Source organism: Cryptomeria japonica, chromosome 2 (genome assembly GCF_030272615.1).
Source record: "Cryptomeria japonica chromosome 2, Sugi_1.0, whole genome shotgun sequence".
In the NCBI taxonomy this organism is placed as follows: Eukaryota; Viridiplantae; Streptophyta; class Pinopsida; order Cupressales; family Cupressaceae; genus Cryptomeria; species Cryptomeria japonica.
The window spans coordinates 103,589,202-103,661,290 of NC_081406.1; the positions used below are offsets into that span (position 1 = coordinate 103,589,202).

The 72,089-nt window shown below is 35.9% G+C and overlaps 1 protein-coding gene across 1 annotated transcript; it reads right to left on the minus strand.

Annotated features, from left to right (window-relative positions):
• Positions 1-29,563: 29,563 nt before the first annotated feature.
• Positions 29,564-43,024, minus strand: LOC131054267 (two-component response regulator ARR2). Its single transcript, XM_057988747.2, has 6 exons — positions 41,873-43,024; positions 37,664-37,816; positions 37,150-37,551; positions 36,931-37,007; positions 30,719-32,335; positions 29,564-30,264 (listed from the first exon to the last, which is right to left on the minus strand). Exons 1-6 carry the CDS (start codon positions 42,156-42,158, stop codon positions 30,187-30,189), a joined length of 2,613 nt encoding a protein of 870 aa, XP_057844730.1. The 5' UTR covers positions 42,159-43,024; the 3' UTR covers positions 29,564-30,186.
• Positions 43,025-72,089: the final 29,065 nt, after the last annotated feature.

A 72,089-nucleotide genomic window follows, 5' to 3' on the forward strand; every position in this document is an offset into this window, starting at 1 on the left:
CATTAATATATTCTATTATTAAAACCATTTTCCAAATCTCCTACACATCAACTCCATCCTCTATTTATCTTGTTTCATTCCCACCCATTTCATCCACCTAATGAATACGAGATAAACACTTACACCTCCAGACCAATACTTTATCCCACATTCACCCTATAGTTTGGAACCACCCCAAGAATATCTATAAAAACCCAACCCCCTCTTTCATTTGGGACCATCTAGCAATCTAGCACTTAGTTTATTTTTTGCATTCTCGCATTTATGTTATCTTGCATTTTGTCTTTTCTAGTTTGTGCACCATTTGCATTTCATCTTCAAAATATTCATTCATCATGGCTCTTTGTGGAAGTGCTTTCTGAGAGAATTCAAATTCTTAAGCATGAAGTCTTGATGATAGGAGTACAATAGAGTTAAATTTCTTGTTCATCGCACATTAGCTTAGTATCATTTTGGCTTTGCATGTTTGTTTATTTTGTAGGTACTCTATTGAGAATGTCAAGTTAAATTTGAATCTTGACTCCATAAGATCACAAACAATTTTTCCCATTCACATCTGGCACATCATTAAAATCATAAAATATCTTGAAAAAAATCCTAAAAAGTCTTGAAAAAATCCTTAAAAATCATAAAATGTCCTGAAAAAATCCTAAAAATCCTAAAATGTCCTGAAAAAATCCAAAAAATCCTAAAATGTCCTAAAAAAATCCTAAAAATCATAAAACATCCTGAAAAAATCCTAAAAAGCATAAGAAGTCCTAGAAAAATCCTAAAAATCCTAAAATGTCCTGAAAAAATCCTAAAAATCCTAAAATGTCCTTAAAAAATTGTAAAAAATCAAAACATTTAAAAACCCTAAAAATCATCAAAAATCCAAAATTATTTAATAAACATTGTGAAAACACAAACACTTTGGATGAGCATACAACTTTGAACTTCAACAAAATCGTGACGTGACAAAATTACGATTGAGCAGACATAACAACACCTTATCGGCTTATCAAAACCAAACACATTAATTGTGACAAAAATCACTTTGGCATAAAGCATACTGTTTGTTTGATTGTTTCTGATTTTATTTTTTTGGTGACATGTCTTTTAGCTTTTCCGGGGTGTCTTTGATTAGAGATTTTATCTCCAAGATGTCTTTGACTAGAAAGGCAAGGATGGGGCATCTTTACCTATTTGTTGCTTGTGGATTGTTCCTTAGTACTATGATGACTCGTCTTAGGACATGATCATCCAAGATCATCGACGACATAACAGTTTGATGCAAACTAAGGCAATCCTTTCATGTCTGATGTGTTTCTTTCACGCAATTGGTATGATGATTCATTTGGGTCTTATTAATATTTAGACGAGTTTTATATTTTTGCCATAATAAGCTCGATGATGATACAATCACTTAAAAAGCACAAGAATTCTTATCACCTTCATATCCCATTTCTCATCACTCATTCTTCTTTCTCATCACTTTTCTCCTTTCATCACCATTCTTCTCTCTCTTTTCATCATTTCTTTCACCGTCTTCTTCATTCTTTTTATTGCAGCGATATCAATCAAATGCTTAATCCAACTGATGCATGTCTCTTAATCTTTAATCGCTTTATCATATCAATCAACTTGCTTCTTGAAATCTCAATACCCTTGGATCAATCAATCAATCAATCCTTGGATCACCTTATTTTGTGCTAATAGCAATCCCTATCAACTTAATCATCTCAATCAACATAATCATCTAATCAACATGGCTACACTAATCATTTCCATCAATTGTTTAGTTACGCCTCATCAACTGTGCATTTCCATCAAATGTACATCTCAACTTAATCACTTGCAAAATATCAATCATCCAATCGCATTTTCATAATATATCGAGAGGTCATCTCCATCAATTTGTTTGATCAATCTCTCGAGAGGGCATAACTGATCAATCATCACCCTTACCAAGATGTCTCTAGGGCATGTATTAGCTGATCATTTTCTTTGAAATAGTGCAACAGGTTGCATTGTCTCAAACAGGGGCAAAATATAGACATAAAAAAATTTCATTAAAATGTCCTCCTAATTAAACTTAATTTTTCCCATTATCAAGTGGATCCTCATTATATAATATTCTTATTATTTACTTCTCATTATTCTATTTTTTATTATATTATAATATTCGTATTATATCATTCCTCATTTAAATCATTAATATATTATATTATTAAAACCATTTTCCAAATCTCCTACACATCAACTCCATCCTCTATTTATCTTGTTTCATTCCCACCCATTTCATCCATCTAATGAATATGGAATAAACACTTACACCTCCAAACCAATATTTTATCCCACATTCACCCTACAACTTGGATCCACCCAAAGGATGTTGGCATTTGCATGAAGATTGCATTAATGATATTGATGCTCTGCAAAAAGGATTAGAAAATCTGTTTGATGGCAACACACACAAGAGCACAAGAAACAAACGTTAGTGTTAGCAACAAAAGATTATCCTAAACAGGCATATCAAGAGAGATATTAAGCATGAAATAGAAAGCATATAAACATAGAATAAAATAGCTAATCAAGATGCTCATAGTTGCTCCTCCCTTGTTCCTCTCCTCTCCAAGTCCCAAATGAGTGTAGCTCTCAGCTTTTAGCACTAGCCATGGATGCCATATGGAGATTCAAGATGGTTGAATATGATAAGCAAATGCTATGCAAGTGTAGATAGTGATGCTATGAAAAAGCTCTATGCTAATGCCAGTATAACAACAATACTCTAAATGCTTCCCTTTGCTTGAGGAGAAGGGTTCTATTTATAGAAGAAATGGGGAAATGAAGGGTTAAGATTGAATGGTTTAATCAAGGGCCAAGTTTGAAAGTTGGGGATCCATGTGCACAATTGGCACCAATAAAATGGTGACAAGTGTCAACATAGGATTGGGTTGAGAGAAGAGGTTGGAGGCATTAAAGGCCTGAGAAGACCTCATGGTTATCTAGAGGCTAAGGGTCAAGTCCAAATTAAGATTACCCACTGGATTAAGAGTTAATCCAAGGATAAACCTTTGTGCAAATGTTTAAGAGATAATCATGGTCAAAGCATTAATGACCTGATGAGACCTTTGGGTTGGGTAGAGGTTGAGTCAAAACAAATGTTTTAACAATGTGGGAGGGTTTGAGGTAACCATTAATGGTTATTGGAGACTTTGGGGATTAAGTAGTTGAAGGTTGAAAGCCTTCAATGGTTATCAAAGACTTTGAGCCATTTAGTGGTTGAAGGTTGAAAGCCTTTAATGGTTATCAAAGACTTTGAGGGTTTGAGAAGTGACTTCCCTTTTGCTTAGGAATGTGACAAAGTTTAGAGAAGGGGCTAGGTTATTTAGAAGTGATTAGAAAATTCTAGAAGGGGTTTAGGCATGCAAGTGGATTTTGTAGGAAAATGCAAGTGGGAGAAATTTTAGTATTTTCAATTAAAATAAAATCATTTATTTCAATTAAATGGTGTAATTTGCATTTGGAAAAATATTCAAATAAATATTAATTTATTTAAATGAGAAAAATGAAGATAAAGCATTAAAATGCTTGAAGACTTTGAGGGAAACCATTAAAGGCTTGAAGACTTTAAGGAAACCCATTAAAGTCTTAAGAAGACTTTAAGGGAAGCCATTAAGTTTGAAGACTTTAAAGCCATCAAGTTTGAAGACTTTAAGGGAAACCATTAAAGGTTTCAAGTGGGTGAGGATAAATAGGATTTTAAATAAATAATTTATTTAAAATAGTTGTGCAACTTGCTTTTGTAGGAAAATACAAGTGGGTGGAGGATAAAGGTGATTTAAATAAATTATTTATTTAAAATAATTGTGCAACTTGCTTTCGTAGGAAAATACAAGTGGGTGGAGGATAAAGGTGATTTAAATAAATTATTAATTTATTTAAATGTGAGAGGTGGGATTTAAATAAATATTAATTTATTTAAATGTGAGAGAATATTTAATTAAATAAATATGATTTATTTATTTAATTAATGGTCTGAATTTGGTTAAGTGAATTAAATCAAATAAATTGAATAATTTATTTAATTAATAGGAGAAGAGGGTTAAGATGAATTAATTAAATATTAATTTAATTAATTATTAATTGATGGTTAAATAATCAAATAAATACTAAGTATTCATTTAATTAAGTGGACAGATTTATGTGACTACAGATATGTTATATTGTCATTGATGTCAATTGAACCGGTAATGGTATTTATGATATTGTTGTTATTATTGATATTGTCTTGTAACCGGTAGAAAGAGCTTTATGGAAGATGTTGTAAACCGATATATAAGTATGTGAGTTGAACTAGTAACCGGTGTATAGGGTTAAACCCTTTCTATGCAATGTAACCAATAAACCCTACCAGTTATTTTTGTTAAACCCTAACCAATTAAGTTTGCTGAAATGGTTATGTTGGTTTGTTATCTGATGTTGAGAGATAATGATAGTGACACGTGTGGTCATTGTATGAAGATAAGTTCAGATTGTTTTGGCGTGTTTGTTTGATTGTCTAGGGAAGGAGCAAAGTGGATTGCATCTAACGCAAAGTGCGTGATGAGTTACAAGTTGGATGAGGTGGTGATCATGGAGCAATTGGAATTTTCTTGAAGAATGTGTTACTACTTATCAGATTGCCATTAGTTTTATGTCAAAGTTATACTATATACTCTAGTCGGTTACTATTACCGAAATATTCAGTCGGTATGTACAGTCTAGTCTGTTATAGAAGAAAGCAATCACAGAACACAGTATACACTGAGCTATCTACCGAGTATCTTTTCATGTCTACCGAGCAGCAAAGATGACACACTGAGTTGATATACACCGAGTGAAATGTGTTACCAGATTCATTGAACCTGGACATGCATATGAAAATGTGTTACAAGATTGAGGCACATCTAACCGTTATCACATTGGAAATTGCACTAGAAGATTGTGTATGATTTCGAGGTCATCTAACCAATGAAATATTTTACATGGTTATAAATCGTGTTTGTAAGATCGAAGAAATGAATTGGATCACCGTCTTAAGAGATCTATTTATATAGCATGAGTTAAGGGTGTATGTATGAATGTAAGAAGACTGTTACAGAGACACAGAGGTCACCGAGAAGGTTTTCAAAGAACAGTCGAAGAACAGAGTAAACATAAGGGTTTACTGAGTTACTATATGGGTTACCGAGGTATGTTATAAGCAAGGTAATCTATTCAAAGCACATAGAATCTGCTATCACATTTCAGATGCAAAGTTGCAGATATTTGTAATGATTTTATTGTAATATTGTGAAGTTGTAAGAGAAACCTTTAACAGGGTAAAAGACTCTAATCAAGTCTATAAATTGCAAAGCCTCTAACCAGGTGCAACATTTAGATTAAGTGTTGTAAAATCCTTTAGCAAGGTAGATCTAATAGATCTTGTTACTCCTAACAGGGTAAGCTATCAGAAATAGCTAAACATGTAGCTCTAACCGAACACTCTTTATTATTGCAGTAGTGAAGTTGTGGGTGCCATCCCCACCGCAGTTTTTCTCTCTAACCAAGAGTTTTTGCGTAACCAAAATATATGTGTTATGGAGTGAATCATGTATGATTGTTATATATTTGTTTTAGCTTTATTTTATGTTACTGCACTATTCAGTTTATGCATAACAGTAAAGATATTGTTGAAGAAATGTTTTGGAGTACTGATTCACCCCTCCCCTCTCAGTACATTAGCTTTCCATATTGGGCCTAACAATTGGTATCAGAGCTTAAATCTTGGAAAAGGGTTTAACTACCTAAAGAGAAAGATCTTATCAATGGAAGGCTATAAACAATCTTGGAGGATTGTGTATCTACAAGAAGAGCTAGATCATGCTAATCAAGTGATTGCATACATGCAAAGGCAAATGCAAAATCTCTGAAAGTAAGAAGAAGATTATCTGATGATTTGCAAGACTCTCAAGAATTAGTGGAACAAATTGAGACATCATCTGAGAACAATATATCTAAAGAAACTGAAGAAATGATTGGAATATTGAAAGAAAAGAACAAAGCACTGGCTGATCAACTAAAAGCAATGAAAAGAGAACATGAATATTTCAGCACACAGATGACTGAAAATCTAGATGCATTAAGAACAGTTGAGGATAAAGTAAGAGATCTAGAAAGAGAGAAACAACAACTTGAAGTCTTAGTATTTGATAAGAATGATGAAATCTCAAGGTTGACTGGAATTCAACAAAACCTATCAGATCAACTAGGTTATGCACATCATGAAGCAATTCTGAAGAATGATGAGAATCAAGCATTGAGACTTGAAGTATCAAAGTTAACCGATGAACTTGAAATAGAGAAGAAATCCAAAGAAACACTGAAGAAGAGTTATGAAGCATCAAAGATGTTCAATGAGAAACTGAATACAAGAAGACCCAACAGAGATGCAGAACTCGGTTACAAAGGAAAAGACTCTACCGAGAAAGGAATTCATACTACTGAGAGAGGAGAATCGTCAAAGCAAGCTGGAAACAGGAATAACATCAAAAGAAAGAAGCCTATTTGCAACTACTGTGGAAATCAAGGTCACACTGCCAACATATGCCAAATCAGAAAAGGTAAGCAACCGAATGTCACTAAGTCCAATGGTTATTGTTACAATTGCAATAAATATGGTCACGCATCTAATCAATGTAGGACAAAGTCTGTTAACAATTATCAGAAGGTAAAATTCAAAGGGTTTTGTAGAAACTGCAATAGATATGGACATAGTACCGAGAAGTGTTGGTTTAAGAAAAAGAACTACATGTGGCCTGCACACCGAGCAAACACTAGAGGTTACCGAACTTACACAGATCCTTACCGACAATATGCAGCAGTACCATGGCATTACAATACAAGGATATGGTGTGAATGTTGTGGAAGATATGGACATATTAGTGCTAACTGTTTTATAAGGTTTGGAATGAACAATCGAAGATCGTGGAGAAATCCTGGTATGACATGTTTTCATTGTCACAAAGTTGGACACCTGGCTGGAGATTGCAAAGATCAACCTAGAAAAGACACTGAAGAAATAAAAGAAAAATTACAGACGATTTGGAAAAAGAAGGAAATTGTGTCAAATAAAGAAAGCACCTTACCTACCGAGTTAGGTGCACCTATTCCAAATTAATCGGTAAAGGTATGAAGGGACTGCATTCTCTGAAGGTTAAAATCATAACAGTTCCTATTCTATTATGTACTAAATTCAAAATCTGCATAGTTAAGATGTATTAATAAGTTTGAAATTCTATCAAAGTCTTTTGAAGCACTTTACAGGAAACCTGTCAAGTTGGTGAATATAGGAAGCCTGTCAAGTCGGTAAATGAAGGAAGCTTGGTTACTCGGTTAAAACAAAAAAGGAGAGTAAATCAGTTAAAGGTGAACTGAGTGCATTTAATGTTTTTAACCTAACCCGCATGGAGCCTGATAAGGTATTTTGTGTACTTAAAAGCATTTTTGCGGTCATTTACACTTACCAAGTTTTCGAGAGAGCAGAGCAAGCGATTCCAAGGCGATCAAAACCTCATTCAAAGCAAATCCAAGGTATTTAGATCAAATCTCAACGTATTGTTAAGCTGGTTTACCGATCTTATCTAGTTGCCATTATCTGCTAAGTATAAAGCATATGTCGTTTGAAATCCTGAAACCCTAAGGACTCTTTACTAGTTTTTACCTCAAATCTTAAATGGCGCCCAAGATCCAAGATCCCATAGTTGTCAAGAATGTAGAGAAGCCCTCACTGAAATACTCTTTGACTCCCAAAGTCGCTTCCGAACCGGATGACAAAAATGCCTTTTCACTCATCCCGGACAGAGTGTTGTTAGTCGAAGATGTGAGATTCTTCACCAAATGTTGTGTTGAAGAACTCGGTCATGTTGAAATCAGAGACACCTATGATGAGCTATGTACCGATGGTAAATTGAACAGCAAGTATGAACACATCAAAATCAAAGGATTAACTAAAGCCCTAACCTATCCTTGTGTGTTCAAACCCTAGTGGGTCAAGTTTGTTCTAAGCAAAGTTCATGATGATTTCATGTAGCTAGAAGAGCAACCATTCAAGGTAACCAAGGTAATCATTCATCTGATTACCGGTTACCCTATCTATGATCATGCCCCCAAAAGATGATATCACAAAAGGAATTGATCAGTTTAACCGGAGTAGAATCTTATTACAAAGGACTAAAACTGAACAATGTCACTGATGCAGAACTTAAGTTTGCTATTAGAGTAATTGGTTACTGTTTCTTCCAATCGAAAAGGGAAAATAGTGTACCCTGTGCAGCAGTGGACTTAGCTTATAAAATTGTGAAAAAGGGAATGAAAATTGACTTATGTGAGGTGTTATTGAAGAACTTGTTTGAGAATCTGAACACAATCAGGAAGCCAAAGAAGAACAACTCGGCTAATACTCTAAAGTTTGGATCACTACTGGTATGCATGTTTTTCTACTTTGAAAAATTCTTTCCATCAGTCGGTAAAGTAGTTTGGGAGCTACACCGACCAATCACCCATCAGATTAATGACTTCATCAAGAAGTTAGGAGATAATTTCAATGATATCATGGATGATTACTTCAATAAATTTCAAGAGAAAATGCATAACATATATAGGATATCACCCAACTAGTAGCGAAATACAAAAATGATATATGTTTTGAAGTTGACACCAATTGTTGTTATGTGAATGTTGTGGAACCAAGGACTCAATCTTTGCCACCTATGGGTTACGAGATTGACTTTGACATCACAAAACAACAAATTGATGCATTTCTTACATTACCAAGGCATGCTACCGAGCTAAGATATGGAACCTATGAAGAAGTAAAGGAAAAGGTAAAAATGAGCATTCTAGTACCCAAAGCTACAAGAAAGGCAACAAAGATGATTAAGGCATTGTCAGAGAAATTCGGAGAAGACTCTTCCTCTACACCTGTCAAAGGCACCATTGCCATTACCAAAGAGGAATCTGAAGCCCAAGAGCCAACTATAACACTGAGCACCGAATTGCCTAAGGGTAAAGTGTTAAAAAGAAAGAAACAAGACACTTTAAAGGCCCTACCGACTCCTCCAACAAAGAGACCTAACACAAGAGCATCTGCAACATCACCGAGTAAGAAGACAAAGAGTGTTACTGCTCCCAAGGTAACAAAGACATACAAGAAATCTACTCGGAGACTCATTTTGGCAAAAGAGTCTAGTGATACAGAATCAGAAGATGCAAACAAATTCCAGATTGTCAAGAGCAAGAAGGTAAATATACATAGTGTTGAAAACTTCTGTGCTAATCTGAAAGAATATGGAGGATTTAGATTTGTTAAGTATGAAACTAGGAACAATGATGAAAAGAGACAAATTGAAGAAGTTGTCATCTACACACTTCTAAAGTTCCGGTTAGCTCCATTGGAACTAGCAAAGTCACTTCCAAGTGAACTTTACTTGCATATTGATAATAGGTGGAAGTATGCAATGGACTCAGAGAAACAAATCAAAGAAAGAAGTCTAGTCCATCTCTTTCTTGATATGTTAGTAGCTGAAATAAAGGAACATCTAACAACCTACAATTCAAAGTTTCTTGTCAAACAAAGAGCCTTAAAACTGATGAATGGGCTATATATTGATGTAGAAAATGAGACAAAAGCAAAGTGATAGGAAATCTTCAAAATCAAGGATGCCGGTGAACAAACTACAGTTGAAATCATTGATGTCACCGAGCACGATCCTGATGTCACCGAGCAAGGTCCTGATGCTACCGAACAAGACCCTGCTAACACTATTCAAATAGATGAAGATGTCATGGATATAGAAGCACCGTAGCAGGAAATGATAGAAGGCACTACATATGCAAAACTCGTATCTAGTGAATCCGTTTTAGAACAAGTTCAGCCTTATCCCTCGGTCAAGCAACCTATCTCAACCAAAACTCCTCAGGATACAACACAAGGCACTGAAGGTCACAAGTCTACAGCAGGAGAAGATACTACTCTAGAATAGACCTCACAAGCACCTTCGAGCACTGAAAATGTTGCAGCTGAGACACCCAGTACCGAGACACCAAAAGACACCACAGAGGCTACAGGAACCGACCAAAGTGTTGCCTCTACCAAGCAACCTACCGAGGGTCAACAAGCCTCCCAAGCTATTGCCTTGGTCCAACCGGCCAAAGGTAAAGAAAAGAAAGTGAAAAAGCATCGTTTCAAAGTTGATTTGTCTAAATCAATAGTGTTGCCCAATGTGGATATATCAAAATTAAAGGGGCAAGCACTCATTGATTTTGGTGAACTGTGCAAAGCAAAGGCTGAACAAGAAAAACAAATGGCCATACAAAAGAAGAATAAAGTACTTCAGAAGGTGAAGACACTGCTATCAGATATGCTACCTACAGCTACAATGTCAACCGATGTAGCCATCCATATTCAACTGGATGAACTCCTTAATCAAATAGAAACATCCAGAGTTGATGCATCTGAGTATTTGAGCAAGCTAAAAGACAAGGAGCTCATTGCAAAAATGATAGAAGAGGTACAGAAAGCTCTAGCCATTGGCAAAGTTAAACTTGTCAAATTTATTGCTGAGTTGACTCCTCAACTCAAGCACATTCATTATTTATTTCAGAAACTCAGCACATTTTGTTTATTCATTAAAGACATTAAGAATAAAACAAAGACAATTGAGAAAGAGATCACCGATCTCTCAAGCAAGTTGACCACAGAGCCAAATTCAATTCAGAATTTTTATACAAGGTTACAACATCTCATGGCTCAACAATTGGACTTAAGAAATGAAGAACACAAGATCAGGATGGACATAATGACACTTTAGACATTATTCCTTTAACATCTTTCATTAGTCCAAGAACAGATCAACCGAGCCACATACTTGTCTACTACACAAGAGGGAAGCACTCTTGATGGCTTAATATCACTATTGGCTGATATTCAAGCGTAAAAGTCTTTAATGGACAGTGTAAATGATGCACTCTCTATCGCTCTCACCGACGCTCAGAACAAGTACAAATCTATTTTTGACCAGTTATCGCCCCCGAATGGAAATTAAGTTTTTGATGTTTGTCAAAAAGGGGGAGTGATACAATATATTTGGGGAGTGATATAGTTTTGATACAGTATTTGGAGTATAGTATATAGGGGGAGTATATCGAGCAGAGTAAGCAAAGTATCAAAGAGCAGTATACAGAACAGTAAGCAACGCACACAAGAACAGATCACCAAGGATTCAAAATCAGAGTTATGTACAGTATAATGATAAGGGGAGTATATCTGAATATTCTATTTCATTGACTATTGTATATACTGTCAGTATAGTCATTTTGCAAAGTATATAGATTTTTTGAGTTATAACTTTGAAAGTAGTTTTTGTCAAACATCTCAACTAATGTCAAAAGGGGAGATTGTTACTACTTATCAGATTGCCATTAGTTTTATGTCAAATTTATACTATATTCTCTAGTCGGTTACTATTACCGAAATATTCAGTCAGTATGTACAATCTAGTCGGTTACAGAAGAAAGCAGTCACAGAACGCAGTATACACCGAGCTGTCTACCGAGTATCTTTTCATGTCTACCGAGCAGCAAAGATGACACACCGAGTTGATATACACCGAGTGAAACGTGTTACCAAATTCATTGAACCTGGACATGCATATGAAAACGTGTTACAAGATCGAGGCACATCTAACCGTTATCACATTGGAAATTGCACTAGAAGATTGTGTATGATTTTGAGGTCATCTAACCAATGAAATATTTTACATGGTTATAAATCATGTTTGTAAGATCGAAGCAATGAATTGGATCATCGTCTTAAGAGATCTATTTATACAGCATGAGTTAAGGGTGTATGTATGAATGTAAGAAGACTGTTACAGAGACACAGAGGTCACCAAGAAGGTTTTCAGAGAATAGTTGAAGAACAGAGTAAACAAAAGGGTTTATTGAGTTACTATATGGGTTACTGAGGTATGCTATAAGCAAGGTAATCTATTTTGAACACATAGAATCTGCTATAACATTTCAGATGTAAAGTTGTAGACATTTGTAATGATTTTATTGTAATATTGTGAAGTTGTAAGAGAAACCTTTAACAAGGTAAAAGACTCTAATCAAGTCTATAAATTGTAAAGCCTCTAACCAGGTGCAACATTTAGATTAAGTGTTGTAAAATCCTTTAGCAAGGTAGATCTAACAAATCTTGTTACTCCTAATGGGGTAAGCTATCAGAAATAGCTAAACATGTAGCTCTAAACGAGCACTCTTTATTATTGCAGTAGTGAAGTTGTGGGTGCCATCCCCACCGCAGTTTTTCTCTCTAACCAAGAGTTTCTGCGTAACCAAAATATATGTGTTATGGAGTGAATCATGTATGATTGTTATCTATTTGTTTTAGCTTTATTTTATGTTACTGCACTATTCGGTTTATGCATAACAGTAAAGATATTGTTGAAGAAATGTTTTGGAGTACTGATTCACCCCTCCCCTCTCAGTACATTAGCTTTCCATATTGGGCCTAACAGAATGTGTATAGATTGCTCTGTAAATCTAACGATCACACTTGAACCAATTTGTTTGTAATCTCTATGAGAGAATTAGGTTTTTGTTGTGTTACCGACCTAATTGATTTGTATTTAAGGTCGAAGAAGTTGTTTTGTAAAAGGTGTTGGCATAAATCAGTTGAGTGTGTGGTTGCCTAACTAGAGAATGGATATGCAATTTGTGTAAAGGCGGATTGAAGCTTAAAAGGATATGATCAAGCAAATGTAGTGCCATTCAGACAGATCAAGAAAAACCTTTTGTCTTCTAACAATTACAGCAAAATTGAAATCCCCTAACCGGGTAAGCTCTAACAAGCTTAGTTAATTCTTAAATCCTCTAACAAGGTGGTCCATTAGCTTGGATTCTCAAATCCTCTACCGAAGTTACTCCTAACAAGGTATTTCTTTTTATCAAGGCATTTGTAAATCCCTAAAATGGGTGATTCCTAACAGGATCAGTTCTTAACAAGACTTATTGTAAAAGCTTTAACAAGCTTTGCTCCTAACAGGGCGAACTTTAGAAGAGTTCAGATAGCTATCTTGTGAGTCTCATCTCACCGTGGTTTTCACCTATTTGGGTTTTTCACGTATAAACATTTGTGTCATGTGGTGAATTTTTTTGTGGATATGATCTTATTTGTTGATTTTATTAACTACTTAACTATTATGATAAGGCATGATAACTAGAAGCATTGAGAGATGGAGTGTGCTGATATATGATTAAGCATTTGGATGTTTACAAGATTAAAGTTGTTTACTGTTAATTTGCTATAAGATTCAACCGGTATTCTTATGAGTATTGATCTTGATAGTGATATTTTATTGATAAGTTTACTTTGTGTGATTGAGTTTGATTTTGGAAAGTTTCTATTAGTTTTTCAGTACACTGATTCACCCCCCCCCCCCCCCCCCCCCCCGCCCCCGCTCTCAATAATCTACTGGATACTTATTCTTTCATCATACCATCAAAGGATATCTATAAAAACCCAACCCCCTCTTTCATTTGTGACCATCTAGCAATCTAGCACTTAGTTTATTTTTTACATTCTCGTATTTCTGTTATCTTGCATTTTGCCTTTCCTAGTTTGCACACCATTTGCATTTCATCTTCAAAATCTTCATTCATCATGACTCTTTGTGCAAGTTCTTTCTGAGAGCATCCAAATTCTTAAGTACGAAGTCTTGATGATAGGAGTATAATAGAGTTAAATTTCTTGTTGATCGCACATTAGCTTAGTATCATTTTGGCTTTGCATGGTTGTGTGTTTTGCAGGTACTCTATTGAGAATGCTGGGTTAAATCTGGATCTTGACTCCATAAGATCACAAACATTTTTCCCCATTCACAATGCCAACTCAGGTAAAGACAAGAAATGGTTATGTGGAGATGGCAAATAAATCCAAAAGAGGGTGTGGCATTCAACTACCCAAATGTGGGTGTGAATGACACATGTGAATGTAGGATTATGCCACGTGTCTCCAACCATTCTAATATTATCTAAGCAAGCTTAATAATATGTAGGAAAAATAATTGTTTCTTAACATAAGAGAAAATAAAAACCTACACTAACAGTGAATGTAGAAGCCAAATTAGAAATCAATCAATTAGTTTGAGATGCTATTCTTGTAATAAGGTTGGGTATAGGGCTGAACATTGAATGCAAAAGTAGAATAGTTATGAATGGATATAAAAATATGAGTTGTAATCAATCCTTCAATGGAACATGCTATGGTTGCAATATGTATGGACACAGAGAAGTTGAGTGCAGGTCAAACCGAAGGTTCAGAAATAACAATATGAATAGTGGCCAATTTCAGAGAGGACCAATATGTTAGAATTGTATAAGATGGATCATATTGCAAAACGTTGCAGAAGCAAAACACATAAGTCTAATGATACAACAAGAAAAATCGATATTAATCAAGAAAAAGAAAGCATGAAGAAGATTTGGGTGAAGAAATTAGAGGACAAATTCGAAGAAAATATTGAAGGTGAGTTTGCACGTGTTGAAGGTGTTGAGCCTTCTTCCAGAAACTAATCAGACAATAAAGTTTGAGGGGGAGATTTGAAGGAATATCATATGAGCCCCTAAGTAATCTAATGTTGAGGAATGTTTTTCAACATTTTGGTGTTCAGAAAGGATTTTTTGATGATTTCTAGATATTGTGTTGAGTATGTAGTTGGAATAGATTATTTATCAACTTTTTAGGGTTTTGCACATTTAAGAATCTCAGTACATTGAAAAATGGATATATCATTTTTTAGGTTTATTTTGTTCACTTGCAATATTGATAACATTTTTTAGGTTTATAGTTCAAGAACTCTCGTGCAAAGAAGCATCCTATATTGAAGAAGAAAACCCTAGTTGCAGACATGATATTCATTTCAGTTGTTGTTGATGATGCTCTCAAGCCGCGACTTGTGCTGAAGCAATAAAGGATAAAGAAGTTGTGTTTTCTAGTGTGCCAATTCATTATTTATACATAGAAGATGTTCGAGCTTATAGTCATGTAGGCATTGAAGAAGTGCATCATGAAAGTTTCATTGATCTCTAGGAAAATATGTCCGAAAGCGATTGAATAACTCTCAAGAGTGACTATCAGAATATCTCCAAATTAGGGTGTTAGGCATTTGGAGGGGTTTTCCTGATTTTTCTTATGATCTCAATTAGACAAGGATTATTTTAAGTAGAATTCATGGAGACACCATGTACTTAGAGAAACCCTACAAAATTACAAAGAATGACATTAAGGCATTAATTGGTCTATGCGAAAAAGGTACTATTCCTACAAAAATATATGTGAAAACCGACACTGTGACTCAGCTAGGAGCTAAGTTGGATGGAAGAGCCGTGATGGTTGAGGATATTGTTGATCGAGGAATCAAATATGCTGCCAAAGTGCTTGCATATAAGATCTACTTTCAGAATCGTGAGGACATGGTGACTGCAATTTTCATTCACACTGCTTTTCGAATGGTTGTGTACGGAGAACAATTCAACCTATGTGAACTCTTGTATGAACAATTAATAGATAATCTAGAGAAGACAAAGAAGAGTAAGTGTTCATTTAAATTCGGGTCTTTGATTATCTATCTTGCATTCATGTATCTAAATAAACTTCCCAAAAGGGACAATTATGTGTGGGAGAAATCTGCACCCATCGAAGCACAAATGGAGAAACAAATGAAATAATTTCAAATACATTGAAACAAGTGGAGGTGGAGACATGTGAAAGATCAAGGAATCACTTCGACTCCATTCAAATATTATAAAATATATCAATATATAATTAAATTAAGAGATTCTCCCAAAATAAATTCAAAAAATACACATTAACAATCAAATATAAAATTTTTGCTATTACAATTATATATATTCTTAATTTAAATCATTTATTTTATATTCAACTTTTACATATAATTTTATTTTTTAGACTATCAGGTAAGCTTTTTAACATGATTGGTGATGTGATTGCTTTGACAAACATCAAATTAAATTGGTAAAAACTCTTAGCTCTGCAACTTTCCTGCCTTTCCCTGCATTTGAATCTGATCCCCCTGAATGATCGCCCCCTCTGGGGAGGTCGCTTCCTCCCTACAACCGGATCCCCAACCCGATACCACAGTCGGTTCACATGTTGTTGGTTCTGTTGCTGGGACCCCATGGTCTACGGATCACACGGAAGGAACTGCCAAGTTGGACAATCCTTCCTCCCCTTCAGTTCTGACGGACTTTGGCCTGAATGATGGAGTGAAGAATATACCCCTCCCTCGATCGGAATCTCCTACCGGTCAGATGAATGTAGAGCATGGTAAGAAAGATTCCAAGTCTAATTGGAAGAATGCCCTTCTCGGGTCCACCAATACGACTTTGGAAGCGGCTTTGGCTAACTTTACCCAAACCGACGAAGGAACGAAGATCAAGCTCCCAGATAGTCTCATGAACAAAATCGCTTCATCTCTTCACTTGGCAATTGTTGGTCGCTTCTTCTCCTTCAGACCATCTATTGACATGATTAAGAGATGGGCAAGATCTGGATGGAAACTTAAGGGTAGTTTTGATATTTCGGCAATGTTAGGGGGTCTCTTCCTGTTTAAATTCACTGCGAAAGAAGATCTGATCTTTGTTCTCTTCGGATCCTAGGCTTATGGGAATCATTTCCTAGTTATGGCTAAATGGAAGCCTAGATTTGATCCCTTAGTTGAACTTAATTGCATGGCTCCTGTTTGGGTTAGATTACCTAGTCTACCGCTAGAGTTTTGGGATGAACAAATCTTTTGCTGGATCAGAAACTCGTTCAACAATTATGTTACAATGGATTCGGTCACTCTAGCTAAATCCAGGTTGGTTTATGCATGTTTTTTGTGTCAATGTTGTGATTAACAAAGCTCTCACCAATTTTGTTTCTTTAAAATCAAAATGGGGAAAATGGTCTGATGCCATTGTTTATTAGAATGCTACCCTTTTTTGTCAGAAGTGTAATAAACAAGGTCACACCTATTTTGAGTGTAAGACCCAGGAGTCGACAGAACCTAAGCTGAAAGAAAAGGCTATTATTGATAAGCCCATCAGCCCAAGTGCTCCCTCTTCTTCAGCTCCCTTGGGGTTGCCTAGTGGGAATGAATTCCTAGATGACTACCCCCACACGGACAAGATCCTTGAGATCTTAAAAACTCTGGAGGTGTCTGTGAAGAATATTAGCCATGTTTTACCATTGGAAGAGGGTGAAATCCCTCCGATAAAAAGCCTTCAACTTTCCTCTGATCCCTCTCCATCCCCCTCTGTGGATACAAATAATAACTACCTCTCCCCGAAGCCCCTGGCTATTTCTATCCCCATAATCCCTCAATCATCCAACCACGATGAAGCTCTGACCCCCTCAGATGTGAAAAAGCTGCTAATCTCAACCCCCCCTTGTTCCCCTTGCAAGCCAGAGATGTTTGTTCAAACAAAAAAATCCCCTATACCGACTCCCCCTTTGAAGTTATCACCACCCAGATCTCCTATGGTGGACAATGAAGAATGGATGACCCAGAAGAAGAAACCCAAGGCTAAGAAATCTGATGTGGGGGGTACTGAAAATAAAGTTGGAAGACCCTCAGAGAGGGTGTTGAGACATAAAGTTATGGCAAGGGACATTGCAAGGGGCAGACAACTGACCCTTGATGGAATCAACCGAAATAAGAAATGAAGTTCCTCTCCTGGAACATAAGGGGTCTCAATAGTCCCTAGAAGCAATTTGCTATAAAACAATACATATTGGAAATGAAACTTGATATTTATCTTCTTCAAGAGGTTAGAATGTCTTACGAAACTTTTGCAACCATTGTTGGTAAACTTTGGCCGAGGGCTGCCTTTTTGTATGTTGATGCTTTGGGGGCCTTTGGGGGAATCACCACCCTCTGGGACCCCCTCAAAATTCATGGAAAGATTTATTTTAGCATCCAGAACTTCTTAGCAGTAACTTTTCAGCATGGCGAGCACTACCGGCATCTATTCAATATATATGCCCCAAACTCCAAAGTGGGAAGGCGTCTGGTGTGGGAGGAAATCTCTGATCTAATCCTGGAAAACCAGAAGGCTTAGTACATGCTGGTGGGAGATTTTAATACCCCACTCTACTCCTCAGAGAAGTGTGGGGGTCTTATTGATTTTACTAATAGCATGGGAGATCTTGCCAAACTCATTAATGTTTCTAGCCTCATTGATATTGATCTTCAGGGTGTCCCCTAGACCTGGTCAAATAATAGGAAAGGAAATCACCTAATTCAAGTTAGACTGGATAGATTCCTTGTTTCTACCAATTGGGATATTGGCCACAATTCCTTCCTTAAAACTCTCCCAAGGACTGCTTCTGATCATAACCCCCTTCTACTCCTTTAGAAGGATATACCCTACTAGGATCCCCCCCCCTTTTCGATATGAGATTATGTGAGCCTCTAACCCAGATTTCAAAGACTTGGTTAAGAGTTGATGGGATACCCCGATTCAAGGGACTGCTATGTTCAGAATTGCAGAGAAACTGAAACTCATCAGCAGGGAAGTCAAAGGTTGGAATAAGGCTACTTTTGGTGACATCTTAAAAAAAAAGGAACTATGCTCTAGACTGGAACAACTCCAAAACAATTTGGTTGCTGATAACCCCCCTCCCCCACTCTATGTTGGTTGAGAAAGAGGAGTGCCACAAGAATCGGAAGGAAATCCTCTCTATGGAGGAAATATACTGGAAACAAAGATCCAAAATTTAGTGGTTGAAAGAAGGGGACAGAAAATCGGCCTTCTTCCACTGATCGGCAAGCATCCATAAAAGAAGGAACTACATCAAAAGTCTGAGGGGTGACTCTGATCATGAGATCCCTAGTGATTCCTTAATTGGTCAATGTGCCATTGATTTCTTCATAAGAATGTACACCGAGTCTGGAAGGAACAATGTCTCTCTCCAAGATAGTCTTTTAAGTAAGCTCCTTAATACCATTGGGGAGGAGGATAACTGTCATATTTTTGCTCCTACATCCTCAGAAGAGCTTCGTTTGGTTGTCTTTGTGATGGGTGCTTACAAGACCCCAGGCCCGGATGGCTTCCCCCTAGCATTTTTCCAGGACTACTAGGACATTTGTAATTATGATGTTACAAAAGCAGTGAAAGATTTCTTCAAGACTGGCAAATTACTGAATAACACTTACATTGTTCTTGTCCCTAATTCAACAAACCCCAATTGCATGAAGGACTTACGACCCATAAGCCTATGCAATACCATTTACAAAATAATTTCCAAGGTCCTTGTGAATAGAATCAAACCCCTTCTGGCAAAGTTTATCAGTCCCTCCCAGAAAGGTTTTGTCCCTGGTCGCCAAATTCTGGATGCTGCCATCGCCACTCATGAAATAATTCACTCCATGGATAGGAGTAGAATCTCAGGTATGGCTTTCAAACTTGACATTTCAAAAGCGTATATTAAAGTTAATTGGTGTTTTTTATTCAAAACTATCTCAAAACTGGGTTTCAACCAGAAGGTTGTTGACATGATATGGGAATGTGTTACTATGGTTCAGTTCTCGGTTTTAATGAATGGGACCCCTAGAGGATGCTTTAAAACTGAAAAAGGTATTTGACAAGGTGACCCTCTATCACCCTATCTTTTCATCATGATTGAGGAGGTCTTAAGCAAAAATGTGGTGGATTTGGTGATCAATGGCAGACTACAAGGATTTAAAGTTGCTTCTACGATCCCCCCCCTCTAGTATCCAAAAATTTGTCGATGACACATTTCTATTTAGTATGTCATTTGTTATGGAGGCTAAGCAATGGAAAAATTTACAGGCGGACTATGCCAAGGCATTTGCGCAATGCATAAATTATGAGAAGAGTATTCTCTTCTTCTTCAACACCCCTAAAGACCTTCAACTTAAAATCCTCTCTATACTAAGTTGCAAGACAGTTGCTTTTCCGGGGACTTACCTTGGTCTCCCACTCACGGTCAAAGAGATCACTCCCACTTTCTGGAACACTATCCTTGAGCAGATGCAAAAGAAACTTGCTGCTTGGAAAGGGAAATTCCTTAGCAGTGCGAGCAAGCTTCAACTCCTTGTTGCTTCCCTCCAGGGCATACATGTGTACTTCATTTCCTTCTTCAAAATATCTAGGGCCATGGGGGAAAAAGTTGAGAAAATCCAAAGAACCTTCCTGTGGACGTGTATGGAGGAGAAAAGACGCCTTGCTCTGGTCAATTGGGACACTGTTTGCTTACCCAAATCCATGGGAGGACTGGGTATCAGAAAGATAAATGCCTTGAATAAGGATTTAATTGCAAAAGTTGGTTGGATCCTGGCTAAAGGGGAGGCGAACTCGTGTAACATTATCAGGGCCAAGTACCTAGATAGGGAGCAATTCTATTGTAACTTGAGTACAGGAGACCTTCCCCAAGGATCTAAACTATGGAATAACATCCTGAGGAATAGACTAGTAATCAGAGAAGGACTGAAATGGCAAGTTGGAAATGGTAGAAAGATTAGGTTCTGGGAAGACTTTTGGGTGGAAGACAAACCCCTAGTTAACACACGCTTCAACCAAATTATGCACCACCTAAAGGAACACCTGGGGGACAATATTGCTGACTATATGGAACCAGGAAGAAGAGGTTGGAAAAACATTGTCCAGTTCTTCTCTAATAGGCCCAACCTGTTACCCATGGCTCGAGACCTGCAGAGTATTATGCTGGATTGTAGAATCCCCCTTGCTCCTCATGAAGATAGATTTGTTTGGAAAGAAACCCAGTCGGGGACCTTCTCGATCAAGTTTGCTTACAGACATCTCCTGAGACACACTAATGATGATGAGTGTTGGAAGAAGATATGGAACTCTCAACTGATCCCCAAAGTTAACTTCTTTTGGTGGTCCCTAATGCATGGTAAAATCCTTACTCAGGACAACCTAAAAAAGAGGGGCTTCCAACTTTCCAATAGATGCATTCTTTGTAAAGTTGAAGAGGAAACAATTGATCACCCATTCGTCCACTGCCTCTTTGCTGAACATCTGTGGAATAGAACCCTAGAAAAATGTGGTCTGCAATGGGTCTTTCAGAATAACATTAACCAGTTTGTTTCTGGAAGGGTCCCCCCTTCCACCACCCCCTCATCCTCCAATTATGGAAACAAATACCATCACACATCTGTTGGGGGGTTTGGAAAGAGAGGAACAACAAAATATTCAAAGACGTTGAATCCCCCCCAGATAGTGTTTTCCACAATTACTTCAAGATGATTTTAGATAATATATCTGTGACAAGGTGGAAAAGCCCCCCCCACCAAGCCTCCTATTAGGATGGAGAAAAAAATTGTTGAAATTTGGAAGCTCCCCTCGAAGTTCAAAGTCTTCAACAACAGTGCCAAAAACAAAAGAAAAATGACCAAATGGTTAGCCCCTAAACCCCATTGGTATAAATTGAACTTTGATGGGTCTGCCCAAAATACCTACCAGGTTGGTGGGGGAACCATTCGTGACCACATGGGGAACACTGTGGCAGCTTATGTTGGGAACCTAAAGAACCAGATTGTCACCCAAGAGGAGGGAATGGCTCTCCTATGGGATCTGAAGTTTTCCAATTCCATTAGCATTAAACAAATGGAAATTGAAGGTGACTCACATATTATAGTGGAAACGGTGAGTGGGAGATCTACTGTTGGGTGGAAAGTTGATTCTATTTGAGGGATGTTAGGATTCTTATGGCTAATCTTGATGGCTTCACCATCCGACACGTCTTTAGAGAAGGGAATGCAGCTACAGACTCCATGGCAGTGATGGGAAGGTTGTAAAATGGCTTACGATGCTGGAGGAACCCCAATTTGCTGCCAATTACCACCAAGGTGATCTTGTAGATGGAAAAAAACCAAGTCCAATGTTGAACCCGTATAACCTTTACCAAATGAAGAGAGCCAATATTCAAATTTTAAATTTAGGAGGGAATCCCACCCATCATGGGCCCAACCTGCCACGTAGCCACGGAAGGCCTTGTCATCACTCTCAAAAGGGATGGGTTTATGATGATTGTACTGACATCGAGAATGATTATTTCCTAATTATTATCCGGAAGGAATTTATTTGTGGTGATAAAGGCGATAGATGGGAAAGGTCAAATCATATTGGCACGAATTTAGTAGATTTCATTAATTTGATATCTACTTAGACATAAGATGCAATAATCACACCGTTTATTGTGTGCTTTTACCTTAAAACTAGCGAAGTTGTTATCATAACCTTGCTTTGGATTTGTCTCGGCTCTGTGTTTCTACTACTCGGTTTCACCTCTGCCCTGCTAAGTTGAAGGAAACGACAATGGGGGGTTACAGGCTTAGACTTGAACCTAACAAAACTGATGATTTTAAAGCTAAGCCGGTGGTGTGGTTTGTCTGTTCAGAAGGCGGGATAGACAAATTCATGGAAAGCAAGAAGGGGAATGATGAGAGACTGTCTAAGCAATTTGTGGCTTCTTGGGAGGACAGAAGAGTTACTATGGGAGGGATCTCCTTTGAAATAAATGAAGAATTCATTGCCCAAGCGACGGGTCTATCTATGGAGGGGAGGAAGTGGAAGAAGTAGAGCCGCATTTCTGATACCACTAGTCTGAACCAGTTCTTTCGTGAAAAACCCAGTGAAGAGAGCGGGCGGTTTCAACCGGGAGGAGCTTCCGACTCCGTGGGACGAGGTCTGCTACATCATGATGAAATATTTCACTCTGGAGGGAAGGTATGGAATCTTCTATTATTACCATCTCCCTTTCCTTAACCACCTGAGAAATAAAGATTACATTTCCATTATGTTTTTCCTACTACATTTGTTAGATTCTAATGTCAAGGACATTGCTGAGGCAAAAAAAAAAGGAAAAGACTTCCCCATTCTTCACCAGGGCCTCATCCTGCATCTTTACAACTTCCACCCGGTCCTTTGCCCGCCCTGTGCTATCTCTGTCTAGAATGGGGCTGATAATAGTCCCCCTGCCCTTGCTACCGTTAAACCTGATGCTAGCCCTCCTCGACTACCGGAAATTGGCTCTTGCAGCATGAAAAGTAAAAAGCGCCCCCCTAGAGATGTTAAAACCCCCAAGAAAGTCAAAATCCAGGAGATTGACTCTGATATTGAAATCACTGACGAGGCCAACACCCCCCGTCGTTCAATGAGACTGGCCTCCAAACCCTCTGAAAGACCTCGAAGAGACCCCTCCTCTTCGCATGATATTGGGAACTCAAGCCCTTCTGAGAATGTGGCCCTGTCCCACTCTACTCCAACCCCCCACTCTGTTAGCTCCATCCACGTCTCTGGAAGTCCAAATAAGTCTAAGAGTCCAAAGACTGGCCCAATTCCCAAACAAATTTGCCCTCCCCGACTTTCAGACTGGAGAAGATGATGGCAGTTGAGGAGGCGAGCAGCATAAAGGAGGAGGATGACAAAAACCTGGCGGAGTTGGGTAAGAAAGTGGAGGCCTTGTTTGATAATGTGCAAGAAATCACCAGCGAGATGGAGACGATGGAAAACAAGATGCATGATGTCTCAAAATTTGTGTTGAATGTTATGCGTTGCTCGGCGACCACCTTGTGCCTTCTGCAGGAAAGTTCTTCCAAAGGAAAAAGCAAGGACGATGAAGACTACAAGGCCCTTTTCAAATTCCTCACCAAGGAATGGGCAAGGAAGCTCCTCCCCAAGAGGAGTCATGGGAAAAAGAAGTAAATTGTTTCTATGTTGCGGAAGTCTAGTTTTTTGTTTAGTCTTAGTAGCCTATGGGCATATAGTTTTCGTCTTTGTTTATATTTGAACTTATATACCTATTGCCCTGCATGGCAAATGTTTAAAATGTTTACCAAAACTTTTTTATATCTGGTGAACATTTGTAGATTGATCATGGTTTTTGATAGGGGAAAGTAAGAGGGTTGTAATTATGTTGTTGATCTGCTGACAGTGGCCTGCCACTATTTCTTTGTCTCTCTCATGGGTCAGGCCCCTTGCATTTTGGCTGCTTTTAATATCAAAAACATGATTGGTGATGTTGATGCAACATGTCCTTCGGTATCACATGGGATGAGGAAGAATTAGACCTCGTGACCTTATGCAATATAAATATTTTGTTATATATTTAAATACTACAATTATATGTTAATAATTAATAAATATATTTAATCATTATTATTTAATATGATATTATGAAAAATTACATTGATATCTTTCAAAATCTTAAAATAGATCTATTTGAATTATTAATTCTAATTGAGAACTTTTAAAGTATCTATGTATGCTTCTGGATTTGATTGTGTGAGTTTTTTTGCATCAATGTTTCGACTTAGACTTTGTGATCCATCATTAGAATGATAGTAGAGAATACAAAGAAAAAAAAAGTTTTAAATTAATCATAATATTTAATTTTTTTAAGAGAACATGATTTCAAAATTTAAATTGAAAATAAACGCAATTTGAAAGGAAAAGTTTAAAAGTAACTTTATTTAAATATATTCTTTCCATGCAAACTCTTTTATTAAAAACTACATTGCCCAATCATAGTGTTTCCACTTTATGGAAGGTGAATATGACTTGGGATCAACAACATAGGGATAGTACATCTTAGTGGGTTGACTCACAAAAATTGGCCTTATCCATCTTGCCTTAATGTGACACGTAGGATGTGGACCTTCCTAATGATACCTAGATTGACCCTTATATTGACACGACTTTGTATATGGAGTTAAGTGTAGGGTCCTATTAAATTTCTAAGGTTGCACTTACATTTGTCACTTATTCATTGGTGTATTTAATCCATTTGTTGTATATTTCTCTTTTACAAAAGTAGTTCACCATCTCAAGCACCTATCAAGTACAAGAAAATGAATGAGACAATCATAGTCCTTAGAAGGAATTGGGAGTAAGAATTTAATCTCATAGAAGCTATAGAATAGCATATTATTGGTACTAGGTTTATGGAATTGCAAGAACTTTATGATTGGTAGTAGTGTGGTTGGGATTAGTTATATATTGTGTAATATATATAGTACATAGTACATATAAGAATGTGTAGAATTTAATAAGTATATGAAGTAAATAATTATTAAAATATTAGAAAAGGTTTTATATATATAAGAGTATTGATTTATTTTTTATTGAGGTTTGTTCATAATTTTTTTTTTTGTTATTCGATATGTAAGCATAAAAATTGAATATTTTGTAAAATTGTAGTTGATTATAAAATGGGGGTGTCGCATTCAAACGTCATATTATTATTAAGTAGTTGTCCTGTGTAATATTGAAAATGCATTTTATGTTGCGGGTCATAGTTTAGTGACACGATGTTTATTAGGCATGTGATTTAATGTGAAAGGTACATTAGGCAAATACATGTAATATTGAAACATAATATTTTTAATTAAGTAATTGTCCTAGGTAATATTGGAAATGTATTTTATGTTGTGGGTCATAGTTTAGTGATGCAATGTTTATTAGGGGTGTGATTAAATGTGAAAGGTACATTAGGCAGATACATGTAATGTGAGGCTCATTGAGGTGTCCACTTTGGAGTTGTACTTAGATGCATTAACTATTGATGCTTGGGTTTGACTATTGATGCTTGGGTTTGTTGATTAAGAGTGGATGGAAACTCTTTTTTGTTTCTTTCATTTTTTCTTTTTTCCCTCTAGTTGCTTTCTTTCCTATAATTAAAAGGCTTGGCTTAGAGGTTAAACATCATCTTTTGGTTGATCATCGCTTTGTGCATGTTCATTGTCAGTAAAGGCTGCTTGCATGTTAGGTCAACTACTTAAAAAAAATTAAGTCCACATGGTTAGATATAATGCCATGCCACATTCTTTTTTGTCAAGGTATCCAAAATGGTCCTAAAAAGAAGTAAGACCCATGATTGTGCACTAAGTCATGTTTATTGGTGTGCTGATATGGCATCACATGAGTGGTTGCTTTTTCAAATTTAGTGGAATTGTTTTGGGAATAAATATTGACATGACACTTTTAGTGCTCCACTAATAGGCTAATTGTGTTCCATTGCCATCCCCACTACTAGACCCCGCTCCACTATAAGACCCTCTCCCTAATTGGTCACCACCACAAGCAAGCAAGTCAACACTCTTTTGTGTCTTCTCAATGACATGGGTGGACCCTTCCTTATGACTCGGATAAGTTTCCTAAATTGAATCTTGGCATCTCATTGCAACAAAACGATACTAAGTTTCTTATTGATTTATCAATTTACAAACCCATGAGCAAGGGAACGAAGTTAATGTTCCCCCTAGTTGGGAGCCAATTAATTATAGAAAATAATTGCCAATAGAAATTAGGCATCCTCAATGATCAGGGCCCTCTTCTAAAATTGAGTTGCTTTAACTGCACGGTCTTGTTTATAATGTCTTTATGACGTGATGATATTTTCATTTTGCGATTAGTTGTTTTCCTTTTTGGGGCTGATGTTTACTGATGTGGATGTGAGGTTAAAAGTTACATTAGTTTCCTTTTTGGGACCACGTGACACTTGTGTCCTCCGATTCAAGACATATTTCTATTCTATTTACCTTTTTTGAGGATAGGCCGTATTTATTTTCTTTTTAAGTAACCTGTAGATCTATTTCATAATAATAATTGAGAAAAAAAAATTTACATGTGTTCAAATCTTTACAAAGAACTATTTAAACAATCATAATTAATTAGGAACCGATTTTATCACAAGCAAAATGAAAAATGTTTTCATTCGCTGGCAGTTAACAATTTTGACCTCAAATAATTGTTAGTAAATACACAACACAAAATTGCAGGTCTGTATATTGCAATTTTCGTCTTTCCTCAATAACCTTACCCGTAATCCTCTTTTTTTTTCAGCTAAAAGTTTTCAAAACCCTTAACCTAAACCAAATTTCCCTCAAATAAATCACAATTATTTGAAAATAGTTTTTATCTTTCAGTTCGCCAATTTATTGCCAAGAGATTTTTGCTACCATGATTTAACCTTATTTTAAAAGTGAATGTTTTGTACAGAGGATCGATGCTAATAATATGGGTAAAGCATATATGAATATAGGCAATGTGGCAGTGTTCTGTTTGACAGACAGGAACAGGTAACTGTTGAGCTGATGCTGTTTTGTAACAAAATCCTCGCTGCTAATTTTGCTATAATAAATGACATCGCTTTCTGAGTAAACAAATTCAGACATTTCAATGTTGATGGATCTCCATAAACGATTTCATACCTAAGGAAAGATATGTTTTATATCTATAGGTATTTGGATGCAATTTCATGTTTAGGAAATGGCATAATATCGAGCTCTGCTCTTTATACTGCTTCCTGCTTAAAAGAGTCATATGTTAAAAGAGAAGAAATACTTGGGGGAGTTATTTGTCTCAAATTAACATGAAATCAGACACTGCACTAGGGCGGTTTGTTTTGCACATCATACTAGTATAAAGTTAATTTCATGAGATGCATAATGGAGGAAATGACGTTCAATCTCACAAATTGCATGGTCAAGTTTTAACTAATTTATGGAATGAGGAGGCTCACAAAATTGTGTCTTTTGCTTATGTATGTGTAGTCATTTGGCAGCTACTATAGATTTAATAACTGACCATTATTGGCCTGAGACAACCTCACTACAGCCATATAACTGTTTACGAAAATATAAAGTTGAAGAGGTCGTCAAAAGGTGGAAGCAGCTATCCAGCACCCAAGATGCACCCATCCATAACTCCAGTTCGTTGACCCTTGCAATTTAACAGAAGCAACTTAACTCAACTGTTGCTGTGTACTCGACTATTGCTGAATAAGCACATTGCTGCCAAGGAAATTGAACAGCAGTTAACTGGTTGTCACGCCAATTTTCGCTGCCATGTGCAGAGTTTAACTATGAGTGATAGGGTTATGACTGAAACGATTACAGGGTTTTGCTATGTGTGATAGAGTTTTGATCTCTCACAGCATTCTGCAATGCAGAGGATGTGACCATTGTGAAAATTGAGTCATAACCCTATCACGCATGGCAATACCACACAGCAGCAAAAATTGGCGCAATAACCAGTAACTGTTGTTCAATTTCCTTGCCAGTACTGTACTTGTTCAGCAACAGTTAAGCCACTTCCGTTAAATCACAAGGATCAATGAACTGGAGTTATGGATGATAGTAGCATCTATGGATGGGTGCCTCCTCTAGGGTGCTGGATAGCTGCCTCCTTAAAACAAACTCACATTAGCTATAGTACTGTTGTCTGGATAACTGGCATGTAATTTCTACAACTATGAGGGTTTTACTCCATACGTATAAATAATAGATAAACAGCAATTTTTGTTACGTTCATACGTTTGGCTAATAATTTTGTTTTTTGATGTGAAGGAAAGTGCACTTCTACTGTTTATATAATTTAGATTTATCACATAATTCCAAAAGAAAGAAACAAACTTCTAACTCGTCCTTCCACTTCTTTCAAGTACAAAATTTCAAAATCGCTATGACATGACAGCCTAAAAACAACTCAAAAATGGTACATGTGATGTAAGCAAGTTCTCCTTACAAATTCGAATAAGTGATTCAATCTTGAACTCCACAATGTAAACATATCTCGAAAGCAAGCATTCTTGTAGGAAATTTAAGTTTTGCTATCAAAGCCAAGCAGAAATCAAAAAGAGGCTTGGATTCAAACACATGAAACACTAGTAAGAAGAAACTAGACAAAATAAAGAGCTTAACCAAAGGTTCAAATCAAACAATAAATGGATCTTTCCCACTGGCCACATTTGTCTTATTTGGTCTGAAATTTTCAATTTCTATAAAAAAATTAGCAAACCTTTTTTAGAAAACTATGGAATTCCAAATTTTTCTGTCATCCCAAACTTATTGAATCTTTCAAACCATGTAACCCTAGAAGACACTATTTATTCTGTTTAATTCAAACTTTTCCCAATGTTGCAAAGACTCCTCCATTTGTTGCATCCTAAGAAATGGTCAAATCAGAAGGCAAATAACAAAATCTTTCCAAGACAATAACAAATTGTTAATAAGTCCTCTTCTGTGTTCTCAGTTATATTCTGAAGGATGCCCTATACCTCTTAGTCAACATCAACCCATACAAACTAAGGATGAAGAACAGAATGAAGAATACAAAGCAATTAATTATTATTAAATTTTGATTGATAAGCTGAATAATTTATTAACAATAAGAGGATCATCCTTTGTAATGTTTATGCAAAGGAAATTTTATCAAGCTCCAGAGCACCTGAAAGTACCAGGATCATGCAAATTATTATGGATCAATCCTAATTACCACAGCACTTAATCTTTGAACCCTCCTTCCTTTGTTATGAACTTAAGTAACATGTTTTCCAGATGATACCAAGAATGAATGCATCAGGAAGAGAATCAGCTAGACAAAATAAACCGAATCCAGAGAGAGCAGAAATAAGATATTTATCTGACCTGACGAACTCTCCTGATTAACTTAAAGGAAACATTTTTTTTGCATCATTTATGAGAAGTCAAAACATAACTCCACCAAAGGTGGCCTCTCTTATCCAGATGGAAATATAGACAGAGCCATAAGACCCAAAGAAAGTCACTTATTTCACAAGAAGAAATCTTCAAGTCCCTACACTTGTGTCATATGATTCTGTCCCACTACATGTTTTCCTCTTCAACCTATATTTGTGAGCACTACTGAGGACCAAAACACTTTATTGTGAGCTTGTTTGATGGCTACAAGAAAAACACTCTGCATATTTTGTTGGACCAATGAGTTGTGAAGATATTTGATTACAAGTCACCAATTGTGGCAACCCTACGGTTCTCGGTGGATTGAGCATTCACTATACAAATGAAATTACATAAAAAAGATCACTGCCTAGAAAGTGCTCCGGCAATCAAAATGTTCCTCCCAATGTAAATGATGCTTACAATCCAACTAATATTTTCCACTGGTCTTCTGTAATCAATCAAGGCAAGTCTTCCCTTTTATTCAGGCAAAATAAATATTATCTGTAAAATCAAAAACCTGAGCCTGTCTGAATCAGCATGCCCACTGCAAGGTTTCCGTTCTGTTATAAACAGGTGACAATCATTTCTACGTTACATGAATGTTATCTAGCTGATATCCATCTGTACCGAATTCAGAATCTGCTGATCCTAACCCTTCATGTTGCTGCAAAATAAGAACCCTCAACACCATTAGAACACAAGTAAGACATATATTAGACCAATCATCCAAACGATATACGTCACTGACCATTCCCATAAATCTAGGAAGAACATGATATTCTTGGAGATCTTTTGGTAACTCAATGCTAGAACAGAAAAATTCAAGAAATCGTAATATGGAGTCCCCAGAAGATCAACATTGAAATATGCTGACCCATAAAAGCTTGAAATTTCTAACATAATTCCCCATGCCCTCTTCAAATTACTATGCAAGAAAACAATCTAATACTCGATGCATTTCTATTTTCTCAATCTATCCTTTCAAACTGCAAATTCCCAAATGTCATAAGATTGAACTGTCATTGAGAAGCAAATACAAAACTAATTCAATGCCTTTTTGTAATAATTGTAAACACAAAAGAATACTATAATAGGACTGTTAAAGAAGGGAAAATAACCTGTTTAAAAAAAAGACCCATAAGATCATCTTGCATAAACTGTTCTGCCAGTCCTCCACCCTCAAATTTTGCATTTGCCATTAAATCTGATGCCCCATCCTCCTCCAGCCTTAGCTCATTGTCAATTAACTGCTCACTATGAAATCGAGATAGTGTCCCTGCACTTCTGGCATCTGATGGTAGCCTATTTGGAAGACCCATTATTTTCTCACCAGATACAAAACTGTTTTGTGCTTTATCTTGTATGCTAGAAATATTCATGGCCTGACTTGCAGGAAAGGGCTGACTGTAGCCAAAATTTTGGACAGAATTCCCTGTTTGGCTCAACCCCAAATTTCGAGATAAGTTCTGAGCATGCCAACCTTGTTTTGTACTCTCACTTAAACTCTGCCCCATGCTATTTAGCGTACCATAACTTGGATTAGGGCTTCTCAAGGTTTGAGAATTGACAATGTCATTCAATCTAACTTCTGGTGAATTACTCTCATCACAAGACCCCATTGATGACAATTGTGGAGATAAACCAACAGTACTTGCAAGAGAATAACTATTTCCTGCATTGACGGGAAGATAACGATTTTGGTAGTCTACAGAAGTAGAGTGTCCAATCCTCCCAGATGAATTAGATGTAGCCTGGGCCAAGCCATGCATTGATGTTGGTATCTGATTTACCTGTGCCGAACTAGGGACACCAACTGGTTGGTTTCCTAGGACAGTACTGTTGTTGGTTGCAGTGGACAACTGATTAGAAATTCCTCCAATATCATTCAAAAGTATCTGATGCCGTAGAAGATTTGGTGATGGCATATTTTGAACCTGTCCACCTTCAAGTTGTTCATTTTGAAATTGTGTATTGGTTCGCTGCTGAAGAAGCCCTGCACTTGTTGTCATCTGCTGCTGATGATTATGTAAAGAACGTTGCTGCTGCTGCCCTGCACTTGTTGTCATCTGTTGTTGGTGGTAGTGTGATGAATGTTGCTGCTGCTGCCCTGTGCTCGTTGGCATCTGCTGTTGGTGGTGCTGTATTGAGTGTTGCTTCTGTTGCTGCTGCATCATCTGCACCATCAAAGCATTGTTGTCTGTGTTCAGTGCTACACTGTTGCTTATGCCACTCATTTGACCCACACCTCCAAGTCCCACAGAAGATGCTGGAACTTGGCCCTGCCTAATGGGAATCCCTGAAGATGAATCATCCATTGACAAACCCACATTTCCAAATGATGGAATATGCGGATTCGACTGAGCAAGCTGTTTTATATCCAAACTAGCAGGCATACCCTGCAGTAAGTTCCTCTGACTGCTTATAAATGGTTGGACAAACCTCCCCCTCTCTGTTTGATTGCAATTTGGTCCTTGAAGTTCTGGTTGTAAAAGAAACCCCGGGACAACTGAAGGCATTCCTGTATTGCCTGCATTTACTCTACTAAACAGCCCACCCTGAATTGCTGCCAGAGTCTGACGTGATATTTGACCCGTGGCTGCAAGAGCTTGAAGATCAGACCTTTCAAGTGAGGGAACTGAACCAAAATTTGCTTCCATGGTTCCCCCAAAGGATGCATTCAATCCATTTGGTTGTTGTCCCACTCCACTCAACCTTCTTAGGTAAAGCCTATATTTCTGCCATGAGATAAAATTATTAAGTGAAATTAGGAGTAATGTAGAAGAATGAAAATAATTATATGAAGTGATGCCCAATTATTTGTTATAAGTAGAATATTATGAATTTCTCTTCATATTACTCCCACAAAACTTGTCATGGGATAATTAATTATAGAAACAATGAAGGTAAAAGGCCACAAAAATAAAAGAATGGAAATGGAAAGCTATTCCTTTCTATATATAATATTATGGCTTTCTCTTTATGATGATCTCAAAAATGTAACTAACAAGGCCAAGACATTAGAGCAGAGATAAGCATAAATGAATACTAGATCACAGAAAATGATGAGAATATCCAATTAGAATAAGACAAAGAAGGAGATCAATCTCCCAAGCAGTAAATTAAGCAGTTGCATCTAAAAACAAAAAATTATACAGAATCAGCTTCCTTTAGGAGGGTAGCTGTTGATATGCAGTGACTGATCAGGAAAGTACTGTACACTCATCATGTATCCTCGCCGGAGTTTGGAGCCAGGCCAGGCCCAGAAAAAAAAATTTGGCTTTTTTCAATGAAAAAACCGACATTGTAAGAAAACCCTAAAAATTACCGACTTTGAGTGTTGCCCTAAAAAATCGCTTATTATAAGCGGCTGGAATGTAAAGGCATTGTAATGGTGTTGTACTGATTTACTGGATAATAAGAAAAGATCGGACGGCTGTGTTTGGTGGATGTAGCCCATCTTGGGTGAACCACATTAAATCTGTGTGTTATCTTTGTTATGCATTTTTCTTCATCTTTTGTGTTTGTATCTGCATATAATTGTTAATTTGTATTTGATCCAGATCTGCCTAAACCCTAACAGGGGCTTCTAAATCAAACCTTGCTTCTGCATAAAAGCGCTCAACTTCACCATGCATAACTACAAAGTGACTCAAAGTGTTAATCAGATATCCAAAGAGTCAATAATTGTTATGAAGAGCATTGTAGAGAAAAACAAACATTTCCAAACTTTCAACTAGCATAAGTCAAACCTTGCCAGTTCATATACTGTTCTCATGTCAACTGAGAACTGCCTGCTGCCTGGAATAAACATTCAGACCCCTTTTGTGTTGTACAATGGCCCAACGTATAGCACTTTTTATACAATCTTATATATGTTGACACCAGTAAATTCTGGTTCTCTACTACTGTTTTGGGGTTTCATACTTCAAGGTTTGAAACTCTTATTCACTGGACCATCAAGCTTTGCACTTTTCTTTTCGTATATTTGCTTGTTAATATAATATTTTTGAAAAATAGAACATCCAAACAACTGGTTAAAATTAAGTGCTCTAGGGAATTGTAAATATTTCCTCAATACCAACAAACACTACAGAAGCATGATAATCAATTTAGATGCATTAACATTCCACACACAAGGATGTTGTTTACTACTAGATAAAATAATTCAAATAGTTACTTTGCCTCATTGAAAACTGGAGCCTCCTCATGCAATGACAAGAAAGACTGATGCCATTAAAATCATAGAAGGAAAAGACCTTCCAATTGAAAAAAAAAATGCTCTCTTTTTTCAGCCGTACGTATTAAAGGCCTGTTTTTTTGGACACAAATGAATCAATACCGAACAGCAGTCTCTAACACTAAGCAAATAATTTTATATGAAGTTGTAAATGTTGTGGAAGATTTGCATGGGAAAGAACTTTATAAGTCACATTTTCCTCTCTTATTTGGTCAACAATATTTTTCACATTTTTACCTCTCATATTACTTTTTAGCGATGTGTGCTCTTCTATGATCAGCTGACACAAGATGCCAGTACCATATTGGCCTACCATCCCCCAGTCCACTAACTGCTATAGCATTCCTTCCAATATGCTAAATTTAAATTGTGTTTGGTACACTTTCATCTTGTGTGGTTCAATTGGTTTTGGTTGACATACTACATTCTATTCTGATACTGTAGTTCACATAACCTCTAGGCATTAAGTGCTATGTGCACATCCACTACCTAACATATGGTTTTCTGTCATAGAATCTTCTGCAGTCTCATTAAGGACCTCTTTTTTTATGTACACTAGTAAACTTTTTCTACTTTTATATTTGATCACTTGAAACACCAAAACTTGAGAAAACAACAGCAAGTAGAGCAACATGAAGTCTTAAATTAGGAAGAGAGCATAAATCAAACATGACCACAAATACTTTCAAATGTTATCATTCATCAAATAACCTGAAATACAGCTTAAGGTAATATGCACATATGCCTCAACAAATTAAGGTTCAAACTTCAAAGGGAAAATAGTAAATGCCATAATCACTAGCATAACCCAATTAAAATACTATAAGAAGTGCAATCAATAATCAGGCAAAGAACACAAAATGGAAAAAATTTAGGCACTAAATCTGAAACAGACGACACGAAGCTAGAGAATTTAATAGCCTTTACGTAGGAACTAAACGCCCTTCTACATAATTTTGGATTTAAAAAGACTATTTCTACCTTACCATGTTCTTGGAAATCATAAAATCTACAATAATACAAAATTCCCCTGGTGACATTTATATTTGGAAATGGATGCATGTCAACACATACAATCAGCAGAATTTCTTAAATAGACATACCTATAGAGTAATCTGTAGGAATATACAAACAAGCGGAATAGAGGATCAAAGGTGCTGGATGTTCCAGCAAAGTGTTTGTCTTCTTGTATCTCAAAGAGATACAAATGAGACACTTTGCCTATCAAGCTCACAGTCCCATGATAAAATGGTCAAATAATAGGAGCAGCAGATCTTGAGAGAGCAAAATCAAGTCTAAGTGAGCTACTATATGAAATTTCCAATGTCAAGGTGAGCTTAATGAACCTAGAAGTAAACGTTACAACCAGTGGCTGTTTTTGTCTATTGATATCCCCATAGGTTTTTTGGATGGAAACATAAGGACAGGGTAGGATGATTTGCAGAAAACATAAACCAGCAAAAAACATACCACATATGGCGTGCATAATATCACAAAATTCAAAGAGACTGCCTACTAATATATTTTGCATGTTCAATCATGTAAAATTGTGTTCTCTTTGCTATCAAAAATCTCTCCTGGACTTGTAATTTGTTAGGCTTCTATTTATGGTGTGAAAATTGTTTAGCATTCCAACACTGCATATTTTCTTTGGTAGGATGGGAGAATTACTGATTGTTTAGAAACAGCAAATTAGTTCATACCGTATGATTTGTTTCTCTCACCTTGTCTTATATTATCAGTTTGTGTTACTTAATACATTCACTGCCAATTAAAATCTTGAATTACCAATTTAGAGTATTTGTATAATAAAAATATATTTTGGTGTTCAAAAATCACATACAACCCACGATGACATTACATCCAACATAAATTAGAAGAGTTGCTTCTGTAAGGTATGGATTTGGAATAAAGTTTATGGTAACATTAATAATTTTTAATGAAGGACAAGCACACCTGCAGTGCTATTAGATAAGATGATTTAATACAAGTAACTTATGGCCAGACGGTTTCCTATAGCATTTGCATAATGCCCCAAACTTACACCTAAGCAGCGCCATTAACAAGCAAAATATGGACAAATAATTTTTTGCATCACAAAGATGACACCAGACATGCCACATCGCACTCTTAAACACACAAGATACCACACTCCCACATGACAACACCCCTAGTATGCACACCAATGCACTACGCATGGTGATACAAGCAAAAGGCCTACTAACCACAGGTCAAATTCATATGACTAACTTAGACAATGAGATCTAGAGGACAGTTTGGGTATCCATGTCAAATCAGAACCCCTGCAATTTGCCTACCAAATACCTCTCTTCATATCTCAGGATCTGAACAATATAGGGCAATTCAACATTAACTTGGACTTCAGGCGCCAAACTCCAAAAGCTTGGACTTCAGGATCCAGCTTCACTTCTACATGGATCAGGGTTCAGGATCCTTCCTGTGCAACCTCGGACTTTGAGGTCCAAGTCACATCCGCTTGGGGGATTACAACTTGTTTAACAGAAAGATATGACAAAGAACTGTCATAATTAACATTCTGATCAATAAAAATAGATAACAGTAACAAAATAATTTTAGATTCATTACTGAATTTTACTATTTGCTAAATATTTAGTAATACAGAAAAGCTAAATATAATATTTATAACAGCTTGCCTGTGCCAATAACCAATCTGCTCCTTGTACTTATCTATCTTTGCTTTAAGGAAACAAAATGTGATATTTGTTTATAGGTAGTCCTACATGGTATTTAATACACATCTCAATAAGTTAAAAGAGAAAACAGCTTGACTCTCTGACTAGGTTTCCAGCTCTGCAAATTTTCTGTTCCCTCCAACTCCCCGTTCCCCCCTGCCCCACTCTGTTAATAAAATGAACTCTTAGCTTCTTTTTTGATTTTTCCGTTCCATTATCACAGGGCAAATTTTTGTACTAATTAGAGTCTCATTTTCATTACATCATCACAGAAGTGTCCTCTAACATATTTCATGGTGAAATAAACACTCTTAACATATTCAGAAATTAAATAAATCTTAAAGATGGAAAAAATGTATTAATATATAAAAAGCAGTACCTGCAAGTGACTCGCCACATTTTCCCTTGTAAGCCCCTGAACATTCATCAGTTCAAGTATCCTCTTGGGAACAGCCTCTGCATCCAATCCAGCCAATTTTGTTATATAACCACCATCTCTGAAAACTATATTAATAACCTAATAGGTTCCCGTCTGAACTATTTTTTAAATAATAATAAATAGAAAACAGAATATACTCTAGTAACATGTTGTTCTTACTATCAATTCCGAGCTGGTTTACAGCACAGACAAATTGTTGATGGAGCTCCACAGACCAGACTACTCGTGGTTTTTTCAGAGTAGAGGAATCATCATTATCCTGCTCACCATCATCTTCCTCTTCCTTGACTTCCTTCCTTTTCTTTGAATGTTTCCATGCACTATTTATTCCTTCATTTGCTGATGATGCATACTCAACATCATCTGACCCTTTTCTATGCCTATCACCATCTTCAACACTACCTGATTGCTCCAAGTCCTTCGAGTCATTTCTCTTTTTTCGAATCACATGCTGCCATATGTTTTTTAGAGCTTCAATACGTACAGGTTTAAGAAGGTAGTCGCATGCCCCATGTTTGATTCCTTTCATCACCACACTTGTTTCTCCATCTGCCGACATCACTGCAACTCACAAACACTGAGTTAAGCATCACATATTGTATTTTGTCATATCTAAAATTTAATTACACCATTTGATCTCTACCATTCTAAACAGTTAAGATCAAAAACTTACTGATGACAGGAAGATCCATTTCCAAACCCACTTGCTCAAGCAGTTTAAACCCATCCATGTCAGGCATGTACACATCACTGATAACCAGATCAAAACCACCCTTCTTCTCTCTTAGCAAAGACAATGCAACAGTTGCTCGGGTACATGTTGTAACTGCAAAGCATAGATAAAGTATCAAATAGGGCCTATGCTGATAATGCTAATTGAAATTCCTTTATACAAATGCCTTTTCAACTTATTTGTCGATTTTCAGGCCATTGTGCCTCCCCCCTTTTCAGTTTTAGATTTTTCATAATACAATTATATTTAAATGTGCAATGCAACACCAAGGGAATGCACTGGTATAATTACCATTTTGATCCAAGGACAGACACATATATATTATCATGCACATACCAGGAAACCACACAGTAAAACCAGAACTTGAAAATTGAAACTATGAAGAAAGAAGAAAGGAAAGCGACATCATTTCCAGTGTCTCTGGTTTTAAAAGAACACCACACAATAGCTCACTATCTACTTAAAATGAGACTGGAAAAAATCAATTCTAGGCAAAATGGCATGCTATGTCCAATACTTTGGTCAACATAAAATTGAAGCTTCACAACCATTAATGATTTGGTATACTTGATTTTATTTAAAGAAATAAACATGAATATGCTTCAGTAACACGCACAGTTGAATCACCTTAAAATATATAAGTAGTTAACATAACTCCAACTCAACCAGAATGTAATAGGTGAACAACAAATGGAGCAGTCTAAATGTTTATCTGTTCCATAAAAACAAAAAGCAGAGAGGAAAACACATAAAACAGATAACTCTGCAACTATGCATTACTGTTGATTGGATCTATATTCTAGTTATTGAACCTGACATAACATCTACCAAATTCCCTAACAATGCTTGAGGTTTTTGAAACAAAGCTTTGACGGAATTGCATCATATTTGGGATTAAATTTATTTAATTTAATTGAACTCCATTCAGAGGCAAGAATTTAAGATTTGTATTAATTTTATGTTTAACTTCATTGGCATGGCTTCACTTAAGATATGATCTTATTCTTCCTAACCAGTTTAGTTCTGTTAATCTACAACTTAGCATTTCCAACATCAAGAAAAAGAGTAATTCTGATCTGAACAGCCTATCCTCAAGTTGCATTCAGCCTTATAAGGTCAACTCACAATCAGCAGAACTCAACAATTGAAACAATGGCTGTGATTACCTCTCAAGAGAACTTCGAATTTATTTTACTATGAGCACATAAGACACAATAAGGTGCATGTTAATGAATCTTTTTCTCATCAGAGGTAAATACCAATAGGCCATATATGCTTTTTTCCAGACGCTTATACCCACAATTTCACGGGAATGTCCAGCTTGTTAATATTTATGACACATGTGCAAACAGATGACTGGGCTTGGTATCATCTAGAAGACCAAAGATAAACCTACCAAATAGCCCAAGGCACCTGACAAGTAATAACTTCATCATTACACAAGGAACACTGCAATAATCAAAAGGATTAACTTTCAAGGTCAATTGAAGGCAACCACTGATTTTCATACCCCCGTCCCCCACCACTGACCATTAACTGTAGTGACTTCATCCACAAGTGCACACAACAAAAAACTGGGATCTGTTTCCATTTATATATTTGTTAGAAATATAACTTGATTCTGTATGCATGGACATGAACAGGATTTCATGAATGAACTTGCAGGATATGACATTATATTTTAAGTCATCAATGAACAATTTTTTAATTTGAAGATTAGGACTTAAATGTTAGTCCCAGGCATAGTAGGATGGATTGTTTCAAAAAATTTACAAAGAAAATCTACAGTAAAACACATGCATTGGTTGCTGAAGGGTGGGCATTGATGATACCTATACTTATCACAATGGGAACCACCCCAACCCTGTAAACAATAAAAGCCCAATAGTCTCACCTTCACATATCCAGCAAGAGGACTTGCCCTAGTCAAATGGTTGTCAGCTCAAATATGAATCATTTGCTTGCCAAGATGAATAACTGGATCCACTCAAATGAACAAAACATCATTTACTGATACACATAAAAAATCAACACTGACATGCACATCTCTTACTAGAAAAATCAAAACTCCAAGTAGAGATTGATCTTCTTGGAGATTTCTATCCTTAGAGATGGTTCAAGAATCAAATCCACCAAAAAGAATGGTCAAAAAATATTTCATTGACATGCGTTAAATTCTCAACTAGAAAGTTGTGGGGACCATAATCTAGTTGTAAGGCAGAGCAAGATCAATGCCATGAGGATGCCCAGAGTATGAGTTCATGGGCATGCTCACTGTATTAGGATGGCTGTGTTAATGGAGGTAAAAATTTGAAAGAGAATTGTACTTCTTCGATGAAGCTTAATGATGTACTCAAAAACACCAACCAACACAAATGAAATTAATCATTTAATGCCTCATTTCTAAACATTTAGAACGTCTAAAAACTAATATAAGCTGTTTGACTTTATTTTCATATTTAATAGGATATTATGGGAATTAGAAATACAGTTGAATGGTATTTGTATTTATAAATTTGAAGCATTCTCTCACAAATAACTGGTTTAAAGGAAAATATAGCCCAATTAGCATACTACTGACAAACTTTGAAACATTTTGTTGCAAAAAGAAAATTCTTTCAACTATTTAAGACCAATATATAGAAGAGCTACCTTTCATTTTTTCCATGCAAATATTGTAGAGATAGTTTTGATTTTGAAAGGCTCAAAGGCAAGGCAACTATGTGAAAGAATTACCTCTAATGACAAATTTGAAGCATTTTTACAAAAACAGATGATTTATTTAAAAGCAAATATTGCTGAAATACAGAAACTGAAAACATCTCAAATGACATATTTGAAGCATTTATTCAAAAACGGTTGATTTAAGGCATTTAAATAGAACAGAAACACAAAAAGACAATCATGTGGAAGAATTAACTGTATATTGACATATTCGAAGCATTTTTTCACAAAAAGCCAGCTTATTGTAAGGCTAATATTGCCGATAAACACAAAGGAAAACATATGGAATCATTGTTTTCACAAAGTGCTAATTAATTTCAAGGCGAATATCAGGTAATCATGGAAAGGCAAACACATGGAAAAACTACCACAAGTTACATATTTCAAGCAGTTTTTACAAACTGCTAATTTATTTAAAGAAATATATCAGTGAATATATATAAAAAGCTAAACATATGGAAGAATTACCTTTATATAGACATCTGAAGCATTCTCTCACAAACAAATAATTTAAAAGCAGATGTGTCACAGAAACGCAAGAAGGCAATTATTTGCAAGAATTGCCTCTATAGTGACATACTTAAAGCATTTTTTCACATAATCTTAATACCAATATTGCAGATATATGATAAAGCAAACATACGGATGCAACTTTTCACATACAATTGGTTTATTTAATGGCAAATATCAAAAATAATTAAAAAACAAACAATAATTGGATCATTTTTTCACAAAGCGCTGGTTCATTTCAAGACAGCTACCACAGAATCATGAAAGGGCAAAGAAATGGGACAATTACCTCTATATTGACATATTTGGAGATTTTTTTCACAAACAACAGATTTAGTCCTAGCAAGTATCACAAAGACAGGGAAAGGCAAAAATATAGAAGCATTACTTCTATTACTGACATACTTGAGCATTTTTGACAGAAGGCTAAAACTGTAAATATACAGAAAAGCAAGCATATGAAAGCATTTTTTCATGAGCAGTTGATTTATTAAAAGACATATATCACATAACCATGAGAAGGTAAAATCATGTGGAAGAATTACCTCTATATTGACATATTTGGAGATTTTTTTCACAAACAACAGATTTAGTCCTAGCAAGTATCACAAAGACAGGGAAAGGCAAAAATATAGAAGCATTACTTCTATTACTGACATACTTGAGCATTTTTGACAGAAGGCTAAAACTGTAAATATACAGAAAAGCAAGCATATGAAAGCATTTTTTCATGAGCAGTTGATTTATTAAAAGACATATATCACATAACCATGAGAAGGTAAAATCATGTGGAAGAATTACCTCCATAGTGACACATCTGGAGGATTTTTTCACAAAAAGCTGATAAATTTTTAGGGAAATAGTGCAGAAATGCTTTCGGATTTAAGATTTTAAAAGTAAATATGGAATAATTACCTTCATATTGACAAGTCTGAAGCATTCTGTGCAAAATCTTGAGGCAGGTCGGATCATCATCTACAACAAGAACTCTGAGCCCCGCCGGAAACTGATCCGGAACACGCTCCATCATTTCACTGCCGGACGTAACAACATCATTATTGTTGCCGTTAATATTATTACTGTTGCAGCGCGTGAAACCGTTAACCTCGTTGGCGTTGGGATAATTAACCAAACTGTTCTTCGTTTCTTGCTTCGGTACTGCCAAACCCTGCAGGCACTCATATGCCGAGCCACCTCCCATGGCCAATTCAAGATCGGGGACCGCAACAGCAAAAGACAAAATAAATAACGACCCTAGCTTAAATCCAAACTAGAGCCAACAGCAAAAAGCTGAATTTGAATTCCCGAGCAACACAACTTCTGAAAATAAAAAATCCTTAATTTGGAGTCCCGAACTCAAAATCAAAACCAAAACAACCGCATCGTCTAAACAAAAGGCCGAAACAGCGACAAAAAACAACAGCACTTCTGAACTCCTCAAAAACGATCATTTCCATAAAAATAAATAAAAAAATTGTGAGCTTCAACCGCTGGCCTAATCCCAGCTTGGCTATTCTTCGTGATCTATTTAAATTCCTCCCCCTTCACCACTCCAACTACGGATCAGCCGAAATCTACGGCATTCAAAGGCACCGATGCTGTTTCCAAGAGCATATTTGAGCATTTTTCCTTTCTTTCTTATCCCTTCCTGTAGAATTGGAGAGAACTGAAGCTACACAGATTCGTACCTTCGACCTCTTATACTCAAAAAGCCGCGAGCAATACAAATTGCGCTGACTCACAACAACATCTACAACAATAACCAAAACCCACGCGAGAAAAGATCGACGGCAAAATGAAGTCGTCCTATTCGCCGTCAATTGACGAGGAAAGCAAGGAAAATCATTAATTAAACTTAAATCAAACCTCAAACGAGAACTACAATGCTTTCTCCGTCTCCGTCTCCGTGTCCTTCAATTGACGGGAAAGAATATACTTAATTCGCAGCAGCAGCAACAGCAGCGAATTTGCTTTGCTTTCTCCGTCTCCGTCAACAGACGAGCTTTTTTGTTTTCTTCCTTTTCCGTTTCTGATATCCCTATAAAAATATCTGGCAAACTGCCACTTCTGCATCAATTGTGATGACTTCACTTATTGCTGTCTTTATAAATTGTAGGGCCCCACCTGTATTCCCGTCACTTCTTTCGCTTGCTTTTTAACGCCAAAAAAAATGAAGGGAAAGTAAAAACGCAAAGTATTTTACCAAGGATATATACACACAAAGCGTGGTGTCAGATAGACAATGTGTATACAGCACAGCGTGTTGGGGTAACACCAGCAAATGGTCTGGTGTCCCAGTTGGAGACAAATTCTCAACCACGTTCTTTAAACAACATATGCCAAAATCATTGAGCGCGTGAAGGTGGTTTTTAGGGTACTGGGTCTCCCACATGGAGTTTAAATATATATGTAATAACCTTAGTTTTTCCCTATTCTTAATGTTTTTATGCCCTGTGGACCTACAACTTGATCATTATGCACAAATAAAGTCAAATCAGCATCATGCACTGTTGTATTGTTTATATTACATATTTTTTTATTTGTAGTCTTCTTCAAGTTAGAGGGTAAGTTAGTCCAAGTTGGTTTATCAAGAGTTTTTATAGTCTAAGATGTCAGCAATTTGTATATGGGTCTACAGATGGGTTAGAGCCATATGGGACTACCTCATACTTCCTGTGGGAGGTACCTAATTGCGCTACGAATGAGTCGTACATACCCTACCCCCTTGTGGGATTTGAACTTGTGACCTTTCTTACAAGAGCACAAGTTTTGTTGTAGTTTTTATGAAGGTTGAAGAGTAGGAAAGTGCATGTTTATTTATTTTAGTTTTATGTGGGTATGTCATCTTAATGTTCAATTTGAGAGTTACATCATGTAAATTGATAGAATTTAGTCTCAATCTTAGATTTTAGTTTATTTATCTTTAATGGTCTAGATTCAATTTCATTCTTATCATTTGTATGTATGCAAGATATCATTAATTGGTGTGATTTCACTCATTTGATCACCAAGCAATTTCTGATTCTGTAAGTCAATCCCATCCGAAGATATGACCATTGTCAATCAATTTGAGCAAAGCAAAACTAAATTTATGACCACCATCAATCAATTTGAGCAAAGCAAAACTAAATTAAGTTTAACACTTAAGATTGCATGCTTAAAGACAACTCCAATAGTTTAAACATCGACCTCATCATAGAACATCATTCACATGTAGAGCATCAAAGATCAATCAAGGAGCGTCCTTAGATCAAGCACGCCTCTACATTCCAACTTCCTACATTTTGTCATCCATTTATCTTATCATTACCTATTGTATGAAAAAAAAAGTGTTGAATGACTAGACCAAGGTGCAAAGGGGGAATTAGAATACTTTCACACAGTAGCATAGTAGGTTCCTTAAAGGTATTTGTAAATATTGTCTTGACTAAATGTAGGTTTAGAAGTAGAAGAAGTGAAATTTGAGGTAAGACACAAACTAAATCGCACTTTTATGTAAGATCGCACCATTTTGAACAAGATTGCATGTTTGGAAAGAAATAATCATAATATTGATTATATTTATCTAATTTGCAAAGTTCAAAGATGCATTTGTTCATAATTTTATTTATCTTTAATGGTCTAGATTCAATTTCATTCTTATCATTTGTATGTATGCAAGATATCATTAATTGGTGTGATTTCACTCATTTGATCACCAAGCAATTTCTGATTCTGTAAGTCAATCCCATCCGAAGATATGACCATTGTCAATCAATTTGAGCAAAGCAAAACTAAATTTATGACCACCATCAATCAATTTGAGCAAAGCAAAACTAAATTAAGTTTAACACTTAAGATTGCATGCTTAAAGACAACTCCAATAGCACTTTAAACATTGACTTCATCATAGAACATCATTCACATGTAGAGCATCAAAGATCAATCAAGGAGCGTCCTTAGATCAAGCACGCCTTACATTCCAACTTCCTACATTTTGTCATCCATTTATCTTATCATTACCTATTGTATGAAAAAAAAAGTGTTGAATGACTAGACCAAGGTGCAAAGGGGGAATTAGAATACTTTCACACAGTAGCATACTAGGTTCCTTAAAGGTATTTGTAAATATTGTCTTGACTAAATGTAGGTTTAGAAGTAGAAGAAGTGAAATTTGAGGTAAGACACAAACTAAATCGCACTTTTATGTAAGATTGCACCATTTTGAACAAGATTGCATGTTTGGAGAGAAATAATCATAATATTGATTATATTTATCTAATTTGCAAAGTTCAAAGATGCATTTGTTCATAATAATTTCAAGCTTACAAGTGAAGTTCATTTATAGAGCCATGACTCTAAATAGATCACAACCAAATCACACATCAACCACTTTATAAGAGCTAAACTCATTATAACCCTCACATTTAAATTTATGCTTTACTTGTCTTATATCAAGGCTAACTCATTTATGCTAGCTTAGATATAATTTACTAGATTAATCATTTTATTAGGTTAACATTAAAAAAATAGGAGGTAACAACTTAGGGTTCCTTTTCTTTTTATTCATTTGGTGAATACAATCTCATTGAACCACATTCTTTCTATTCTAAAACCTTCATAAAAACTATCACACATCAATTTAGTATAACTTATTTTTTAGCTTGATGAAGAATTAAAAAAAACTATGCAATATAAATCATATAACATGGTGAATAATGTTGGTTTGACTTTCTTGATGTGTAATGATCGGGTTGTAGGTCTTTAGATCATCCAAAATATTAAGGAAATGAAAAATACAGTTGAGAAATATTTAAACTTTTGAAAGTCTTCATCAAGCTAGAGAGTAAATTATTCGAAATTGGTGTTTGATAGTTTTATAAAGGTTGCGGGGTGGAAAAGTGCACACTTAGCATTTTTTCTTATTTTGTCTTGTACTCAATTTGAACTTTTACTAAATACGTCATTCTAATGTCTAGTTTGAGAGATATTATGTGAGTTGACAAAAAACAATAAAAACCTTATCCCTTAGCCTACCAATTTTAATACTACTTTTTATTATAATTAGGATACCATCATTGGTGTGATTTTATCCATCTCAAATACTACACACATATTTATTCCCCAATTCAACCAATATTAAGATATAATCATTCCCAATTGGCTTAAGTGTGAAATAGTTGAATTGATCTTTTAAGACCACCTATTTCAAGACAACTCCTAGGACACTTTAAGCATCCATCTAATTTTAGAACATCGCACATATTGAGTATTTAGAGAATCAAAGAGCAATTAAGGGCATCTCAAATCAAGGACAACTCTGCATCTAACTTCTTAAATTTTAGTATCCACCTAGTATGTTATTACTTATAAAATTCAATTGCTAGAGGACTTTACCAGGGCTTGAGGGAGGAGTTGGAATACTTTCATGCCTTAGCATGGTATATTCTTTAAAAGTGTTCATAAACAATACCTTGACTCAATGCGAGTTCAAAAGAAAATAGAGTGAAATTTAAGATGAGAAATAGGCACAAATAAGAGCACACTTCTTGGATGGGATAATAGTTCTACAAACATTCACAATAGGGATTAGATCCAACTTATTTGTTGAAGTCCAAAAACATAACTATTCATAAATATCTAAAGATTGCAGGAAAAAAAATTGATGAAAGAGGCATAACTAGAGATACAAATGACTAAATCACATGTTAACCCCTTTGTAGGAGTAAAGTCATTCCAACCCTCCTATTTTGATCTACATTCTACTCATCTGGTATTAAGCTAAGCTTGTTGATGCTAATTTACATCTAATTTACTAGATTGAGCATTTGTTTAGATTAGCATTAATTATTTACAATAGGGTAGCAACTCTAGGTTCCTTTTTCTTCCTCTTTATTTGGTGAGCTTGATCTCATTGATTTGTCCTATTTACCCTAGGATTTTATTTTCTAATGTTTGTTTTAATTTTTAGAATTGTTTCTTCTTTTGATTGTATGTCAAGGTATCAACCTAATTACCTCTTTAAACTAAAGAGAATCCTTAGGTTAAAGCCTACAATGGCTTTGAATCAAGTTGAGGACATTATTGTGGAATATCTAAACACTACCACTAAGATTAATTGAGAGCGTGCTTGTTGGTGCCACTTTTATAAATACATGCACTTTGCACAAAGTATAGCGTTTATATTTACTTGTGTGATAAATAGATGAAATAACAAAACTAAGTAAGGATTTATATAATATATAATTATGGGACGTATAGACAAGAATTGTAAGTAGCTTCTAGTAGAATTGTAAATGTAGTTCACCAAACTAAAGATGAGTTGAAGCTAGTATATGATCAAAGTATTTTTAAATCAATCCAATAATGATTGAGTTAATGCAAAGGAAAAATCTTATATAAAACCCATAATTTAATTAAATTCATATTGAATCATCTATATATTGGATCTTTACTAAATTTGGTATGTGGTTCTTTATAATTACTCTGTACAAATACATTTATGAATCTCTTATTAGAGTTTAGTATAATGTATACATCTATTTAAGGATTTTGTGTCTCTCTAGTTACTTAATTGAGCAATATTATATCCAATAAGTTGATGTAAAAGAGTAATCAAGTTCTTACGTAGTAGGTATTAATAAATTCATGCCATTTTGAGTAACATGTTTGCTCCATGGCTGGAACAATCTCATAAATTATGTGGTGTTTTTAGGTATATATATTAGCAATTTATACACATGGTGTACATGTTATAGGAGGCATATATGATGTGCATAAAGGTCCATAGGAGAATCTAGAAATGGTTTATGTCATTCTCTACTTACTATGCTAAAAAGACATGTTGCCTAAACTTAAGTTGCTAGTAGAGAAGCTCATGCAAAGTGAGAATAAGGTGATATAGTCGGAAGAAGCAACTATTCAAACAAAGCTTAGACATGTGTTGTGCATGAATGATAAGGAGTACATCATTCAAATACTAGGATAAAAGTTTAGAATTATGTCACACTTTTATAAAGGAACAACCAACACAACTACAATTCTTTAACTTGGACCATCTAAAAGTTGTAGGATTAAGGTGAAATCTACCTTGTAAATCCTATGACATGGTTCCAACTTCCTTGGAAAGTGTCCTAAGGAACTTACGATGTATTGGATAAAAAATTCTCACCATTGGTTGTAATATAATCATAAGGGGTGATGGGTTCCACTGGTAGCTATTAAAGTGGGTTGTGAACATAATTATTTAATATTGTTTTCCTCACTTATGGATATCTGGAATTATAAGATATTTAATGACTAAAGAAAGTGGGAAAAGAGTGACCTATGGGCCTCTCTAGGTGGTAGCATGGAGGAGGCAACAGGTGTCTCTTAGTATCCAGTCATTTGTTATATTTATTGTAATGTTTATCTTGCAAGTATAGGTGTCCATGTTGGAGGGAAGGTATTGGAAGCTCAATTGATGTCTTTTCAAGTTTTGTGGAGGAATTTCAAGTTGCTATGGTGGAGGAAAAGATAAAAATAAAAGTGATTGTATTGTAAGCACTTTTATTATTGTTAATACAAGCTGGTCCTCTCTTCTTGGTGGAGTTTTTCCCGCAAGGGCTTCTCCACTTAAATCATGTGTTTATGTGTGGAAGTTATGTTGTTGAATTATACCTTATTGTTGCTATCTTATGTTGATGTTAATAATTATTTATTGTTGTTATCAGTTGACATAAGATAAGTTTATTAAGCATGGTTAACAAGCTATTTTTTGGCATCATAAAAAGGAAGGATCTAATCATGGGTTTCCACAATTAAGAAAACTTAATTTTCAGATTTGCATATGTGTTTTAGATTTTCATGTTGTTGCTATCCAAGCCTTGAATCTCATCCTTTGACTAGTTTATTGGATAGAGATTGATTTTCACAATCTTTGGTATTGGACATGTTCATTTTCCAACAAAAGTGATATTTATGTTAACCCATTAATGGGTCTTTAAGGGTTAATCCTTCTCCTATGATAGTAAGTATGTCTCTATGGTCCCCCCAAATCCAGGTTGGATCAAAATAAATGTCAATGGTGCATCTTGCGGTAACCCGGGACCCTCTAGTGTTGGATGTGTATCCAAAGAATGTAATGAAATGATCATTGCTAGGTGCAAGCAATGCTTGAACCCGGGCACTAATAATGAAGCAAGGTAAAATGGCCTCCCTGGCAGTTCAAGCAACGAAGAAATTAGGAGTTGTCAAGCTTCATTTGTAAGATGACTCCAAATAATTATGCAAGATATAATTCAAGGAGAAGCTCATAAATGAAAGATAGACAAGGAGATCAAATGGATGGGAAATCTCCTCAATGCTTTTCAAGAATTCAAGATATCTCATATCTTAAGAGAAGGGAATAAGGATGATGATGAGTGTGTCAATCAAGGTTTTGATTTGCAAGTTGGTGATATTAAGAGTGATGGAATTCCCTTTAACGATTAGATCATGAATATTTCTTAAGTTTGTCATGCTAGCAATGGCAAGAATGGTAAGAAAACCAATACAGGGACATCGTGCAGAGGCAATAAATGCAAACCAACTTCAAGTATGAAATTTTTCTAGTTTAGACGCACGATGATTTGAAATCTCCCCAAATATTTAGCATATTTGATGGTTTCAAATCGAGGCATCATAGTGGGCAAAGGTGTCGGTGAAGTTAAATTAACTCATGCATGCGATAAAAGGCAACAACTTTTCCATTTAACTTAGCTAGTCTTAGAAGACTGATGCATTAATGTCTCCATTGTAAGGACGCCAAGGTGGTTTGGTTAGTCTTCATCGGCAAGCGTTGAACTTAAGGTGGTGAAGGAAATTAAAAGAACATATTGCCAACTAACTTCTTTTCTATCAAGCTGAATTTGCAGGGAGTGAAAATGGAGCTGAATTTTTCTTTCCATGCCACACGACCGATGATGGCGTTCTGGGGCCATATCTTTGATGAGAGGTTGAAAAACATATTTCTTTTTTAGGACAAAAATTTGCTCACGAGAGTTAAGATTGTCTTTGGTGGTGAGTACATGTGAGGAGGATTCAAATACCGATCAAATGTTGAAATTGCCTCCATGTTCACGGCTTGGTGCTTCGAACTGGAGGCAAAGAGAAGGCGGAGTGGATTGTGCAAGGTTGTGTAATTGAAGAGTGGTGTGGAGGCTTGGACAGTTTCCTGCAGATGACTAGGAATGGTGTAGGGTTTGTGTGCCCAAATGGAACCTAGTTGCATGTGAGCGAATTTAAACCTCCCATGTACCCTTACCTCATGTGGAGTGCAAATTGCAATAAGGAGGTACGACGCACCTCTGCACAGATAGGGATGCATAGAGTTAAGGATTTAGTAAAGGTGTGGGAGAAGTAAGAGTTAAAGCTGGAGATGGAGAAGTGGGGAGACTTTGAGGTGAAATTCTCCTAGTTGGGGGGCTCTACATCCTCAAAACATAAACGTGGACGCCCGAGGAAGTAGAGAAAGAGGCAAAGCCAACGCACACTATGGATAGGTTTCCCCCCCGAAGACAACAATGATATTGAAGATCCGGAGGAGCAGATGGAGCAGGTCGAAGCATCTAGTGGGAAAGGCAAGGAAATTGTTTTTATGGCGTAGTGCAGAAAACTATATGGTTTTTTTATATGTATTGTTTAAAGCACGTACATGTATAAACTAATGTATAGTCTTTAGCTTTAAGATATGGGGAGGGGGATAGATGTTTTATTTTCAGCACGTTTAGAGAGGGGGGATGTTTCTCAGAATCAACTGATACTGCAATTACATTATCAATCTATGTTTTTGAAAGACTTCGAAGATGTAATGATTTTTTTGACTAAGTAATTAAAAAACATTTACCGATAAAAAAAAAAAAGTGACTCTATGTTTCAAAATTTAAAATGATATAAAGTAGCAAAATTTAGAATTCTTAATATAGTTCATGTTTATGATTTAAAAAATAAATATAATTAGTTGAATATATTTTTATAAATTTAAGATAAGAATTTTAATTGTTGTTGTTTTTAAACGGTGAGGTTAATGGGACGTTACAAGAAAAGGAGCAAGACTTGTTTCTCCATTTTTTTCCCACATTAATAATTTGAAAATCTAGTGCATGAAAAAAAAAAATCGATGAATATTTATTTTTTAATAACTTTTTAAAGTCAAACATAATAAAAAACATCATAGTTTTTTGGGGACATTAGTTTTTGTTTTGTTTTTTTGTTTTTTGTCATTTTTTCAAAAAGATCATACCATCCTGGAGAAAATTCTCCCCTTTAGTGCATCATAGATTTTTTTAAAAATTAAATATATTTTGATTTTTTTTTAATTTTTTAATCGATTGTATGTTTGATTAAAATAGCCTACTTGTTGTACATTTTCAAAAAATCACATTAAAACTAATCAAAGTATTAAAAATAAACAAATAAATTAATTCAATTAAATTGGACTCTAGACTTTGATCTCTTCAAAAGACTATTTTTAGATTTCTCATCAAAGTACCACTATTTGGATAAATCTAAAGTTAACATTAAATTATTATTGAATTTTCCCAAAAAGAGGGATTAAGTTGCCACATGGTTAGTTTCAAGCAAAAGGGTTTCAACCACACTTTTCCTAAAACATGGGGTGAAAATTGTATATAAATTCAATAGATTATTTTCATTTAAAATGAAGATATAGTTTACTAATAGTTTTGGGTGAAAGGGTTTCACTTGAAACTCTTTGTGCCACATAGGTTTCAAGTAGTTTCAAGTGAAACCATTTTGTTCAAAACTACTTTGTTGGTCAAAAGTGTGACACGGATTTGAACTTTTACCCACTATGGACCCTATAAATGAATGATTATCAATTGTGTGATGTAGTAATTGACATAGAGTATTATGCAAATGTGAATTTTTTTAAAGATGCATGGCTAGATATGGTTGATCCATCCCTATTCTCATCACCATATACATTTTGTAGAGCAAATAAGATCAAGGGGAGTCCATTTGGGGTTCTAAAAGATGTTGAAGTTAGCATTGAGGATGTAATCTTCATTGTAGAGTTTGCCTTCATGGAGATGGTTGAAGCTTACTAGAATCCAAATCTTTTTGGAAGGTCATTATGTTTTAAAGAAAGTATAGATGTTTAATTTGAGCACTATATTATGAGTTTTGAGAATGGGGACAAACAAGTCAATATACCCCTAGATGATGTAAAGGTAAAAAATATGTGGAATCAATTTATATTGATGAGAAAGATTTGGATGACATAGAATTGAATATCAAAGGACGTAGTGTATTATCATGGGATGGTGCATATGAAGCTAACTCAAATATATAATTTGATAAGTAGTTATATGGAGAGTATAAACCTATAGGGAAGAGTCACACTAGTGTGTGACCTACACAATTTGTTGAACACACCATATGATTGAGAGGGGGGGTGTGAATCAATTCAGACCTTCAAACACTTAAATACGAATATTTAAACTTTAAACCATAAGCGTATAATCTCAACAATAACAAGTTATGAAAGTATTAAGCACAACAACCACATGAACACTAGGTTTACGTCGAAAACCCAATCAAGGAAAAACCACGACAAGAATCACACTCACAATATAAATATAATATGTTACAATGTTACCTCTGGAACACCCTACTCCTAAGAGGACTTGTAAAACTAAGACACACAACCTTAGGGAAAGATACAATTGGCTTGTAAGGCTAAAACTCATTGTTTCAAGGCAAGATACAAAAAGCTACCAAGAGACTCCCTATCTTTTGATAGAGAAAGGAATAATATAATTGGAATGAACACAATCTCTTGATCATGACCTTGAACCACTGTGTCAAGTGACCAATATCATAAAAAAACTCTCGATTCTAAAACATACTCTCTAAACTTTGTCACACTGAGAATATTATCAGTAAAGCTCCTCACCATAGTCTTTTGCACAACTCCAATACCAAATTTTCTTGTAGGTCTTTCAAACCTTCAACAAATCAACTCACACCCATTCTACACACTCACTAATACATCCACACTCTTTTATACATAATATTAATGAGCAAAACCCTTAACTAGGCTGACCACAAATAGAATATACATTATTACATAAATTTGCCCACCCAGACCTAAAATATCAAATCTAGTCCACTCCAGGAGATAGAGAGGACCCAAAAATATCACAATACAACAATTTCCAAACGATTCCAATGAACCACACACACTATCACATCCTCTAAGGTCAACATCAAATGAAAGATGTAGATGAACAATGAAGCACACCAACCAGTTGGCCTAAAAACATTCTCCAATGCATGAAACTCAATGTGGATCTACACACACCATAGTGAAACCCATATCACCATCCAAGCTCAACCACCAAGGCATATCTAGACCAAATAATATGATCCAAGTATAATATAACATTACAGTTAGTTGAAGACTAGAATAGCTAACACACAGAACTCAGAACATCATAGTTCCACTTGTCGATCCAGTTGTCACCTAAAAATTAAACTGGACCGTAGCACCAAAATCCAAATATCTGGAAGCCACCAGGCATACTCCAAACTTGTTATGATAGACAACCTTATTGTTAGAAGCAACAACAAACAACTTTGCCAACTAAGCAATAGAGAACCTGCAAAACATCTATAATGCAATGTACATAGAGCTTAGACATCATATGCATAAACATAACATATAATCTTCACATTCCAGAGGAAGTCAAGGAATTATTCTACTGAGATATTAAATATTGTTTCCTGCATATTGAGACTTCTATTGTACCACCCTTCCAAAAATACATAAGCATCTGCACCAGATAATTCTATAGTACCATAACGCAAATAGTATTTCCCGCATAGTAGTACCAGAACACATAAATAGTATTTCCTACGTATAGAAACTTCCATTACATCATCCTTACTTAATCATCATACTGGAACTCATCATTACTCTTTCCTGCATATTGGAACTTCCACTAGATCATCCTTACTTCAACCTCTATGATAGGTTTGACATCAATGATAACACAACATCGCAACTCAAGTTTCCAACACTATGAAAAACATATCAAAAAAGAAAATCTATGATAAAGATAAGATCATATGATAAGAAGAACACATGAGTGTGCTAAGAGGAGGGGATGATAATTCTTAATTGCATTCCCTATATGATACAATATACAAGGATAGTTCAATGTTATATGTCAAACTAGTGACCACTACCAATACATCAAGCTATAAAAACATAAAATTTGGACCTTCCTCTAATAGAGAAAACAATCCATAAGACTACTATATGCATATGATATAGTCATTCTTAGTGGATTTGATCACCTAAACCTAATTTCATGTACACAAAAGGGTGAAATAATTCAATGGTTGAAAAAATGTCAAACTTATGTTACTAATTGGTAAAAACTTAAGGTAATTTTATACGTAGATATCTTTAAGATAGCACAAAGCAAGTGTTCAACTATACAAGAGATATTTCTACTAGCATGCATGTTTCTACATGTGAAATATGATCCCACTTTATGGGTTCACAAATGTGTACATGTTCATAAGGAGATACATGAGGAACTATTAAGTTGTGACAAGTTGAAGATAAATTTTTAATGTAATTTTAGATTTCACAACCTTGTGCTAGGTGTCAATTGGGCACTAAATAGCCTATGGACAATTTTATTCAATGAACTACCAAATTTTGTTGCTATCATGACAACAAAAAACTAGCAACCCAATTGTACTAGGAGGAATGGTAACAATAAAGGAAGACTTTAAGCTATGAATAAAATGGTGTTTTTGGTTGCAAATGCCTACAAAGTGTTGATGCACAAAATGTGATGCAGGAGCATCCCTAGTTTACAACAATCTTGCATCAACCAAAAACATTTTCTTTTTCGTTTTGTTTTATGTTTGCAGTTTCAGTTTTCCTTTCTGTGTGTCCCGGTTTTGGCTCATCGGATTCTGTGGAGTTGGATTCTACTTGAAGACTTGATCATCTTTCTTTCTTCTAGACCACATCACATTTGGATCATTTTCCGGCAAGATATTGCTACTAGTTTTCCATGACAGTTTCTTGTTACCGGTTGTTCCTTTATTACCGGTTGCTTGAGACCTATTCTGGTGATCTATCGGAACTCATTCTGAAGCTTGCAGAGCCTTGGGCGTTCAATTAAATGTTCCTTGGCATGTAGCTGACCTTTCCCGTGATCTAAGTTTCATCCTTTGAATTTTCTGAAGGAATCTCTTGGCGAAGGCCGACCTTGTTATTTTGCACGTTAGGTCTTGTTCTTTGAGCTTTGATCCCTTTTAGGTCAACTGGATCCTTTGGATCGATACATATATTTGTAATTATGCTTTAGAATGTAATCAATCAAAGAATTAGATAGCTAGACTGTGCATAGAAGATAGATCTTTCGATTCAAGGTCCCGGTTGTGACCTATTCTACTAGGCCTATGAGCCAGTATGTTGTAACCCGATTGTGACCAGTTGGATGAAATCAAATTTCATGCAATAAATCAATTTGTTCTACATTGCCTCCATCATATCTTTGTGTTTCTATTGTGTTTACTCTTGTTGACCGGTCCGGATTGATCTCTTTGAGGTCCCTCCTCACCGGTGATTTCTTCAAGTGGTATCAGAGCGAAGTTTTGTTTTGGAAGTTAGGTGTCCTGAATTTCTTGTTGTAGGGTGGTGGATTGTGGATCCGACCTACAATTGCAAAGGACTAGCGTGAATCAATGGCGCAAAGAGGAACTAGGAATGGTGGAGTGCACGGGAATGCAGACCCTGCTGTAATGGAGATGTTGTGAGGAATAGCATCTTGGTTAGAAGTCGTGGAGACAACCCAGAGAAGAGGTTGACACTGAAGATGTGAATGAAGATGAAAGAGAAGAAGCCCCGACAAAACAAGTAAACCTATCAGCGGTTGATCCAAATGAAGAAAGGTTTTTAAGGGTTTTGAGTAGGGTGAACACTAAACCTCATTTTACCCCATCGGAATATGATGAGAAGTTAGACTTAGATGAATTGATGGATTGGATCTCGTAGATGGAGAATTATTTTAATTTTGAAAACACTGCAGAAGAGAGGAAGGTGAAATATGCATGTACCCAGTTGAAAGGTCATGCATCTCTTTGGTGGGAGCATTTGCAAGTTTATAAACAGAGAAGAGGTAAATAAATATTAAGACATGGGATCAGATGATTGCTAAGTTGAAGTCAAAGTTTGTGTCGACGAATTATCAAGTGGATTTGTTTCAGAAGTTGTAGAATCTGAGACAAAAGGAATCTAGTGTGAAGGAGTACACCGAAGCATTTTACAAGTTGAACATCAGATCTAGACATGTTGATGATGAAGTTGAACAAATTGCAAGATATTTGAATAGATTGCAGATGTCTATACAAGATGAACTCGGTATGATCAAATTGGAGAGTGTTGAAGAGGCTTACCAGTATGCCCTAAAGGCTGAAGAGAAATTGAACAAAAGACATGAAGTAGAGACAGAGAGGTAGAGGTGGAAGGTTTATCGAAGGAAGAGGATATACTAGAGGAAGAGGAACCAGTATAGATCAGAGTAAGGACAAGGAAGTGAGCAAAGAAGGTAATTCATATCGGAAGGATGATAAAAATTTCTACCAGAGGAGAGAACCGAATGGTTACTGGAATGAGAACTTTGGAAGACAAGACACGAGGATATTTAAAGGAAATTGCTTTAAGTGTGGAGGAGAAGGAAACCACACATTCAAATGTAAGAAGACAGAGGCTACCCGAAGAGCAGCAGTGGTGGAAGAAAACCCCATCGGATCAGACAATAAACTAAAAGATGGAGAACTGTTGATAAGGAGGAGAGCTTTGTGTCATACTAGATGAGATGAAGAGCCCTTGTAGAGGAAGAATCTATTCAAGACCAGATGTAAGGTATCCAGTAAGTGTTGTAAAGTTGTTATTGATAGTGATAGTTCAAATAATCTTGTTTCAGAAGAGATGGTGAATAAGTTAAAATTGGAGAGATTGAAACACCCTAAGCCTTACCAGATAGAATGGATTCAGGATGAACATAAGTTGTTAGTAAGTGAACAATGCTTGGTGAAATTGAAAATTGGGAATTATCTTGATGAAGTTTTGTGTGATATTATGCCCATGGATATTTGTCATCTTTTGTTGGGTAGACCTTGGCAGTTTGATAGATAGGCAATACATTATGGGAGGAAGAATACATACACTATTGTGGCCAATGGGATGAAGCAAACCTTGTTGCCTTTGGAGGAACCTTTGAAGAATGAAGTCTATACAAATGCTAGAATTTGTTTAGTAGATGGAAGGAAATTTATGGATGCACTGAGACATGAGAATGTGTGTTTTTCCTTAATTCTTAAGAAGACTGAGAGACCGGAATTGAAAGGAGTGCACCCTGAGGAGATAAGAGATTTGCTAACAGAATATGAGGGCATCATTTCAGATAATGTACCTGATGGATTGCCACACGTAAGAAGTATTAGTCATTGTATGTACTTGGTTCCCAGAGCTAGTTTGCCTAAGAAAGCTGCACACCGGTTGACACCAACAGAGAATGAAGAATTGAATAGACAAGTGCAGGAGTTGTTGAAGAAAGGTTTGATCAGAGAGAGTCTGAGACCTTGTGCAGTACCAGTAGTATTAGCACCTAAGAAGAATGGAGAATGGAGGATGTGTACCGATTCAAGAGAAATAAACAAGATCACAGTGAAATATCGGTTTCCTTTGCCTAGGATGGATGACATAATGGATTGTCTGAGTGGAGCAAAATACTTTACAAAGATAGATTTGAAGAGTGGATATCATTAGATCAGGATCAGAGAAGGTGATGAGTGGAAGACAACATTTAAGACAAATGAAGGACTATATGAATGGTTGGTGATGCCTTTTGGATTGACTAATGCATCGAGTACTTTCATGAGGCTGATGAATGATGTATTGAAGAAATTATTGGATAAGTTTGTTATTGTGTATTTGGATGACATTCTGATTTTCACTAAGACAAAAGAGGAACATTTGTTTCAGTTAAGACAAGTTTTGCAGAGGTTGAGAGAAGAAAAGTTGTTGATCAATATCAAGAAGTGTACTTTAATGAAGGATGAGTTAGTCAATTTAGGATTTGTGATATCTGAGGATGGTTTGAAGATGGACCCTAAGAAAGTGAAAGCTATTGTTGAGTAGCCTACACCAGAAAGCATTGCGGAGGTAAGATCATTTCATAGATTGGCTAGTTTTTACCAGAAGTTTATCAAAAATTTCAATTTAGTTTATAACCCTATGACTGAGACCATGAGAGGAGATCAGAAGGAATTCAAGCAGACCACTAAAGCAAAAACAAGTTTTGAACTGTTGAAGCAGAAAGTGACTGAGCAACCTGTGTTAGCTTTACTAGATTTCAATAAAGTATTTCAAGTGTATTGTGATGCAAGTGGAACAACAATGGGAGCAGTCTTGAGTCAAGAAGGAAGAGTAGTAGCCTATTTCAGTGAGAAATTGAATGATGCTCGGAAGAGATATTCGGTGTATGATCAGGAATTTTATGACATAGTTCAAGCCTTGAAGAAATGGAGACACTACTTGTTGCCTAAGGAGTTTGTGGTGTATACAGATCATCAAACTTTGTAGTATATGAACAGTCGGAGTAAGTTGAATCAGAGACATGAGATGGGTAGAATTCTTCCAGAGTTACACCTTTATGTTGAAACATAGAAGTGGAAAATCTAACAAAGTTGTTGATGCATTGAGTAGGAGAAGGAATTTGCTGACAGAGATGAGAGTGATAGTATTAGGTTTTGAAGATTTGAAGACCTTGTATGATGAAGACCCGGATTTTGCATAACCTTGGAAAGCATGTAGAGAACCGGTTATGGTTGATAGGAGAAAATGATTGGATTACTTCATTCAGGATGGGATGTTACTTAGGGGAGTTAAGTTGTGCATACCTAAGAGTTCCATGAGAGAGAACCTGATAAAGGAGAAACACAATGGAGGAATAGCTGAACATTTTGGCATTAACAAAATAGTTGCATTAGTGAGTGAGCAGTACTTTTGGCCCTAGATTCATAAGGATGTTAAGAGATATGTGCAGAGTTGTAGAGCTTGTCAAGTTACAAAAGGTAGTAGTCAAAATGTGGGATTGTATAAAGCTTTGACAGTGCCGATAAGACCTTGGGAAGATATCAGCATGGATTTCGTACTTAGATTTCCTAAGACACTGAGAGCGAATGATTTTATATTTGTGGTGGTGGATATATTTTCAAAGATGGATCATTTCATACCTTGTAAGAAGACATTATATTCATTGCATGTAGTAGACCTATTTTTCAAGGAAGTGGTGAGATTGCATGGATTACCTAAGAGCATAGTTCAGACAAAGACACTAAGTTTGTTGGCTATTTTTGGAGAACACTTTGGAAGAAGATGAAGACAGATTTGAAGTTCAGTTATGCTTTTCATCCACAGACCGATGGACAGACAAAAGTTGTTAACCAGAGTTTGTGAAATTTGTTGAGATGTTTAGTGGGAGATAAAACCAGAAGTTGGGATTTGATCCTTGCACAAACAAAGTTTGCCAACAATAATTCAGTGAACAGAAGTACCAGAAAAACACCTTTTGAAATTATTACCGGAGTGCACCCTAGAGGTATAGCAGAATTGATAGACATTAGCAGTGAAGATCGGAAGAGTTCAGAGGCACAAGATTTTGCAGATCACATGGCAACATTGCATATTTAGGTTAAATAACATTTGGAATACATGAACAACAAATATAAGGAGAAGGCGGATGAGGAAATTAGACATAAGGAATTTGAAGTTGGAGATGAAGTGATGGTATATCTGATAAATGAGGGATTCCCGGTTGGCACTTATAATAAGTTGCAGATGAAGAAGTTTGGACCTTACAGGATTTTAAGGAAGTTTAGTTCTGGAAATGCATATGAAGTGGAGCTACCGGATAGTCTAAGTATTTCACCTATATTCAATATTGTAGATATTCATGAGTACCATGAACCAAAATTCAGCGAGGACAGTGTTGTAGACTTGGAGAAACAATTACCCGAGAAGGAACTAGTTCAGATTGAAGAGATTTTGGACAATAGGATTGGGCATAGTACTCAGAGCAGTGAGTATAAGGAATATCTTGTGAAGTAGAAGGATAGACCAGTTGAAGATTCATCTTGGATTTCTCAGGTAGAGGTAGACCACCTTGGTTTCCCTCTAACCCCAGCAAAGTGAGAGGCTCACTTTTTCATTAACTCCAGATGTCTGATGCAGGAGCATCCCCAATTCACAACAATCTTGCATCAATCAAAAACATTTTCCTTTTTGTTTTATTTTTTATTTGTAGTTTTAGTTTTCCTTTCAGTGTGTCCCGATTTTGTCTCACCGAATTGTGGAGTTGGATTCTACTTGAAGACTTGATCATCTTTCTTGCTTCTAGACTGCATCACATTTGGGTCATTTTTCGGCAAGCTATTGCTACCAGTTTTCCATGACAAATTCTTGTTACCATTTTCTTGAGACCTATTCTGGTGATCTACCGAAACCCATTCTGAATCTTGCAGTCTTGGGCATTGAATTCGACGTTCCTTGGCGTGTGGCCGACCTTTCCTGTGATCTATGTTTCATCCTTTGGATTTTCTGGAGGAATCTCTTAGCGGAGACCGACCTTGTTATTTTGCATGTTAGGTCTTGTTCTTTGGGTTTTGATCCCTTTTGGGCTGACTGGATCCTTTGGGTCAATACATATATTTTTAATTATTCCTTAGAATGTAATCAAACAGAGAATCAAATAGCTAGATTGTGCATAGAAGATAGATCATTGGATTCAAGGTCCCAGTTGTGACCTATTCTAATAGGCCTGTGAGCCGGTATGTTGTAACCTGGTTGTGAGTGGTTGGATGTAATCAAATTTCATGCAATAAATCAATCTGTTATGCATTGCCTCCATCGTATCTTTGTGTTTTTGTTGTGTTTACTCTTGTTGATCGGTCTGAATTGATCTCTTTGAGGTCCCTCCTCACCGGTGACTACTTCAAAATGGCAATGAAGTAGAAGTAAATATGTTTCTAAAAGTTCATGTTTCGATAACAAAGGTGAAATTTTATGATTGAAAGATAAATTAGGGAATAATGGAATATATATTTTAGTAATTGTTAAAAATACTCTAAGTTGACATTGAGATTGAGGAAACACAAATGATAACCATAATTAAGGACTATTGGAAATAGAAAAACCTTATATAGATCATTAAAATATTGTGTGAGTATGAATACTTATTCCATAGAGGATATTAGGAAATGAAAGGCTTAGATCCATCTCTACGAAAAATATACTTCAAACTAAATCTTAGAACTAAGCTAGTGAAAAAGATGTTATTCCAAGTAAATATAAATCTTCATGTCAAAGTAAACTATGAAATCAACAAGATACTAGAAGTTAGCATAAATTTTTAGATTAGTAAATCTATTTGGGTGAGTCCCATAGTTATTTCAACCAATAAGATTTGGCACGTAAGCGTTTTCATTGATTATGGATCTCTTAGTTAGTTATGCATGACAGATTCCTTACTAACATGATTAATATAATAAAACTTGGAAGGTATAATAGACACAATTTTATTGATATATTCCTTGGATAACGTGAAGTCTAGATTATAAAAGAAGATGACTTAATAACTACCTTTCTAATAGAGTATGATAGTTTTACATGCAATGCAATATCACTAAGCTTGAAGAATGTACCATTTGTGTTCACACATTATGATTACTGTTATCCCTGATTTCAGTTTTGCTGAAAACATGGGATAACCCCTACAAATTTTGTCGAATTTGTAGTTCATGTGCTCCAAGCACATTGATCAAGGTAAATTTCCATTTTTATCGTTTGTGCTTTAGTCCTCGAGAAGTCATCCCGATTTCAAGTCTGAAGTCATCGATCTTATGATTAAGTGTTTCTTTGGGAGTTAGTTTTTATTTCTTTGTGCATTTTCAAAGTTAAACTTTGATTTTGCATGTGTTAATAATAGGTGCATTTATGGTTTACAAACCTAAAATGCATGTTAGCTACACACCACAGGTTTAGTTTGGAGTTATAACCTCGAACTACACACTTTATCAAAGTCCTTCCCCCAAAGTGCAGTTCGAAGTTACAACTCTGAACTACACTAAATCCCATACCTTCACTAAGTGCAATTCAAAGTTACAACTCCGAACTACATTGAACTTCATATTTTACCAAAGCCTCATAACATGGTGTACTTCGGGGTTATAACCCCGCATTAAACTGCGGTCTTTCCCTTGTGGTGTAGTTCAAAGTTACAACCCCAAATTATACCAAATCTCCATTGCACCAAGTTTTTCATTGGTGTAGTTTGGGGTTGTAACCCCAAACTACACTGAACTCCCAAAACATCATAGAAGTGTAGCTCAACTTTATAACCCCAAACAACACCTAGGCACTTCACCAAGTGTAGTTCAGGTTTATAACCCCAAACTACACCTAGCTTGTTTCTCATAACTCCAAGTGTAGTTCGAGGTTATAAACTCGAACTACACCATTACACCATATAAGCCTGATTTGGATTAAGTGTAAGTTGGGTTTATAAGACCAATTTACACCTTTGAATATTCTAGGTGTAATATAAGTGTTCAAACCCTAATTTTTATTTTTGATCTATTTTGTCTAACTCTAGGAATTTTTCAAATCAGTACTACACTCCACTCCAGATTCCAAATTCTGCACACTAGGACTAGATGACTTGAAATACAAGCCACCTTGCAACAATATGGAGATTTTCTGAAGAAGGATGATGATAATGAAGATGTCTCTCTGAACACTTGGTCATTTTCTCCATGTTTTTTTGTGTGTCTTTTTGTACATATAAAATGACATGGAACAACAACACAAATCCAAAGTCAAATAGGACTCTATTGTTGAATACATCATAGTTAGTTGCAAATTTTCCTAATTTTTCTCATAGCCGCTCTCCTATATATATGAGGGTGTTCATTGTAAATAATTATCTTTAACTTTATGCAACTAGACTCTGCCAAAGTGAAGAGCAAAGTGAAATATTGAGTTCATTTGTAATTTTCATAAATTCAATAAAAAAGGAAAGCATCTTTGGCATTTAAACTTTGAGTTGAATTCATTGTGTTTCTTAGTGGGAATGTTCTTATGTCATTCTTGTTATGGAATCTAATTTGATTGAGTAAAAGCAGTGTGAAGAGGTATTGTTGGTGACTAGAGTAAATTCAGTTTTTTGAACTTTGTGTTACAATTTAGAATGTGCAAAGTAGAATTTGTAAGTAGACAACAAATTAAATACTTTGAGCTTTATTTTGTTACCACATTGAAAGTGTACGAATTTGTATGCAAAGAGTAATATAAAGACTTTGAGCTTTATTTTGTTATCTTAGAGAAGTTTCATATTGGGTTGCAGAGGCAATTCATTAAAAAAGAGAGGTTGATAGGATAATAGTGTGTTGAAGACTTTGGGTGTCATTACTATTTTATCATCTTGGGAAGCAATGAAAGACTTTGTGCTTTTATAAAAACTTTTATTCTTTATTATTTGTAAATTTCATTGATGTACTCCTAGGTTGTTTCTTAAAAACTTAGTATTTTTCTAAATTATTATTGCTCTTAATTGTAATATCCTTTCTGACGAAAGAGAAAAGGATAAGCATCTATTATAAAAAACAAAATGAGATGGTGTAACGCCCAAGCTTAAAATAGGATTAAAGTTAAAATTTTGTTTGAAAATGTTTAGAGCAATAAGCAAGGGGGAGCCTTCCCTTAAAAATAGGAGAGATTTAATCTCACACACTATGGCTGAAACCACCATTTTGTAAACTTCACAAGTTTAGAAAATTTTCAACCAGCAGTTTTTCGTGACTCTATTGGGGATACCATATGCATCCAAAGGCCTCACGCTTTTGGTTGGAGTATACTAGTATCCTATTTAATGTAATTTATTTTCTTGTAATTTTTCAAGCTTTCACAAAGGACATATAAAATGGCTATGCAAGTTCCCTAGGGGAATGCTTTTGGTCCGTTGAATCTGACTCCACCTCTACATGCTCTTCTTGATGGCTTGCTGAAGAACTTCCCCAAGTTCTATAGGGATGGAAAACAACATGTTGATGAGCACATTATTGCCTTCTATATTGCATATGGTGCGCTTGGTGTGGAACATGAGGATGTTTCAGTGAGTCTTTTCATTGAAACTTGACAAGGTGTGGCTACAGATTGGTTCTACCACCTCATTCCACGAACCATCACAATTTGGGCTACTCTTAGAGCTAAGTTTGAGGCAAGGTTTAAGCCTATTGAATATTCTCATGCTCTATTGGCTTGGCTTACCTTGTTGAAAAAAGAGTCTAATGTACCTATGCGTGAATTTGTTGCCCACTTCAACAAGTTGATAGATGAAATTCTAGCTATTGCTCAACCTACAACCAAGAATTTAAAGTGTTTCTTTATCAATGCTCAAGTTGCTAAGGTAAATTTTCTATTGAGAAGAGTGACTCCAATTAATCTTGTAGCAACACAAACCTTGGCAATTAAGATTGACGATGATCTTATCCTTAAAGCCAAGATAAGGATAGAGCCAAATGGGTCCAAAGAAAACTCTTTTATGGAATCATATTCTACTGGCAGAACAAGTCCCATGGTGCAGAGGTTGGCTAATGAAGTGTTAGCCCTTAAGAAGCAGTTATCACAAGGTTCTTTTTTATCTCTTACAGAGATATCCCAAGTACTTATCCAAATAATGCTTTCAATTACACAACCAAGAATCAGAACAAGATTCCTTCACCACCAAAAAGGCTTGCACTTGAGACACCACCAACAAATGTAGCAGTGGGGAACTCTAAATCTGAACAAAGTGATCATGCTAATCTCTTCCAAGAGGAGGAAGTAGACATAGCTAGCGACTCTCATATCTGGTCAGTGTGTTATCAGGGAGTTATTCAACAAGATACCATGGGGAATAAACAAGAGGTTGAAGGTTACTTTTCAAAGGTGTTGATAAATGAGGACTGTTACATCATGAGATGAGAAAAGATGGATATGCATGAAGGTACCAGTCAAGTTGAACAAGATAAAAAGAGTGCATCTATATTTCAAGGTTGCGACCTTGGAAATATAACACATGAGAGAACTACCAAAGAACTTGATGAAGACCTTTTCACAAACATAATAGAGAAGTTTGCTCAAGTCTTGATGACAAGTCAAACTATCCTAAATCTAAAGTTTGTGAATAGAATGATGCAATAACCTATGCAATCACATTTTCACTTGAATCATGTGAGGGAACTTATTCCACTCAACATGAGGTTGTGGTTGAAGAAGTAGCTGATAAAGGTGGAACCAACATGAAGAGTTTAGTCTACGTCCTATCAAGGCAATGTCCTATAAGACATCTAGCTTGGTTGGAAGTTAGCAAGTCATCAAAGGTCTCACTTGTACATGAGAGTAAAGATATAATTGGGAGTGAGACCATTGATCCACTTTGGAGAAATAGTACATATGATCAACTTGAGGAGGCAAGTGCATTTGTTCATTTCTTTAAAGAAGCGGTGCACCAACTTATGATACAACTATTTGTGCTTCAATTGGTTGTGGCTACTTATGATCTTGTACAACATTGAAAGTTGTTAAATAAGGGTAGCTAATTTGGAGTGCCAGTTAATGGTTTCATTTGAATAAGTTTTCATTTTTGGTTAGTCTAGGTTAGGTTGTTTTTCCCTTTCCAATAAGTGCAGTTGTACAAGGTTATGTCTTGTTTCAGTAGGTTATTTTTAGTTAGTCTTGTCTTCCTTTTTGTCCTTGTGTCTTTTTTTGCTTGAATATAAAGCCCAATGAATGGATAAAGGTAATTACAGTTTTGGATTCTTCTCCCTTTAATCATTCCAATTATTCAAGGAAGTCCCCAATCAAAACCAATTGTTATCCTTGATTTTGGTTTTGATAAAAACATGGGACAACCCCTACAAATGTTGTCTTATTTGTAGTTCATGTGCTCCAGGCACGTTGATCAAAATATCCATTTTTCACGTTCTTATTTTGGTCCTCGAGAATTCATCTCAATTTGAAGTCTCAAGTTGTCGATCTTAAAGCTTGCTTAAGTGTCTCTTTGGGAGTTAGTTTTTATTCCTTTGTGCATTTTCGGAGGTAAACTTCAATTTGCACATGTGTTAAGAATAGGTGCATTTCTTGTTTATAAACCTAAAATGCATGTTAGCTACACACTATAGGTGTACTTCGGAGTTATAACCCTAAATTACATTCTTTGTTGAAGTCCTTCCCCCAAAGTGCAGTTTGGAGTTACAACTCTGAACTACACCAAAGCCCATACCTTCACTAAGTGCAGTTTGCAGTTACAACTCTAAAATACATCGAGCTTCATATTTTACCAAAGCCTCACAATTTACTTTAGGGTTATAACCTCAATTTACACTAGGGTCTTACCCTTGTCGTATAGTTCGAGGTTACAACCCCAAATTACACCAAATCTCCATTGCACCAAGTTTTTTATTGGTGTAGTTAGAGGTTGTAACCCTGAACTACACCAAAATCCTAAAACATCATAGAGGTTTAGTTTGGGTATGACCCTAAATCACACCTAGGAACTTCTATTGAACACACACCAGATGTTGAGAGGGGGGGTGAATCAGCACAAATTAAAATACCGGATTGCAAACCTATATTAACTAGTTAATTTCATATTTGCACATCAAAGAGCTTTAACGAAGAACATCATAAATCATCCATACAAAAACACCAATATTTTATACGTAGAAAACCCAAACTAGGAAAAACCATGGTGAGTGCTAACTCACAAAATAATCCTCTATATAGAGATGGTTACAAAAGGGAGCTCACTGCTTCGGACTTGCTATCCAAGGATAACTACTATTGGGGCAAGATACAAAGAGGGACTTGCACTCTGAAGATAACTGCAATAAGGCAAGATACAAGTTTACAATATTTAGAAAAAGAACTGCATGAACAAAAGAATCTCAGTATGTTGATCACAGTTCCTAATATAGCACAAACACATCTAACAAAAATATCTGGACCGTGGAGTCTCTAGATCCCTGATCTTATCCCAACTGATAACTCTAAATCGCCATCCCTACATTAAGTCACACAAACAATCACTGCTATATTTCACATTCACACAAATACACAACTTGCATCTATATTGTACCTATAAATATATATCAATCTGAAATAGTCATCTTTACCAAGTTAGCCACACAAGAGATTGTAACGTGTATGCATTCTCCTGACCCAAAGTATACAACTAGACCCATAATGTGAAACATATTAATCTTAATCCAAACCAAAACTAAAACCAATCTAAAAGCTCCAGACCAAAAATAAATAGCTAGATCATTTGCTAATACATGAAAGAGTCTTCTGATAAACTCCACTGACACTATCTAAACACAAAATACTTTCGGAACAAAACATGAATACTTAGGACCAAATACAACTTCTGGACCCAATACACTGCTCTCGATCTACTTCTAGATTCCAGACTACTTCTGGATCAAGGGGTTGGCATCAATGACAAGATAAAGGCATATGTGTAGCAACTTCACTAAGTATAGTTTGGGTTTATAATCCTGAACTACATCTAGCTTGTTTCTCATAAATTCAAGTGCAGTTCAGGGTTATAAACCTGAACTACACCATTACACCATATAAGACCTATTTGCACTGTGTAATTCGGTGTTATAAGTCCGATTTACACCTTTGAATTCTAAGTCTAATATAAGTTTTTAAACCCCGATTTGCATTTTTGGTCTATTTTTTCTAACTCTAGGAATTCTTCAAATCAACACTACACTCCACTCCAAACGTCAGATTCCGTACACCAAGACCAAATGACTTGAAATACAAGCTACCTTGCAACAATATGAAGATTTTCTAAAGAAGGATGATGGTAATTAAGATGTGTCTTTGAACACTTATTCATTTTCTCCATGTTTTTTTTGTCTTTTTGTACACATTAAATTGACATGTAACAACACCACAAGTCCAAAGTTAAATAAGACTCTGTTGTTGAATAAGTTATAGTTAGCTGCAAATTTTTCATAATTTTTCTCTTACCCCTCTCCTATATATATGAGGGTTCTCATTGTAAATAATGATCTTTAACTTTATGCAACTGGACTCTGTCGAAGTGAAGAGAAAAGTGAAACTTTGACTTCATTAGTAATTTTTGTAAATTCAATAAAAAGGCAAAGCATCTTTGGCATTCAAACTTTGAGTTGAATTAATTGTATTTCTTATTGGGAATGTTCTTATGTCATTCTTTTTATAGAATCTACTTTGATTGAGTAAAAGCGGTGTGTAGAGGTATTGTTGGTGAGTACAGTAAATTCAGTTTTGTGAACTTTTTTCAACTGAAAGATTTTCATTCTTTCGAAACCATCTTCATTTGTTTGGGGATCAAAGGTCTTTAAAATATCTAGGATGGCACATTCTATACCCAAAATCATTTTCTGAACATCTGTAGCGGCCTTCGGTCAAGACAAGCTAACTCTAAATGTTTTTGTATCATGATAAATACTTGCATCAAGAGAGGTCATCTTTTCCTTCAATTGGATATGAGATTTTGTACATTTGACCTGTAGATACTGCAATCTTTTAGATGACATCCTCTATTCAGTAGACTTAACAAATCTTTATTCAAAATCTTCGACACTCTCTTTCAACTTATTAAAAGCATTCCTCATTTGGCCTTCATCATTCTAAGATTCAACTATGACATCTAGAAGTTTATCATAATCTCAACTAAATCTCTTGAAACATAACTCTTTTTCCTAACTTCATAATTCCTAAGTAATAGCATTTTCTATGGAGATAACATATCAATATTCAAGTTGCCTTGTGAGACAAGAACTTGTAACAACTCAGGAAAAATGCCAGGTTCATAAATAGTAGTTGATAGAACTACCAGAGTCTTTTTAGACTAAACTCCTTTCAATTCTTCCACAAGTTTTCCTTCTTCCATTTTTGCATACTCACCTTCACAAGCACTTCCATAAGACTGTAATAAGGAATCTAAAGAATTATCACCTTGCAAATCTTCCAGGTTTTCAAATAAATTCTTAGGCTCATGTTCAACTTCTTTCACTTCTGCCTCTATATCAGAAATAACTACAATAATCAAAGCCGATTTTGATTCATTCACAGGCACATCTGTCTAAATATCAAAGAAATACGACTTTCACTAGATTCACCAAAATCATTTTGCTTGGAGATCTTCTGTGGATGAGAAGATAGCGAGATGGTGACCTGCTCTGCAAATTCCTCAACTATATCATCAGTTTCTTTTATTATTATTTTAATGTCTCCTAGATCATTAGCCATGATAAGATTAACTCTTTCTTTAGTGTGTGTAGCTAGGAAATCGGAAATCATCACACACAAATCAAAATACTAATCTAGCTCAATCACGAAAGCTCAAATGCAATGATCTATCCTAAACACACTCAATAAAGACATGAAAACAAAACATTCAAAACTAAAACTAAGCAAACCAAATGTAGATCTGAATGCTTCCTTCATGCGGCTCCATTGTCCTTCTTTCTTCTCCAAATAGCCTTTGTTTGTGGATCTCACCTCCAAGTGCATACACATGAGATGAAAGCAAGTAGACAAGATAGTGGCGCAAGAGTACTTGAAGCGTGATTGATTTGACAAAGTGATTAGAAATTCGATAATCTGATTAGTTCGACAAAGTGCTTCATTCGATAATGTGATTAGTCTTGATTGAAGAAAAATCATCCAATTTATAGACAAATTGGAGAAAAGATCAAATTAGCATGAAAAGGATATTAGAAGCAATTGATTTCAAAAATGGCACAATTGAGTGAAAAGAAGAAGGTTATGACACCTTCTATGTCATGAATTATGACATATTGCCAATGCAAAGGTTAGAGAACTAGAACCTTATGACATCTTGCTATGCTAAGAGTATGACACATGAGAAATTCATGCTTCCACCGAAGCACAAAAATAGGGAGGAACTAGAGAGCATTAATTAGGTGGAAATTAAATTTGACAAATTAGAAAATAGGTGGAAATCAAGAATTAGAAATGATGAAAATTAGGAATTAGAAAATTAGAAAATTAGAAATGATGGAAAATTAGAAAATTAAGTAAATTAATTAATAATTTGTCATTTATTAATTAATTCACAAAAGGAGGAATAATTAGCCAATTAAATGAACATTTAATTGTGATGAGAAGACTTAGGATAAATAAATAAATTATTTAACCTAGAGGAAGAAATGACAAATTAGGTTAAATGAATAAATCATAAAACCTTAGAAGATGAATTAGAAATGCAAGGACGACAATTAGGTCTTGACAAGAGATAATTAATGTCGATTTGATTTGATCATGATTTTGAATTGATAAATGATTTGATTGACAAAATGCGCCAATTGAGGAGGAACAATGACTAATTGATCCAAATTGACATGATTGAGAGGACGACAACGATTGATGATAAATTGATCACAAGATGACAAAATTGACAAGAGGATAAGGATCGATTACAAAATAGATTGCAAAACGACAAGATTGAAAATGACAATGATGACAAATCTATCGCATGATGATAAGATTGATAAGAGGACAAAACCCTAATTAGGATTGACGATGTCCAAAATGATGACAAATGAACATGCACATTGATGCGACAGGATAATTTTGACCAAAATCATGACTGAAGATTGTTGTCGACAAGACCAAATTTGAGAACGAGATGATTGAAGAATGCAGAAGAATGACTCGATGCTCGCAAATGATAAAGACCAAATATGAATCATAGGAGAAATGTTAATGCGATGCAAAAACCTAAAATGAGGCAATGCGCAAATGTTAAAGTATGACTCCGCAAGTGTTGACCATTTTTAGGTGCCTACATTTTGCCCCTCTTTGAGACAATGCGATTTTAAGCATTTTTTCAAAGAACGATAATGAAAATGCCCCAGACAAATGACAATGACATATGCATGCCCCCTCGAGGAATTGGTCGGAAACATGCAGAAAAGAGGCCAATTGATCGATAAAAATGATAGGATTGAACAAACTGAGAATCAGAGACGGGATGCATGAAGGACAAGCAATTTAAGGTGCAAAAGATCACGACCAACATAAGATGGAGAGGGTGCACGTCCATCTATGCACTGACAAAGATCTATAAATGAGACAAAGAGGGTGAAAAGAGCTCATTTGCACTAGCCAAAGAGGAGGATTTGTTGCTCTGGACAAGGACACTTGCAGAGAGATGGCGAACATTCCAATGGCGGATCACCTTGGAGAACATGTACGTACTTACAGACGATCGAATGACACAGGAGCAGCGGTATGTATCTCAAAAACCCATATTTTCAATTTCATGAATTTTGATCGCTTGTGGGACATTGCGAGGCCCACAGAAACTGCAAAAACTGAGTTCTGCACTTGTGTAGGGCGAATCCTACGCTTGTCTAGTGTCTTCTGTACTTGTGTAGGGGTACACAGGCGCAGGTTACATGACATAGGCGCAGTTGTGCATTGGTGACTCAATTTTGGTTCAAAACAACATGCAAATGATCCAAAAAGGGGGGATAAGGGTAGGATAGGGCAAAATAGATAAAGAACACCCTGATTTGGCCATGAAACAAGAAAATGCAGCCCATAGGAACAAACCCTAATACTGACAAAATGTGCCCCAATTGTGATGCAGAGTCGACAGTACCCGTTGATCACGCGGGAGAACCGACCAGACTGTTTCATGCTACGACATAGACTGAGGAGCACGGACAGAGATATCTTAGCAGGACTTGGGATATATTATATCATATCCATGCCCGAGATTAGGGAAAACACAGGATTGCTTACCGCATTGGCAGAGCAATGGCATTCAGAGACCTCCTCGTTCCATTTGGCGACTGGAGAGGCGACAGTGACACTAGAGGATGTATGGCGCATCCTCCGCATTCCGATACATGGGGAGATGATAGAGTATGACCTAGTGATAGGGAGAGACGTGTTATGTAGGCTATTTGAGTGCGACACAGATGATCTGGACATCGTCGAGAGGGAGATCGG

Excerpts from the sequence above, each read along its gene's own strand:
- LOC131054267 (XM_057988747.2), bottom strand. The coding sequence starts at position 42,158 with ATGGGAGGTGGCTCGGCATATGAGTGCCTGCAGGGTTTGGCAGTACCG. Across the intron at positions 37,817-41,872 it reads TCAGACTTGTCAATATGAAG|TTACAACATGTACCCGAGCA; the intron begins GTAATTATTCCA and ends TATGCTTTGCAG. Across the intron at positions 37,008-37,149 it reads AAACCAGCTCGGAATTGATA|AGGCTGTTCCCAAGAGGATA; the intron begins GTAAGAACAACA and ends GATTGGATGCAG.